General features: G+C 44.6%; 1 protein-coding gene across 1 annotated transcript; it reads left to right on the top strand.

Annotated features, from left to right (window-relative positions):
- Window positions 1–13,162: 13,162 nt before the first annotated feature.
- LOC115175166 (uncharacterized) lies at window positions 13,163–36,112 on the top strand. The gene is made up of 4 exons (XM_029734398.1): window positions 13,163–13,397; window positions 19,930–20,202; window positions 24,455–24,699; window positions 34,264–36,112. The coding sequence occupies exons 2-4, from the start codon at window positions 19,953–19,955 to the stop codon at window positions 34,381–34,383; spliced, it is 615 nt and encodes a 204-aa protein (XP_029590258.1). The 5' UTR covers window positions 13,163–13,397; window positions 19,930–19,952; the 3' UTR covers window positions 34,384–36,112.
- The last annotated feature ends 29,880 nt before the right edge of the window (window positions 36,113–65,992 follow it).

Below are 65,992 nucleotides of genomic sequence, written 5' to 3'. Positions count from 1 at the left end.
GTCACTTTACCCTGCCTTCATGTACACATCTACCTCAAATACCTTATTATTATCTATCCTGATGCCTGGTCACTTTACCCTGCCTTCATGTACACATCTACCTCAAATACCTTATTATTATCTATCCTGATGCCTGGTCACTTTACCCTGCCTTCATGTACACATCTACCTCAAATACCTTATTATTATCTATCCTGATGCCTAGTCACTTTACCCTGCCTTCATGTACACATCTACCTCAAATACCTTATTATTATCTATCCTGATGCCTAGTCACTTTACCCTGCCTTCATGTACACATCTACCTCAAATACCTTATTATTATCTATCCTGATGCCTAGTCACTTTACCCTGCCTTCATGTACATATCTACCTCAAATACCTTATTATTATCTATCCTGATGTCTAGTCACTACCCTGCCTTCATGTATATATCTACCTCAAATACCTTATTATTATCTATCCTGATGCCTAGTCACTTTACCCTGCCTTCATGTACACATCTACCTCAAATACCTTATTATTATCTATCCTGATGCCTGGTCACTTTACCCTGCCTTCATGTACACATCTACCTCAAATACCTTATTATTATCTATCCTGATGTCTAGTCACTTTACCCTGCCTTCATGTACATATCTACCTCAAATACGTTATTATTATCTATCCTGATGTCTAGTCACTACCCTGCCTTCATGTATATATCTACCTCAAATACCTTATTATTATCTATCCTGATGCCTAGTCACTTTACCCTGCCTTCATGTACATATCTACCTCAAATACGTTATTATTATCTATCCTGATGCCTAGTCACTTTACCCTGCCTTCATGTACATATCTACCTCAAATACCTTATTATCATCTATCCTGATGTCTAGTCACTTTACCCTGCCTTCATGTACATATCTACCTCGAATACCTTATTATTATCTATCCTGATGCCTAGTCACTTTACCCTGCCTTCATGTATATATCTACCTCAAATACCTTATTATTATCTATCCTGATGCCTAGTCACTTTACCCTGCCTTCATGTACATATCTACCTCTAAATACCTTATTATTATCTACCCTGTCTAGCCACTTAACCCTGCCTTCATGTACATACTGTATCTACATTAAATACCTTGTACCACTGCACATTGATCTGGTACTGGTACTCCCTGTATATAGCACCACATTGATCTGGTACTGGTACTCCCTGTATATAGCACCACATTGATCTGGTACTGGTACTTCCTGTATATAGCACCACATTGATCTGGTACTTCCTGTATATAGCTCCACATTGATCTGGTACTTCCTGTATATAGCTCCACATTGATCTGGTACTGGTACTTCCTGTATATAGCTTCACATTGATCTGGTACTCCCTGTATATAGCTCCACACTGATCTGGTACTGATACTCCCTGTATATAGCTCCACATTGATCTGGTACTCCCTGTATATAGCTCCACATTGATCTGGTACTCCCTGTATATAGCTCCACATTGATCTGGTACTGGTACTCCCTGTATATAGCTCCACATTGATCTGGTACTGGTACTTCCTGTGTATAGCTCCACATTGATCTGGTACTTCCTGTATATAGCTCCACATTGATCTGGTACTGGTACTTTCTGTATATAGCTCCACACTGATCTGGTACTGGTACTTCCTGTGTATAGCTCCACATTGATCTGGTACTTCCTGTATATAGCTCCACATTGATCTGGTACTGGTACTTCCTGTATATAGCTCCACACTGATCTGGTACTCCCTGTATATAGCTCCACATTGATCTGGTACTGGTACTCCCTGTATATAGCGCCACATTAAACTGGTACTCCCTGTATATAGCTCCACATTGATCTGGTACTGGTACTTCCTGTGTATAGCTCCACATTGATCTGGTACTTCCTGTATATAGCTCCACATTGATCTGGTACTGGTACTCCCTGTATATAGCTCCACATTGATCTGGTACTGGTACTCCCTGTATATAGCTCCACATTGATCTGGTACTGGTACTTCCTGTATATAGCTCCACATTGATCTGGTACTCCCTGTATATAGCTCCACATTGATCTGGTACTTTCTGTATGTAGCTCCACACTGATCTGGTACTCCCTGTATATAGCTCCACATTGATCTGGTACTCCCTGTATATAGCTCCACATTGATCTGGTACTCCCTGTATATAGCTCCACATTGATCTGGTACTCCCTGTATATAGCACCACATTGATCTGGTACTGGTACTTCCTGTATATAGCACCACATTGATCTGGTACTTCCTGTATATAGCTCCACATTGATCTGGTACTTCCTGTATATAGCTCCACATTGATCTGGTACTGGTACTTCCTGTATATAGCTTCACATTGATCTGGTACTCCCTGTATATAGCTCCACACTGATCTGGTACTGATACTCCCTGTATATAGCTCCACATTGATCTGGTACTCCCTGTATATAGCTCCACATTGATCTGGTACTCCCTGTATATAGCTCCACATTGATCTGGTACTGGTACTCCCTGTATATAGCTCCACATTGATCTGGTACTGGTACTTCCTGTGTATAGCTCCACATTGATCTGGTACTTCCTGTATATAGCTCCACATTGATCTGGTACTGGTACTTTCTGTATATAGCTCCACACTGATCTGGTACTGGTACTTCCTGTGTATAGCTCCACATTGATCTGGTACTTCCTGTATATAGCTCCACATTGATCTGGTACTGGTACTTCCTGTATATAGCTCCACACTGATCTGGTACTCCCTGTATATAGCTCCACATTGATCTGGTACTGGTACTCCCTGTATATAGCGCCACATTAAACTGGTCCTCCCTGTTTATAGCTCCACATTGATCTGGTACTGGTACTTCCTGTGTATAGCTCCACATTGATCTGGTACTTCCTGTATATAGCTCCACATTGATCTGGTACTGGTACTTTCTGTATATAGCTCCACACTGATCTGGTACTGGTACTTCCTGTGTATAGCTCCACATTGATCTGGTACTTCCTGTATATAGCTCCACATTGATCTGGTACTGGTACTTTCTGTATATAGCTCCACATTGATCTGGTACTCCCTGTATATAGCTCCACATTGATCTGGTACTGGTACTTCCTGTATATAGCTCCACATTGATCTGGTACTTCCTGTATATAACTCCACATTGATCTGGTACTCCCTGTATATAGATCCACATTGATCTGGTACTGGTACTCCCTGTATATAGCTCCACATTGATCTGGTACTCCCTGTATATAGCTCCACATTGATCTGGTACTGGTACTCCCTGTATATAGCTCCACATTGATCTGGTACTGGTACTCCCTGTATATAGCTCCACATTGATCTGGTACTCCCTGTATATAGCTCCACATTGATCTGGTACTCCCTGTATATAGCTCCACATTGATCTGGTACTGGTACTCCCTGTATATAGCTCCACATTGATCTGGTACTGGTACTCCCTGTATATAGCTCCACATTGATCTGGTACTCCCTGTATATAGCTCCACATTGATCTGGTACTGGTACTCCCTGTATATAGCTCCACATTGATCTGGTACTGGTACTTCCTGTGTATAGCTCCACACTGATCTGGTACTGGTACTCCCTGTATATAGCTCCACATTGATCTGGTACTCCCTGTGTATAGCTCCACATTGATCTGGTACTGGTACTCCCTGTATATAGCTCCACATTGATCTGGTACTCCCTGTATATAACTCCACATTGATCTGGTACTCCCTGTATATAGCTCCACATTGATCTGGTACTCCCTGTATATAGCTCCACATTGATATGGTACTGGTACTCCCTGTATATAGCTCCACATTGATCTGGTACTGGTACTCCCTGTATATAGCTCTACATTGATCTGGTACTCCCTGTATATAGCTCCACATTGATCTGGTACTGGTACTCCCTGTATATAGCTCTACATTGATCTGGTACTCCCTGTATATAGCTCCACATTGATCTGGTACTGGTACTCCCTGTATATAGCTCCATATTGATCTGGTACTCCCTGTATATAGCTCCACATTGATCTGGTACTTCCTGTATATAGCTCCACATTGATCTGGTACTGGTACTTCCTGTATATAGCTCCACATTGATCTGGTACTGGTACTTCCTGTATATAGCTTCACATTGATCTAGTACTCCCTGTATATAGCTCCACATTGATCTAGTGCTGGTACTCCCTGTATATAGCTCCACATTGATCTGGTACTCCCTGTATATAGCTCCACATTGATCTGGTACTCCCTGTATATAGCTCCACATTGATCTGGTACTCCCTGTATATAGCTCCACATTGATCTGGTACTGGTACTCCCTGTACATAGCTCCACATTGATCTGGTACTGGTACTCCCTGTATATAGCGCCACATTAAACTGGTCCTCCCTGTTTATAGCTCCACATTGATCTGGTACTTCCTGTGTATAGCTCCACATTGATCTGGTACTTCCTGTATATAGCTCCACATTGATCTGGTACTGGTACTTCCTGTATGTAGCTCCACATTGATCTGGTACTCCCTGTATATAGCTCCTCATTGATCTGGTACTTCCTGTATATAGCTCCACATTGATCTGGTACTGGTACTTCCTGTATATAGCTCCACATTGATCTGGTACTTCCTGTATATAGCTCCACATTGATCTGGTACTGGTACTCCCTGTATATAGCTCCACATTGATCTGGTACTGATACTCCCTGTATATAGCTCCACATTGATCTGGTACTGGTACTCCCTGTATATAGCGCCACATTGATCTGGTACTCCCTGTATATAGCTCCACATTGATCTGGTACTCCCTGTATGAAGCTCCACATTGATCTAGTACTTCCTGTATATAGCTCCACATTGATCTGGTACTGGTACTTCCTGTATCTTCAATCTTGTGTATTTTATTTCTCCTGTGTTACTATTTGTATTATTATGCCTTAACTATGCATCGTTGGGAAGGGGTCATTTCACTGTAATTTACACCCATAGACTTTGCATGTGACAAAGAATGTTTGATTTGATTTGATACTCATATTAATGATTTAATTCTGTAATTGACTTGCAATTGACTTCCTAAAGAAAATCGTAGCAACATGAGGTTTTAAATGGACTACTTACACTGTCTCATATCGCCTGTCTGTTGAGCCTGTATCTCTCTGTATCTGTCTGTAGAGCCTGTTTCTGTCTGTATCTGTCTGTAGAGCCTGTTTCTGTCTGTTGATTCTGTATCTGTCTGTCTGTATCTGTCTGTAGAGTCTGTATCGGTCTGTGTCTGTCTGTATCTGTCTGTTGAGTCTGTATCTGTCTGTGTCTCTCTGTATCTATCTGTTGATTATGTATCTGACTGTGTCTGTCTGTTGTGCCAGTATACTCCCTCACAGTAACACATTTTCACTTGTGTCCAATCGCAATGCAGATCAGGGACTGATACAAGTATAATTTTTGACCTGTCGCATTTGGAATGATGTAACGCCATCTACACTATGATGCGTGCGCACACACACACACACGCACACACGCACACGCACACTGCGACCCCCTACCCTGCAGCTAGCCAGGGTCACCAGGCAGGGTCGTTGTTGTGTCAGTGCAGATGTACACACACAGATGGTCAACAACGCCCTCAGGACAGGGGCTGTAAAATGGTACAGTGCTTTGTCTCTGTGTTTGTGCAACAACAGTACAACTCATAGTGCTTTTATCTGGCAGGATAACCCCACAGACACTATAACCTCACAGGCACTATAACCCCACAGGCACTATAACCCCACAGGCACTATAACCCCACAGGCAGGATAACCCCACAGACACTATAACCCCACAGGCAGGATAACCCCACAGGCACTATAACCCCACAGACACTATAACCCCACAGACACTATAACCCCACAGGCAGGATAACCCCACAGGCAGGATAACCCCACAGGCAGGATAACCCCACAGACACTATAACCCCACAGGCACTATAACCCCACAGACACTATAACCACACAGGCAGGATAACAGACACTATAACCCCACAGGCACTATAACCCCACAGGCACTATAACCCCACAGACACTATAACCCCACAGGCAGGATAACCCCACAGGCACTACAACCCCACAGGCACTATAACCCCACAGACACTATAACCCCACAGGCACTATAACCCCACAGGCACTATAACCCCACAGGCACTATAACCCCACAGGCACTATAACCCCACAGACACTATAACCCCACAGGCACTATAACCCCACAGGCAGGATAACCCCACAGGCACTATAACCCCACAGGCACTATAACCCCACAGGCACTATAACCCCACAGGCACTATAACCCCACAGACACTATAACCCCACAGACACTATAACCCGACAGGCAGGATAACCCCACAGGAAGGATAACCCCACAGACACTATAACCCCACAGGCACTATAACCCCACAGGCACTATAACCCCACAGGCACTATAACCCCACAGGCACTATAACCCCACAGACACTCTAACCCCACAGGCACTATAACCCCACAGACACTATAACCCCACAGACACTATAACCCCACAGGCAGGATAACCCCACAGGCACTATAACACCACAGGCAGGATAACCCCACAGACACTATAACCCCACAGGCAGAATAACCCCACAGACACTATAACCCCACAGGCACTATAACCCCACAGGCAGAATAACCCCACAGGCACTATAACCCCACAGACACTATAACCCCACAGGCACTATAACCCCACAGACACTATAACCCCACAGGCACTATAACCCCACAGACACTATAACCCCACAGGCACTATAACCCCACAGGCAGAATAACCCCACAGACACTATAACCCCACAGGCAGAATAACCCCACAGGCACTATAACCCCACAGACACTATAACCCCACAGGCACTATAACCCCACAGGCACTATAACCCCACAGGCACTATAACCCCACAGACACTATAACCCCACAGCCACTATAACCCCACAGGCAGGATAACCCCACAGACACTATAACCCCACAGCCACTATAACCCCACAGGCAGGATAACCCCACAGCCACTATAACCCCACAGGCAGGATAACCCCACAGACACTATAACCCCACAGGCACTATAACCCCACAGACACTATAACCCCACAGGCACTATAACCCCACAGGCAGGATAACCCCACAGACACTATAACCCCACAGGCACTATAACCCCACAGACACTATAACCCCACAGGCACTATAACCCCACAGGCAGGATAACCCCACAGACACTATAACCCCACAGACACTATAACCCCACAGACACTATAACCCCACAGACACTATAACCCCACAGGCACTATAACCCCACAGGCACTATAACCCCACAGGCAGGATAACCCCACAGGCACTATAACCCCACAGACACTATAACCCCACAGGCACTATAACCCCACAGGTACTATAACCCCACAGACACTATATCCCCACAGGCAGGATAACCCCACAGACACTATAACCCCACAGGCAGAATAACCCCACAGACACTATAACCCCACAGGCACTATAACCCCACAGACACTATAACCCCACAGACACTATAACCCCACAGACACTATAACCCCACAGGCACTATAACCCCACAGGCACTATAACCCCACAGGCAGGATAACCCCACAGGCACTATAACCCCACAGGCACTATAACCCCACAGGCACTATAACCCCACAGGTACTATAACCCCACAGACACTAAAACCCCACAGACACTATAACCCCACAGACACTATAACCCCACAGGCACTATAACCCCACAGGCAGGATAACCCCACAGGCAGGATAACCCCACAGGCACTATAACCCCACAGGCACTATAACCCCACAGGCACTATAACCCCACAGACACTATAAGCCCACAGGCAGGATAACCCCACAGGCAGGATAACCCCACAGGCAGGATAACCCCACAGGCAGGATAACCCCACAGGCACTATAACCCCACAGGCACTATAACCCCACAGACACTATAACCCCACAGACACTATAACCCGACAGGCAGGATAACCCCACAGGAAGGATAACCCCACAGGCACTATAACCCCACAGGCACTATAACCCCACAGGCACTATAACCCCACAGACACTCTAACCCCACAGGCACTATAACCCCACAGACACTATAACCCCACAGACACTATAACCCCACAGGCAGGATAACCCCACAGGCACTATAACACCACAGGCAGGATAACCCCACAGACACTATAACCCCACAGGCAGAATAACCCCACAGACACTATAACCCCACAGGCAGAATAACCCCACAGACACTATAACCCCACAGGCAGAATAACCCCACAGGCACTATAACCCCACAGACACTATAACCCCACAGGCACTATAACCCCACAGACACTATAACCCCACAGGCACTATAACCCCACAGACACTATAACCCCACAGGCACTATAACCCCACAGGCAGAATAACCCCACAGACACTATAACCCCACAGGCAGAATAACCCCACAGGCACTATAACCCCACAGACACTATAACCCCACAGGCACTATAACCCCACAGGCACTATAACCCCACAGGCACTATAACCCCACAGACACTATAACCCCACAGCCACTATAACCCCACAGGCAGGATAACCCCACAGACACTATAACCCCACAGCCACTATAACCCCACAGGCAGGATAACCCCACAGCCACTATAACCCCACAGGCAGGATAACCCCACAGACACTATAACCCCACAGGCACTATAACCCCACAGGCACTATAACCCCACAGACACTATAACCCCACAGGCAGGATAACCCCACAGACACTATAACCCCACAGGCAGGATAACCCCACAGACACTATAACCCCACAGGCAGAATAACCCCACAGACACTATAACCCCACAGGCACTATAACCCCACAAGCACTATAACCCCACAGGCACTATAACCCCACAGGCACTATAACCCCACAGACACTATAACCCCACATGCACTATAACCCCACAGACACTATAACCCCACAGACACTATAACCCCACAGGCAGGACAACCCCACAGGCACAATAACCCCACAGGCAGGATAACCCCACAGGCACTATAACCCCACAGGCACTATAACCCCACAGACACTAACCCCACAGGCAGGATAACCCCACAGACACTATAACCCCACAGACACTATAACCCCACAGGCACAATAACCCCACAGGCAGGATAACCCCATAGGCAGGATAACCCCACAGACACTATAACCCCACAGACACTATAACCCCACAGGCACTATAACCCCACAGACACTACAACCCCATAGACACTATAACCCCACAGGCAGGATAACCCCACAGGCACTATAACCCCACAGACACTATAACCCCACAGACACTATAACCCCACAGGCAGAATAACCCCACAGGCACTATAACCCCACAGGCACTATAACCCCACAGGCACTATAACCCCACAGGCAGGATAACCCCACAGGCACTATAACCCCACAGACACTATAACCGCACAGGCACTATAACCCCACAGGCACTATAACCCCACAGACACTATAACCCCACAGGCAGGATAACCCCACAGACACTATAACCCCACAGGCACTATAACCCCACAGACACTATAACCCCACAGGCACTATAACCCCACAGGCAGGATAACCCCACAGACACTATAACCCCACAGACACTATAACCCCACAGACACTATAACCCCACAGACACTATAACCCCACAGGCACTATAACCCCACAGGCACTATAACCCCACAGGCAGGATAACCCCACAGGCACTATAACCCCACAGACACTATAACCCCACAGGCACTATAACCCCACAGGTACTATAACCCCACAGACACTATATCCCCACAGGCAGGATAACCCCACAGACACTATAACCCCACAGGCAGAATAACCCCACAGACACTATAACCCCACAGGCACTATAACCCCACAGACACTATAACCCCACAGACACTATAACCCCACAGACACTATAACCCCACAGGCACTATAACCCCACAGGCACTATAACCCCACAGGCAGGATAACCCCACAGGCACTATAACCCCACAGGCACTATAACCCCACAGGCACTATAACCCCACAGGTACTATAACCCCACAGACACTAAAACCCCACAGACACTATAACCCCACAGACACTATAACCCCACAGGCACTATAACCCCACAGGCAGGATAACCCCACAGGCAGGATAACCCCACAGGCACTATAACCCCACAGGCACTATAACCCCACAGGCACTATAACCCCACAGACACTATAAGCCCACAGGCAGGATAACCCCACAGGCAGGATAACCCCACAGGCAGGATAACCCCACAGGCAGGATAACCCCACAGGCAGGATAACCCCACAGACACTATAACCCCACATGCAGGGCAGTGTCTAATGGATAGTGACTCATGTTGTTGGTACCAGGAGGAGGAGATACTGTATTCAGGTCTCTGTGGTGTTTACTACTATATGCATTTGAAAAGTATTCAGACCCCTTGACTTTTTAAACATTTTGTTATGTTACAGCCTTATTCCAAAATGGATAAAATCGTGTTTTCCCCTCATCAATCTACACACAATACCCCATAATAACAAAGCAAAAACTGTTTGTTGTTTTACATTTTTGTATATTTTTAAAAGATACTTAAAAATCACATTTACATAAGCATTCAGACCCTTTGCTCGTAAATTGTTAAAGCACCTTTAGCAGTGATTACAGCTTCGAGTCTTCTTTGGGTATGACGCAACAAGTTTGGCACACCTGTATTTGGGGAGTTTCTCCCATTCTTTTCCGCAGATCCTCTCAAGCTCTGTCAGGTTGGATGGGGAGCATCACTGCTAAGCTATTTTCAGGTCTCTCCAGAGATGTTCAATCAGGTTCAAGTCTGGGCTCTGGCTGGGCCACTCAAGGACATTCAGAGACTTGTCCCGAAGCCACTCCTGCGTTGTCTTGGCTGTGTGCTTAGGGTCGTTGTCCTGTTGGAAGGTGAACCTTCGCCCCCAGTCTGAGGTCCTGAGCGCAGCCAGCTCTAGGAAGAGTGGTGGTTCCAAACTTCTTCCATTTAAGAACGATGGAGGCCACTGTCTTCTTGGGGACCTTCAATGCTGCAGACATTTTTTGGTATCGTTCCCCGGATCTGTGCCTCGACACAATCCTGTCTCGGAGCTCTACGAACAATTCCTTCGACCTCCATGACTTGGTTTTTGCTCTGACGTGCCCTGTCAACTGTGGGACCTTATATAGACAGGTGTGTGCCTTTCCAAATCATGTCCAATCAATTGAATTTGCCACAGGTGGACTCCAATCAAGTTGTAGAAACATCTCAAGGATGATCAATGGAAACAGGATGCACCTGAGCTCAATTTCGAGTCTCATGGCAAAAGGTCTGAATACTTAAGTAAATAAGGTATTTCTGTTTTTAATTAATTTTATCGCATTACATCACAATACATCACATCACATAACATCACATTACATTACATCACATCACATAACATTACATAACATAACATTACATAACATAACATTACATAACATAACATTACATAACATTACATCACATCACATAACATTACATCACATAACATCACATAACATTACATAACATAACATTACATAACATTACATCACATCACATAACATTACATCACATAACATCACATAACATTACATAACATAACATTACATCACATTACATCACATCACATCACATCACATTACATTACATCACATCACATAACATTACATAACATAACATTACATAACATAACATTACATAACATAACATTACATAACATTACATCACATCACATCACATTACATCACATAACATCACATAACATTACATAACATTACATAACATTACATCACATCACATAACATTACATCACATCACATAACATTACATAACATAACATTACATAACATAACATTCCTGACATCGCGACATCACACAGCATAACATCACATAACATAACATTACATCACATCACATACCATCACATACCATCACATAGTATCACATACCATCACATAGTATCACATTACGTAACATTACATAACATCACATAACATTCCTGACATCACACAGCATCACATAACAACACATAACATAACATAACATTACATTACATAACATTACATAACATAACATTACATTACATAACATTACATAACATAACATTACATAACATAACATTACATAACATTACATAACATAACATCACATAGTATCACATGTTTGTGATGTTATGTTAAAAAAATGAAGTTTAAGACACTTGTTGACGCGGTTACGGAAACAACGGTATCGTTTGATCCGTAGCAGATATGATTGTTCCGTGACGGTATTTGAATAGCGGAGAAGAAGACGTCGTATTGCTCAAACTTTGTTGTCTTAAGTTGTTGCCAAGTGGTCAGAGTTCCCTGATTTGTGGTCCATGTTGCATTATTGCATTTACAGTGAATGGAATGTTGGAAGTGACAACGGGGAGCTTTAGAATGTCTAGGAAATCATTTTACGTTTTAGTCATTTAGCAGACGCTCTTATCCAGAGCGACTTACAGTAGTATTTTTATTTTTTTTGTACTGGCTCCCCGTGGGAATCGAACCCACAACCCTGGCGTTGCACACACCACGCTGGCGTTGCAAAAACCATGCTCTACCAACTGAGCCACAGGAAATGCCATGAAAGTGAATGAAGATTGACCAAATGAAGGACAAAATAAAAATGTCTAACTTGAAAAGTATAAAAGATATCAACAAATGTTAAACATTTCAGCCTAAACAATATAGGAGTTGAGTGCTAAAGAATAATAATAATAATAATAAGTATGTTGAAGATGTAAGTGGGAGATTTTGCTTTGCAAGCCCCACAATAATCTGTTGTTCTGCCCCTGAACAAGGCAGTTAACCCACTGTTCCTAGGCCATCATTGTAAATAAGAATTTGTTCTTAACTGACTTGCCTAGTAAAATAAAGGTTAAATAAATAAATAATAATAATAATAATAATAATATGAGTATGTAAGAAAGCTAGAGTTGTGCTTTGTCTTCAACACTCACACCTAATAAATCACGAAATCGTGTTTTTATTGGCATGGGTTTTGCGTGATGGGAAGGCAGACCAACAAATTGATGGACTGTGACTTTAAGAGAATTTATTTCCATATTTTATTCGCCTTGTCTGGGCGGACCGATTTGTCACTGGTACTTGAGAGAGAGAGAGAAAAAAACACTTGTACAGAAACTGCAAACGTTCATCTGAGAGACTGTAATGCAAGAGGTTGAAGGATACAGAGCTCTATTCAATTCTGGAGAATCAGTAACGGCAAGTTGACAAGATACCACCAATCACAACGGAAGTAACTTACTTAACTGGCGGTGAGTCCTACATATGATTCAGTTTGTAGTGTTGGTTATAAAATGACATTTATAGATTTTTGGTTGAAGTTAAGTTGTCAGTGCGCTGCCGGGTCGCCCAGTTTGTAAACAAATACGGTGAACATGCCCGGTCATCGGGTTCTGTGTGTGTGTGTGTGTGTGTGTGTGTGTGTGTGTGTGTGTGTGTGTGTGTGTGTGTGTGTGTGATGGATTGTTTGTCAACCGCTTTCTGTTTACAGTAAAATAGCCTCCAGGCAGCGGAAACAACGATTTAATTCATGCATTTTTGAATCAATGAAAATGTGCCTATTTAGCTGATAATTCATTCATTGATTGAGTGTGAATAGAATGAAAGTGCGGCTCAGTTGTTCTGCTCCTTGCCTTGTTTCCACACACCACTGTTGTTTAGAAAAATCTGATTTTAGATTACATTTTGTGCTGTGGTTCACATTTTAGTAAGAATGTTTTGGTTTTATGTCTGTAATTGATAGGCCAAATAAAACCCGACAACAAGGGCGTTGAGCGTCCCAACTCGCGCGACTGATATCAAATTGAGATGGGAATGATTTCGCGGCACGGGATAAATTAATGACGTTTTCCTCATAATTAACCATTGCTGTGTGTGTGTGTGTGTGTGTGTGTGTGTGTGTGTGTGTGTGTGTGTGTACTTTCAAGAGTCTGCCCCAAGTCATTCACTGTCATTCATTGTTTTCACTACAATGTTCAAAGCTAAATCAATAGGTCATTTACACCACACTATGTTTATCGTACGTCAGTATCACGTTATAACATATTTTCAGTTTGCGTCGCACACGGAACCATAAACGGTTTGTTTACTTGGAGAGGGATGGCACATGGCAGCCTGCTTGGCAGGCGAACCTCGACCAGCCTGGTCTCATAGACTAGACATGTTGGGCGGCAGGACGCGTCGCGGTTAAGAGCTTGGTTCGAGAATCTGAGCCGACTAGGGGGGGGGGAGAGAATCTGTTGATGTGCCCTTGAGCAAGTCACTTAACCTAAATTGCTCCTGTAAGTCACTATGGATAAGAGCGTCAACTAAAATACGTAACATGGTAAACATAAATTCGGGACACTCAAATTAGTACGATATAGTGCGCTGAAAATACTGGACCCATAGCACATCACTGTCACATCACGAAACGAGTACAATGTACTAAGCTTTGAACACTTGATCAGATTTGCAAATGTGAAGTCCCTTACCAGAAGCTGCAAAGGACTGGAATGTCCACCAGGGGAAACGGCAGGGTCCCTCTATATAAAAACCGCTATAGGCCAGTCCTTTACCTTCAGAGGAGAACATGCATGGAACATTCTATCAGAAGAACACAAACTATTGGAATATTTTAGTACATTCAAAAGAAACGCCCCAAAACTTGTTACTACAGCTCCAACAGTACAATCATGTATGAACTATGATGTGTTCTTTTTATTATAATTGTTTGATTGTGTATTTTATTTTATTTTTCATTGTTATGTTTTCATTTAAAGTCCATTTTAAAGACGGGAGCTAGAAACACTATAGTGCAATGCATCAGACGATTGTTTGTTCAATGTGTCAATGTGGTTATACTTGTCCCTATCCAATAAGTAGTGTAGTTCGTTGGGATGGATGGTTAGGTATGTAACGCTAATGTCTAGCCAACGTTTGCGTGTTCAAATCTTATCACGGTCAACGTTAGCATTTTTTTATATATAATTAGCAACTTTGAAACTACTTACTACTTTTTTTTAGCTACTTTGCAACTATTTAGCATGTTAGCTAATGTTAGCTTTAGCCACCTAGCTAACATTAGCCACAACAAATTGGAATTCGTAGCATATCGTACGTTCCCAAATTATTCATAACATATTATACGATTTGCCATTAGTAATATATCCTACGAATTGTAATTCGTAACATATAATACTTAATGGATAATGGACATTCACAAATGAATACATATCATACGAAACGTCACATATATCATACTAATTTCAGCGTCCCGGATATACATTTACTATGTTACGTCTACCCCTGAGTCCAGGTTGCCTCAACAGATGAATGTAGGCTAATGGGGTTCCCCAGACTGGCACCACATGCCCCCAAATTCACCCTGATTTCGAGGATGACTTTGAATTATGAAGAAAAAAAACGTTTTTAAAAGCCATTTTGTTTAGATTGTAACCTACTTAATATCCAATAATTAGACATGATTAGGAATTATTAAAAAAAAATGTCAAACCAATTTCATGGTAATTATAAAATACACACATTTAGACAGGCTGTGCTGTGCCAATGATGCCTAGTACCGCATTCTCCCATAGCCTGTCACAATAGCAGGAGCCTGGAAAACAGCCCACCTTGCGCCTTTACCTTCTGGCAATAAAGAGGGGGGAGAGGGAGGTGGGAGAGGGAGGTGGGGGAGGGAGGGAGAGAGGGAGGGAGATGGGAGGGAGGGAGGTGGGAGAGAGAGAGGGAGAGAGGGAGGGAGAGAGGGAGGGAGATGGGAGAGAGAGGGAGGTGGGGGAGGGAGAGAGAGAGAGAGAGGGAGGGAGAGAGAGGGAGGGAGGGAGGGAGGGAGGGAGGGAGGGAGGGAGATGGGAGAGAGGGAGGTGGGAGAGAGAGAGGGAGGGAGAGAGGGAGGGAGAGAGGGAGGGAGGGAGATGGGAGAGAGGGAGGTGGGAGAGAGAGAGGGAGGGAGAGAGGGAGGGAGATGGGAGAGAGAGAGGGAGGTGGGGGAGGGAGGGAGAGAGGGAGAGAGGGAGGGAGATGGGAGGAGAGAGGGAGGGAGATGGGAGGAGAGAGGGAGATGGATGGGAGGAAAGAGGGAGGGAGATGGGAGGAGAGAGGGAGGGAGATGGGAGGGAGATGGGAGGGAGAGAGGTGGGGGAGGGAGAGAGGTGGGAGAGGGAGGTGGGAGGGTGGGAGAGAGAGGGAGAGAGGTGGGAGGGTGGGAGGGAGAGGGAGGTGGAAAACAGCCCACCTTGCGCCTTTACCTTCTGGCAATAAAGAGGTGGGAGAGGGAGGTGGGAGAGAGAGGGAGGGAGAGGGAGGGAGAGAGAGGGAGAGAGAGGGAGAGAGAGGGAGAGAGAGGGAGAGAGAGAGAGGTGGAAGACAGAGAGAGAGGTGGAAGAGAGAGAGAAAGGGAGGTAGGTGGGAGAGAGAGGGAGGAGGGAGAGAGGGGGAGAGAGAGAGGTGGAAGACAGAGAGGGAGGTGGGATTGAGGGAGGTGGAAGACAGAGAGAGAGAGGGAGGTGGAAGACAGAGAGAGAGAGAGAGAGAGAGAGAGGTGGAAGACAGAGAGAGAGAGAGGTGGAAGACAGAGAGAGAGAGAGGTGGAAGACAGAGAGGGAGGTGAGAGAGAGAGAGGGAGGTGGAAGACAGAGAGGGAGGTGAGAGAGAGGGAGGTGGAAGACACAGAGAGAGAGAGGTGGAAGAGAGAGAGAGAGGTGGAAGAGAGAGAGATGTGGAAGAGAGCCAGTGCACAGATTGAACAGCAGAGGGAACTACTCTCCTCTGCAGTCTCAGCCCCTGTGGCATGCCTGTCGCATGGGCAGCGTGTATGTGTGTGTGTGTGTGTGTGTGTGTGTGTGTGAGAAACCCTGTGCCAGCCTTCTGCTCACTGTCAGCGTGGTTGACTTACTAGTTGTATCATGTTCATAGTATCTGAAGTTACACTTGCTGTAGCATACCATAGTAAAGTGCCTAGTAGTGTTTCATCGGGTATCATTTGCCTACGTACGCATTGCGGTAACTCTGCGCCACCACCCTGCCAAAGAAAGATATCCAGGTGAGACACTGCACAGTGTGGCTGCTCATCATCATAATGTATTTGGAAATGTTTTGTAAAATATATTCCGACATGCATTAAAAAAATATATATATATATTTAAATGTATGGCAAACAATAATAATTGGCCAAATCATATTTTAATTTTTTTTTAAAATTCATTACAATATGATTTGGCCAATTATTTTTGTTTGCCATACATTTCAATTTCAACATATTTTTTTTTTGTATTCATGTTGGAATATATTTTACAAGATGGGGGGGGACAATTGTTTTATGAAGTTGAACATGTGCTCTTTATGACAGAATCTAAAAAATGTGGCGAAATATATATTTGAAATGTTATTCACAGACACAATTTAAATGATATCACTGTCTAAGTGTTGTCGTTAGTGACCAGAACATGATGTCCATGTATCCAAATGTAAAGAGTCATTTTAAGAAGCCGGTTTAGGAACCACCTTGGTCACCCTGAAGACTAGATGTCATGGCCATGCATTTCTGGAATAGCGTCAGGTATTACATGCATTTGAGCAAAAATGTATCTACACTACATTTCATGGGAATTTCTACTGTATAGGGGGGTGGGGGGGGAGAGGGAAAGGGAAAGAGCGAGGGCGTGTGCAGTGAAACTTGTTTTGTTTTTTTCTTTCCGCTCCATGAAGCTCGTGGCTTTCGTGTGGCGGACGCTTGGGAGTTTCAGCAGGAACTGTGGTTTCACCCTGGGAAGGTAGCATTAGGTTGCGTTAAGTGGGCCAGATCTGTTGGCACTCTATTGTTGGCTGACACTTTTATCAGGAACAGCTCTGCTCAATTCACACAGGGTGGGTGTGTGTGTGGGTGGGTGGGTGGGTGGGTGGGTGTGTGTGTGTGTGTGTGTGTGTGTGTGTGTGTGTGTGTGTGTATTGAGCGGTGGCATATTGAGAGCAGCCTTTCCAGGCTTATGCTAGGTCCCCATACACTGGGAATACTTGCCTCCTGACGCTGATGTGACGGTAACTCACAAACTCCAGGAATCAGGCTCATTTTTAAACCGGCTTTGAGAAATAGTGTGTGTGTGTTTTGATGTGATTGTGGTGTGGTATTACCACCTGTTATGAATGTCTACTGAAGTGATTGTGGTGTGGTATTACCACCTGTTATGAATGTCTACTGATGAATAATTCCGTCCACTTTCCTGAAGTTCAGCGGCTCTTTTATAACTAATGCTTTGATTGCTAATGAGACTTTTTTTTTTTTTTTAAATGTATCAAGAATTGCTGGTCGCCAAAGTAATGTTCCACGTGATTTACAGTAACTCCATCTAAAGTCCCCCCCCATGTCTCTGCCACAGAGACTAAAGTCCCCCCCATGTCTCTGCCACAGAGACTAAAGTCCCCCCCCCCATGTCTCTGCCACAGAGACTAAAGTTCCCCCCCATGTCTCTGCCACAGAGACTAAAGTTCCCCCCCATGTCTCTGCCACAGAGACTAAAGTTCCCCCCCATGTCTCTGTCACAGAGACTAAAGTTCCCCCCCATGTCTCTGCCACAGAGACTAAAGTTCCCCCCCATGTCTCTGCCACAGAGACTAAAGTTACCCCCCATGTCACAGATACTAAAGTTCCCCCCATGTCTCTGTCACAGAGACTAAAGTTCCCCCCATGTCACAGAGACCAAAGTCCCCACCATGTCTCTGTCACAGAGACTAAAGTCCCCCCCATGCCACAGAGACTAAAGTTCCCCCCATGTCTCTGCCACAGAGACTAAAGTTCCCCCCATGTCTCTGCCACAGAGACTAAAGTTCCCCCCATGTCTCTGCCACAGAGACTAAAGTTCCCCCCATGTCTCTGCCACAGAGACTAAAGTTCCCCCCCATGTCTCTGTCACAGAGACTAAAGTCCCCCCCATGCCACAGAGACTAAAGTTCCCCCCATGTCTCTGCCACAGAGACTAAAGTTCCCCCCATGTCTCTGCCACAGAGACTAAAGTTCCCCCATGTCTCTGCCACAGAGACTAAAGTTCCCCCCATGTCTCTGCCACAGAGACTAAAGTTCCCCCCCATGTCTCTGTCACAGAGACTAAAGTTCCCCCCCATGTCACAGAGACTAAAGTTCCCCCCATGTCTCTGTCACAGAGACTAAAGTTCCCCCCCATGTCACAGAGACTAACGTCCCCACCATGTCTCTGTCACAGAGACTAAAGTTCCCCCCCATGTCTCTGTCACAGAGACTAAAGTCCCCCCCCCATGTCTCTGTCACAGAGACTAAAGTTCCCCCCCATGTCACAGAGACTAAAGTCCCCCCCATGTCTCTGTCACAGAGACTAAAGTTCCCCCCCATGTCACAGACACTAAAGTTCCCCCCCATGTCTCTGTCACAGAGACTAAAGTTCCCCCCCATGTCTCTGTCACAGAGACTAAAGTTCCCCCCCATGTCTCTGTCACAGAGACTAAAGTCCCCCACCATGTCTCTGTCATAGAGACTAAAGTTCCCCCCCATGTCTCTGTCACAGAGACTAAAGTTCCCCCCCATGTCTCTGTCACAGAGACTAAAGTCCCCCACCATGTCTCTGTCATAGAGACTAAAGTTCCCCCCCATGTCACAGAGACTAAAGTTCCCCCCATGTCACAGAGACTAAAGTTCCCCCCATGTGTCTCTCTTGTAGGGAGACTAGCGCTGCGGCTCCTGATTGATGAGGAGAAGGACCTTTTATCTCACTCACTCACACACATCCTGTCCTAAAGTGTTCCTCTTTCCTGTAGGGAGACTACCGCTGAGGCTCCTAATGGATGATGAGGAAGAGGACATGTCTCTTCAGCATCCTGCCTCACAGTGCTGGGGCACCCACTTCAGGGACATCAAGTACCACACCAGGGACAGCAGAGGGTCCAGAGACACCAGGGACAGAGGGGACACCCAGGACATGTCTACACAGATGTCGACTGGACCCATTGTCCCACGGTCAGAGGGACACAACAACAACACTTTGCCCTGTGGGGTGCAGGACAATCACCAGGCCAGAATGCTGCTCCATGGTAAAAAAATAAAATATTTAAAGCATGAAGAGGAAACCACTACCTCACACATGTATCATCAAACCTACACTGAGTGTATAAAAACATTAAGAACACCTGCTCTTTCCATGACATAGACTGACCAGGTGAAAGATATGATCTCTTATGGATGTCACCTGTTAAAATTCAATCAGTGTAGATGAAGGGGGAGGAGACGGGTTAAAGAAGGATTTTTAAGCCTTGAAACAATTGAGACATGGATTATGTATGTATGGGCAAGACAAAAGATTTATGTGCCTTTGAACGGGGTATGGTAGTAGGTGCCAGGTGTACTAGTTTGTGTCAAGAACTACAACGCTGCTGGGTTTTTAACACTCAACAGTTTTCCTGTGTGTATCAAGAATGGTCCACCACCCAAAGGACATCCAGCCAACTGGACACAACTGTGGGAAGCAGTAGAGTCAACATGGGCCAGCATCCCTGTGGAACACTTTCGACACCTTGTAGAGTCCATGACCTGACTAATTGAGGCTGTTCTGAGGACAAAAAGGGGTGGGGGAGGAGGGAGGTCCAACTCAATGTTAGGAAGGTGTTCCTAATGTTTGGTATACTCAGTGTATTTCAAATGCATGAATCAAACACAGTGTTTGCAGTGTATTTGAACTCAGGTCTGACCAGAGGACAGTTATAGTGTTGGTTTAGTGTGGTTAGATCTGACTAGAGGACAGTTATAGTGTTGGTTTAGTGTGGTTAGATCTGACTAGAGGACAGTTATAGTGTTGGTTTAGTGTAGTGTGGTTAGGTCTGACCAGAGGACAGGTGTAGTGTTGGTTTAGTGTGGTTAGATCTGACTAGAGGACAGTTGTAGTGTTGGTTTAGTGTAGTGTGGTTAGGTCTGACTAGAGGACAGTTGTAGTGTTGGTTTAGTGTAGTGTGGTTAGGTCTGACCAGAGGACAGGTGTAGTGTTGGTTTAGTGTGGTGTAGTGTAGTTAGGTCTGACTAGAGGACAGTTATAGTGTTGGTTTAGTGTAGTGTGGTTAGATCTGACCAGAGGACAGTTGTAGTGTTGGTTTAGTGTAGTGTGGTTAGGTCTGACCAGAGGACAGTTATAGTGTTGGTTTAGTGTGGTTAGATCTGACCAGAGGACAGTTATAGTGTTGGTTTAGTGTAGTGTGGTTAGGTCTGACCAGAGAACAGTTGTAGTGTTGGTTTAGTGTGGTTAGGTCTGACCAGAGAACAGTTGTAGTGTTGGTTTAGTGTAGTGTGGTTAGGTCTGACCAGAGAACAGTTGTAGTGTTGGTTTAGTGTAGTGTAGTTAGGTCTGACCAGAGGACAGGTGTAGTGTTGGTTTAGTGTGGTTAGGTCTGACCAGAGAACAGTTGTAGTGTTGGTTTAGTGTAGTGTGGTTAGGTCTGACCAGAGGACAGTTGTAGTGTTGGTTTAGTGTAGTGTGGTTAGGTCTGACCAGAGGACAGGTGTAGTGTTGGTTTAGTGTGGTGTAGTGTGGTTAGATCTGACTAGAGAACAGTTATAGTGTTGGTTTAGTGTAGTGTAGTGTTGGTTTAGTGTAGTGTGGTTAGATCTGACCAGAGGACAGGTGTAGTGTTAGTTTAGTGTGGTTAGATCTGACCAGAGAACAGTTGTAGTGTTGGTTTAGTGTAGTGTAGTTAGGTCTGACTAGAGGACAGTTGTAGTGTTGGTTTAGTGTAGTGTGGTTAGGTCTGACCAGAGGACAGTTGTAGTGTTGGTTTAGTGTAGTGTGGTTAGGTCTGACCAGAGAACAGTTGTAGTGTTGGTTTAGTGTAGTGTGGTTAGATCTGACCAGAGGACAGTTGTAGTGTTGGTTTAGTGTAGTGTGGTTAGGTCTGACCAGAGGACAGTTATAGTGTTGGTTTAGTGTGGTTAGATCTGACCAGAGGACAGTTATAGTGTTGGTTTAGTGTAGTGTGGTTAGGTCTGACCAGAGAACAGTTGTAGTGTTGGTTTAGTGTGGTTAGGTCTGACCAGAGAACAGTTGTAGTGTTGGTTTAGTGTAGTGTGGTTAGGTCTGACCAGAGAACAGTTGTAGTGTTGGTTTAGTGTAGTGTAGTTAGGTCTGACCAGAGGACAGGTGTAGTGTTGGTTTAGTGTGGTTAGGTCTGACCAGAGAACAGTTGTAGTGTTGGTTTAGTGTAGTGTGGTTAGGTCTGACCAGAGGACAGTTGTAGTGTTGGTTTAGTGTGGTTAGGTCTGACCAGAGAACAGTTGTAGTGTTGGTTTAGTGTAGTGTGGTTAGGTCTGACCAGAGGACAGGTGTAGTGTTGGTTTAGTGTGGTGTAGTGTGGTTAGATCTGACTAGAGAACAGTTATAGTGTTGGTTTAGTGTAGTGTAGTGTTGGTTTAGTGTAGTGTGGTTAGATCTGACCAGAGGACAGGTGTAGTGTTAGTTTAGTGTGGTTAGATCTGACCAGAGAACAGTTGTAGTGTTGGTTTAGTGTAGTGTAGTTAGGTCTGACTAGAGGACAGTTGTAGTGTTGGTTTAGTGTAGTGTAGTGTAGTGTGGTTAGGTCTGACCAGAGGACAGGTGTAGTGTTGGTTTAGTGTAGTGTGGTTAGATCTGACTAGAGGACAGTTATAGTGTTGGTTTAGTGTGGTTAGATCTGACCAGAGAACAGGTGTAGTGTTGGTTAACGTAGTGTAGTGTGGTTAGATCTGACCAGAGAACAGGTGTAGTGTTGGTTTAGTGTGGTTTAGTGTGGTTAGATCTGACCAGAGAACAGGTGTAGTGTTGGTTTAGTGTGGTTTAGTGTGGTTAGATCTGACCAGAGAACAGGTGTAGTGTTGGTTAATGTAGTGTAGTGTGGTTAGATCTGACCAGAGAACAGGTGTAGTGTTGGTTTAGTGTGGTTTAGTGTGGTTAGATCTGACCAGAGGACAGGTGTAGTGTTGGTTTAGTGTGTTTAGATCTGACCAGAGGACAGGTGTAGTGTTGGTTTAGTGTGGTTTAGTGTGGTTAGATCTGACCAGATGACAGGTGTAGTGTTGGTTTAGTGTATTGTGACTCGGGGGTTTTCCACTAGACCAAAGCATCGGGACAGTTTTCAACATAACATCTAGCTGTTCTACACTGTCACAGTAGAGGTTGTCATCTCATGGCTTTTTACATGTTTCATACACATTCTTACAGTATATCATTCAGGAGATTAAAACAGGCGGAGGCTGGAAAATACACACACACACACACGCACATTTCAATAGAAGGTTGTGTGCTGTGACGTCATGTCGTCAGGGTGACATCACTCTAACAGCGTAAAACCGTTGAGTAACACGGTCGTGACTTTCCGCCAGTTTATCAGACCAATGAGAGGTGACTATTTGTTCTCAACGTCTGGGTCAAAGTTCAGACACGTAAACACAGCCTACTGTTCTAACCAGCAGGCAGCAATTATTATGACCCCTGACTTGTCGTTAGACGCTTTATTTGTATATATATTTTTTGGTCTTTTTTTGTTGTTGTGTGTGACCTTTACCCCTTCTCACCGACATCCAGTGTAGTGCTTTGACAACCAGCTCCTGCCTTCTCCATCTCTTTATGTTCCTGTCCATCCCTATCTGTGCACTAAGGAACATACAGATCTATTTTTATTACACAAAGATAATTGTTTTCTTAATGACTTTGACGTTGATGATGGCAGGTAGAGCGTGTCGTGGCCGGTGACTAAACCAACCTCGGCTGGGGGCGTCATTAAGCTTGTTGTTGGTTTGTCTTTTTAATATGTTTGAGTTGCTACTGACACGCTCGTATCGAGGGAGTGTCTAATGTTTTACTACTCCTATAATTTGACTGTAAGAAACTAGAACCAGTTTAGTGTTACTGGCAGAGGTACAGCGACGCAGCGGCAGCATGCTAATGTAAACACCGTGAGTCACCTAGCCCTCCAGCCGGTCTTTGGTGACAGACAAAAGAAGCATTGTGTTTTCTGTTTCTGGCACATAAACACAACCACCGGTAAATCTAGAAAGTTTAGCTGCTTGTCATGAGACCAGAGTCAAGGGCCATTTCTAAATCAAGGCCCATACTAATTTGTCCACTTCAAAAAGTCAAAGAGGGAGAGATCTGTTGTCTCCTTAAACCCTTCTCCCCAAAATCATTATTATACCCAATTGCAAAACGCTTTGGTTTATTATCCTTGGGTCAACCAAATATCTCACTAACCAAAGGTGAATCAGAGGCTAAATCCAGCCCCATGCCATTATAAAACAACTGAACAATATTCATTTTTCTTCCCACAGGCAATGCTGGATTCTGTTTGCACTTCCCAGCTCAGTTTGAACCTATGGACGATCAGGGAGAGAGGCAGAACGATGTGGGGGAGGGTAGGAGAGAGGACGATGATGATGAGGAGGAGAGGAGGAGAATGGAGGAGAGACTAGATGAAGAGCGGGTGGAGGATAGCACGGCGGATAGCACGGAGGTCAGGATCGGACGTAAGCTCCGGGAGATCGGAGACCAGTTCCACCAGGACCATGTTCAACTGGTAAGGGTCAAAGGTTAACTAACTGTGTGTCTGCGTGTTTGGTTGGGTATGGTGCTGGGGCCACCCACTGCCAGACTGCTCTGGCTTGTGGATTTTTCTAGGCCGTCATTGTAAATAAGAATTTGTTCTTAACTTATTTGCCTAATTAAAATAAAACAATTCACAGTGAAAAGAAAAGTCACAACATTTTGCCAACTGGGGTGGCCACAAATAAGCCTGCTTAAAAATAGAGCTTTGTCGCTGATTCAACCACATTCTGGGCTAGAACCATTCAGTGGAACCATTCCCCCCCCCCCCCCCAACCCAACACCACAAATTACCAAGCAGATATGCTAGACGATGGCGCCTGCTCACAGAATTCATAAAGTATTATTATTTACATTTGAAAAAGGCGATTTTTATTTACACTTCTGAAGTACAATAAACATTAGAAACGGCTGCTCTTTCCAAGACGTAGACTGACCAGGTAAAAGCTACGATCCCTTATTGATGACACCTGTTCAATCAGTATAAATGAACGGGGAGTAGACAGGTTAAAAATCCGTAAGAGTCTATTGAAGCACCGGTGCGTCAATCTAAGTAAAATAATTTTACAAACCCCCCCCCCCCCGCCCATCAAAATCCATCAATTTAAGATAGACATATATCTGCTTTTTTGCATTGGCTGCATCTCAATCCACTACATTGGCTGCATCTCAATCTACTACATTGGCTGCATCTCAATCTACTACATTGGCTGCATCTCAGTCCACTACATTGGCTGCATCTCAGTCTACTACATTGGCTGCATCTCAGTCTACTACATTGGCTGCATCTCAGTCTACTACATTGGCTGCATCTCAATCTACTACATTGGCTGCATCTCAATCTACTACATTGGCTGCATCTCAATCTACTACATTGGCTGCATCTCAATCTACTACATTGGCTGCATCTCAATCTACTACATTGGCTGCATCTCAGTCTACTACATTGGCTGCATCTCAGTCCACTACATTGGCTGCATCTCAATCCACTACATTGGCTGCATCTCAATCCACTACATTGGCTGCATCTCAATCTACTACATTGGCTGCATCTCAGTCCACTACATCGGCCTATAGCGGTTTAGATTTAGGACAGACACTTCAAAACCTTCCTTATGATTCATTTTTTGACTGTCTTTTGCTATTTATGTGCGTTTCTATGGGCTTGTTGCCCATAGAATATTTTATCAAATACATATATTTTTACACCTAAAAGGGATTGTGAAATTCAAAATCAAATAGCTAAATTATCCATTGTATGACCATCTCAAAACAACCCAGCCCCCCCACAACACCGCCTTAGATTGTTAACAATTTCAACAACTAGGGATGGGTGTCTTCCCCTATCAAGACGATTCAATACTTATCTAGATACATGGGATACGATACTGGAACTATATGTTTTAGTTTGAAACGATTTGGGTTCGATTTGATTAGAGGATGAATCGATTCAGTTTGATGCGATATGATTCGATGCATAAACACATTAATGTTCCATTCTACATTAACATCTCTCTGAGCTGGGCCCTCTCTGAGCTGGGCCCTCTCTGAGCTGGATCTGTCTGAGCTGGATCTCTCTGAGCTGGGCCATCTCTGAGCTGACTGTTGTGTAAAAAAATAATAATAAACACTTGTTCTCAGTTGAAACTGACGTTTATCTCAAAAATACAATGGAAATTGAACTACCATATCACCTAGTCATTTACCATTTAAAAAAAAAAACACACATAGAAAACATATAAACAAAATGGACTGTCCAATCGATGATATGAATCATGGAGGCTATACTAGACAATCATTGATGAACACAACACTGACGTGTGTTTGTGTGTTTCTTGAAGGATGTATGTACTATGTAGGCACCTGATCTGAGCCCATAAGGGAGACTAGACATCAACCACTGAAGTAGTGGATGCACCAGTTGTCACAAAATATGAGACGTTTTCAGAAGGTAGAACGAAATGTAAAACAAGCAAAACATTTTGAGTAAATCTGATTTTGAACCGATGCATGCCACATGCTACACCGAACCAAAAAAATATAAAACGTAACATGTGAAGTGAGTTGAAATAAAAGATTATAATGTTTTACTACTCCTATAATTTGACTGTAAGAAACTAGAACCAGTTTAGTGTTACTGGCAGCGGTACAGCGACGCAGCGGCAGCATGCTACAGTAAACACCGTGAGTCTCCTAGCCCGCTAGCCGGTCTTTGGTGACAGACAAAAGAAGCATTGTGTTTTCTGTTTCTGACACATAAACACAACCGGCAGTAAATCTAGAAAGTTTATTGTCTCTCAAAATGTGGTGCACAAAACTAGTTTACATCCCTGTTTAGTGAGCATTTTTCCTTTGCCAAGATAATCCATCCACCTGTCAGGTGTGGCATATCAAGAAGGTGATTAAACGGCATGATCATTACACAAGTGAACCTTGTGCTGGGGACAATATAAGGCCAACGCTATAATGTACAGTTTTGTCACACAACACAATGCCACAGATATCTCAAGTTTTGAGGGAGTGTGCAATTGGCATGCTGACTGCAGGAATGTCCACCAGACCTTTTGCCGTAAAAATGAATGGTAATTTTTCTACCATAAGCCGCCTCCAATATCGTTTTAGGGAATTTGGCAGCGCGTCCAACCGGCTTCACAACCTCAGACCACGTGTATCCACGCCAGAACAGGACCTCCACATCCGATTTCTTCCCCTGCGGGATCGTCTGAGACCGGCCACCGAACAGCTGATGAAACTGTGGGTTTGCACAACCGAAGAAGTTCTGTACAACTGTCAGAAACCGTCTCAGGGAAGCTCATCTGCGTGCTCGTCGTCCTCACCAGGGTCTTGGCCACTGGAACGCTGGCAGAAGTGTGCTCTTCATTAATGAATCCCAGTTTCAACTGTACCGGGCAGAAAGCGTGTCGTGTGGGCGAGCGGTTTGCTGATGTCAAAGTTGTGGGGTTATGGTATGGGCAGGCATAAGCTAATTTATTTCAATTGACTGACTTGCTTATATGAACTGTAACTCAGTATATTCTTTGAAATTGTTGCATGTTGCGTTTTATATTGTTGTTCGGTGTACATTTGGATCGGTTTGGTGTTCATGGACCGATGCGGTCATATCTTAAACATTTGAATTGTGTTTTTTTGTCGGACAGGGAGAAGCTTTTGTCATGTAGCCTGAATTAGCCTAGTTAGTTAGCTAGCTATCTTATCTAGCTTTCTTCTCTCTGGTTTGATGCAGTCAAGACAGGTACTTTTTTTTAATTAGATAGGATGATAAATAACTGGTAAGTCTCTACTTGGGTGAGTTAACATGCAGTGGTTGTTTTCTCTCTCTCCCAGTCTGTGCCTGTCTCCAGCGCTCCCACTCCCACACATTTACACAGTCGGCCGCTCCCCACTCGCTCTATGCCTCTCTCTCTCCCTTTCTCTGTAGCTCCGGGTAATAAAATAGCAAAACAATTGGCTTTTCTGCTGCGTCCTCACTCATGAAGTGTTTGATGTGAATTTTCGATTTCATTTGCATTGATGTCAGAGTGATTCGAGGGACAATAGAGCCCGGAATACCAGGCCGTTACACCAATTGTGGGCTATAAAACGAGTTGTGTACCCATCAGCAGGGCCGGCGCCAGACCACAGGGCCGGCGCCAGACCACAGGGCCGGCGCCAGACCACAGTAGTTCACTCTCCTCTCTGACCGGTGTAGTCGCGTTGGCCCGGTGGTAATGTCCAGTCTTAGTGTAGCGAGCCAAGGCAAGATGGACTTAATAGCCATGTAAAGGACAAATTATGAAATGCAAGGAAAACGTCATTCTATGAACAGCTTTTTTTTTTAAATTTATTTTTTTATTTTTTTGCAGAATGTTTTCTCCGCATTTTATATCGGTCCTTTTTAATGGATTAAACACTGATACAAATACATCGCTAAAAGACTAATATCGGCTGATTTTTTTTTTTTTAATATCGGGTCAACTGATAAATCCGTCGGGCTTTAGTTACAGGCTGTTGTGAAATGGTAGAACCTGCTGTAACCGACTAGCACTTTTTTTTTCTCTGTGACCAAAACATGGTGACGTTCTAATTTTTAGCTGATATGGGAATGAATACACAAGTAGCATATCCAACTGGGATCCAACTGGGATAATGTTTTAGGTTACATATATATATATATATATTAGGCAAGGGTATGTATATACATACATACATACATACACACACAGGCAAGGGTATGTATATATATATTTTTATTTATTTATTTTTTAAATATCAATCTGATTATTTCACATGGAATCATGTATCACAACCGGACGTGATTGGGAGTCCCGTAGGGCGGCGCACAATTGGCCCAGCGTCGTCCGGGTTTCGCCGGTGTAGGCCGTCATTGTAAATAAGAATTTGTTCTTAACTGACCTAGTTAAATAAATAAAATGGAGATGTGGTAAACTAAGAAGGCTAGCTAACTTGCTATGTTTTTAGCCAGGCTGCCAGCTAGCTACTACTAGCAAGGGAAGGTGACTCTTCCTTGTTTTCACAAAATTAAAATACAAAAATTAAAAAACTTTGCTCGCGCCACCTTGTGAATGGGGACCGGCGAGGATATCATGTTACCACAAGATGTCCGCTATTGTAAGGTTTACTACAAGCTTCACTCTGTTGATCTATATGCACATTTTTATTTAACTTATTTACTGTCTCTGCTAACACACTACACTGTCTCTGCTAACACACTACACTGTCTCTGCTAACACACTACACTGTCTCTGCTAACACACTGCACTGTCTCTGCTAACACACTGCACTGTCTCTGCTAACACACTGCACTGTCTCTGCTAACACACTGCACTGTCTCTGCTAACACACTGCACTGTCTCTGCTAACACACTGCACTGTCTCTGCTAACACACTGCACTGTCTCTGCTAACACACTGTACTGTCTCTGCTAACACACTATACTGTCTCTGCTAACACACTATACTGTCTCTGCTAACACACTATACTGTCTCTGCTAACACACTGCACTGTCTCTGCTAACACACTGCACTGTCTCTGCTAACACACTGCACTGTCTCTGCTAACACACTGCACTGTCTCTACTGTCTCTGCTAACACACTATACTGTCTCTGCTAACACACTACACTCATTACAGCGTAGTCACCTCTATGGGGGGAGGGAGAGAGCGAGGGAATCATTTGCATAGTTTCATAGAAGCAAATTTACACAATGGGGCGGTGGGTAGGTACTAGTGTCCACTTGAAAAATAACTCAGTTCAACTCTTTTTTTTCTTCTTTTTTTTAAACATTCCTCTGTTAATGAATAAAACCCTGGGAGGGGTACCCCTTATCTGTGGTGTAATTATTAGGCCGTGCATGGGGTCTGTTTGCTAAGGTGAGGTGTGGCTGACTGAGTATCAGTCGTGGCTGGTAGTTTGGGAGAGCGAGAGTTCGACTAGACAAAGAGATACGGAGGACGTGTAGTGTTCAGCGTGTGAGAGCTACTTCTGAGTCTGGGTAGATCTGTGCCGGCTGTTTTTTATAAGCGGAACTAAAAATAGAGCTGTGGCTCGCTAGCTACAGATACTGCCAGTAACGTGACGATTACTCTCACTCACTACCCCCACTGACTGGATTTGTGTCTGTGTGTCTGTGTCTGTGTGTGTGACAGAGAGAGAGAGATAAGAGGGTCTTTTATCTAGAAGAGACAGCAGAGACAGTTGTTTTTATTTGGAATGATCTGATAATATTGTCAACACAAAGCCTGTCGTAGTAGTGTTGAAACACAGAGGATCTGCTGCTCAGCACACGTGACATCCACAATGTTTCTGTGTCAGATTTCTCACTGTGGCCTCTTGTCACACACTTCCACATGACATGAGGCTGTGTGAGCTAATGTTTAGCTCAATTAGCTGTCAAGTCTGTCTCTGTCTGTCGTGCATATAATATCTAACTTGGCAGGTAGCCTAGTGGTTAGAGCGTTGGGCTAGTAACCAAAAACTTGCTGGGTTGAATCCCCGAGCTGACGAGATAACAAATCTGTCGTTCTTCCCCTGAACAAGGCAGTTAACCCACTTTTCCCCGGTAGGACTGTCATTGTAAATAATAACTAGTTAAATAAAGGAGGTATAAAAAAAAACGACTCATTTTTGATGAGGTGACCAGGGGAGGTAAAGAGGTAGGGTCAGGGAGTTTGAGGTTTAGGTGTTACCCATCTGTTTTTAGGAGAGCCGTAACCAAGTCCTTATTCTATTTGTGTGACCGATTTTTTTTTAAATGAAGCACTTCACTGTTGTTCCTGTCAAGAAAGCACTGTCCAAAACCCCCATTATACAACAAATACAGTACCTTCAAAAAGTATTGGACTTTTATGTTATTTTACTCTTGACTTTTTCCACATTTTTGTTGTGTTTTACAGCCTGAATTTAAAATGGATTAAAATGAGATTGTGTGTCACTGGCCTACACACAATACCCCATAATGTCCAAGTGGAATTATGTTTTTCTAAAAAAAAAAATTACAAATCAATTCAAAATTGAAAACTGAAATTTCTTGAGCAAATAAGTATTCAACGCCTTTGTTATGTCAAACCTAAATAAGTTCAGGAGTAAAAATGTGCTTAACAAGTCACATAATAAGTTGCATGGACTCACTCTGTGCAATAATAGTGTTTTAACATTATTTTTTAATGACTGCGTGATCTCTGTACCCCAACACATACAATGTATCTGTAAGGTCCCTCAGTCGAGCAGTGAATTTCAAACACAGGTTCAACCACAAAGACCAGGGAGGTTTTCCAATGCCTCGCAAAGAAGGGCTCCTATTGGTAGATGGGTAAAAAAAACAAAAAAAACAAAGCAGACATTGAATATCCCTTTGAGCATGGTAAAGTTATTAATTACACGTTGGATGGTGTATCAATACACCCAGTCATTACAAATATACAGGTGTCCTTCCTAACTCAGTTGCCGGAGAGGAAGGAAACCGCTCAGGGATTTCAGCATGATGCCAATGGCGACTTTAAAACAGTTCCAGAGTTGAATGGCTGTGATAGGAGAAAACTGAGGATGGATCAACAACATTGTAGTTACTTCACAATACTAAGCTAAATGACAGAGTGAAAAGAAGGAAGCTTGTACAAAATAAAAAATATATTTCAAAACATACATCCTGTTTGCAACAAGGCACTAAAGTAAAACTGCAAAAACAATGTGGCAAAGAAATTAACTTCATGTCCTGAATACAAAGTGTCATGTTTGGGGCAAATCCAACACAAAACTGAGAACCAAGCATGGTGATGGCTGCATCATGTTATGGGTATTTCATTCATTTTCTTAAATAAAAAGAAACAGAATGGAGCTAAGCACAGGCAAAATCCTAGAAGAAAACCTGGTTCAGTCTGTTTTCCAACAGACACTGGGAGGCAAATTCACCTTTTCAGCAGGACAATAACCTAAAACACAAGGCCAAATCTACACTGGAGTTGCTTACCAAGACGACATTGAATGTTCCTGAGTGGCCGAGTTGCAGTTTTGACTTGAATTGGCATGAAAATCTATGGCAAGACTTGAAAATGGCTGTCTAGCAATGATCAACAACCAACTTAACATATAGCTTGAATAATTTTTTGTTGTTGTTGTAAGAATAGTGTGCAAATATTGTACGATCCAGATGTGCAAAGCTCTTAGAAACTTACCCAGAAAGACTCACAGCTGTAATCGATGCCACAGATGATTCTAACATGTATTGACTCAGGGGTGTGAATACTTATGTAAATTAGATAATTCTGTATTTCATTTTCTGAAAATTTTCCCAAAAAATTCTTTAAAACATGTTTTCACTTCGTGATTCTGTGTTGTTTTGGGTAGGGTGTGAATACTTTCTGTATCTGAGGGACAAATGCCTGCTCTGGAATCCATCCCTTTTCTTGAATTCTGGGAAAAAATGTACACCCATTTTCCGCTCAGAGACTTGCATTCTGGGAAAAAATGTACACCCATTGTTACATAAGATTTTGAAATGGCATCAAAAATGTACTTATTGTAATCCAGTGGTCTAAATAATAAAGCCTTCTCCACTGGCCTAGTGGGAGTAAAATGGGCACTGCAACATAACATTAAGACGCTCAATTAGGGTTGTGTTTATTTGCGCTGGTTTCAGTCTGTGCAGAGAGACGGTCTGCCTACTACTCTGTGGAGAGACGGTCTGCCTACTACTCTGTGGAGAGACGGTCTGCCTACTACTCTGTGGAGAGACGGTCTGCCTACTACTCTGTGGACAGACAGACAGACAGACACACACAGACACACACACAGACACACAGACAGACAGACACTGCCTACTACTCTGTGGACAGACACACACAGACAGACAGACAGACAGACAGACAGACAGACAGACACTGCCTACTACTCTGTGGACACAGACACACAGACACACACACAGACAGACAGACAGACAGACACTGCCTACTACTCTGTGGAGACAGACAGACAGACAGACAGACAGACAGACAGACAGACAGACAGACAGACAGACACTGCCTACTACTCTGTGGACACAGACAGACAGACAGACAGACAGACAGACAGACACTGCCTACTACTCTGTGGACACAGACAGACAGACAGACAGACAGACAGACAGACAGACAGACAGACAGACAGACAGACAGACAGACAGACAGACAGACACTGCCTACTACTCTGTGGACACAGACAGACAGACAGACAGACAGACAGACAGACAGACAGACAGACAGACAGACACTGCCTACTACTCTGTGGACACAGACAGACAGACACACACACACAGACACACACACACAGACAGACACACACAGACAGACACACACAGACAGACACACACACAGACAGAGTGTGACTGACTGATGCTTATGCAACCTGCTGAAATACCCAGCTTGGCTTTTCAGTTAGAAAGCCAACAGGAGATGCGCTTGAACAGAGATGAGAGGGAAAGAAGTGGAGGAAGAGAGGCTTTAGTGGCGGGATAGATGCAGCTCCTGGAGGAGGGAGGGAGGGAGGAGGAGGAGGAGGGAGGAGGGAGGAGGAGGAGGAGGAGGGAGGAGGAGGAGGAGGAGGAGGAGGAGGAGGAGGATTGGGAACAGTAACCTGTTCACTCCGTGCAGGCTCTAAGACAGCTCTTAGTGACGGAGCCCAGTTATGTTGCACACCGAGCGTAACTGAGACAGAAGTGGTGATGTGGAAATATCTGACGTGCTCCGGTGTTGTCTGGTCTAGACGGCTGGTTTACCACCGGTTGTAGTGTTTCACCTCAGCCGTGATGTCATGTTCAACTCAGGAAGCACCACAGACGGTGTCATTTGTGGTTTTCAATAACTTGTTGCTGATGGTAACGTCTGTGATGATGGTTATGGTGGTGGACGGGTTACAGTAAGGCACTTTGTGAAAACTGTTGCTGTAAAAAAAAAAAAAAAAAAAAAAAAAGCTATAGAACTAATTCTGATTGATTGATTGATTGATTGATATTAATCTCCCTCCTGCTCTCTTGTCTTCCTCACAGTTCCTGCGGCATCAGAGGGATGTCCTGCCAGTCTGGATTCGTCTCACAATGGCCCTCTATGGCTTCCTGTTTAACAGAGGGCCCCCCGCCATACCCCGTCCGAGAGGACAGGAGAGATGAGGGAGTACCTCGCAAAACCCCTCCACCCGTCTCAGAGGGCCTCTTCTGGCCTCATTTCGCCCCCCCCCCAGACCAAAACGAGGGACCAGACTTTTAGATGTATGATGGAACACGGGTTTGGATTCCTTTTTTTTTTTACATATTTTTTTTTAAATCAAAGATGAAGAAGAGAAGAACTGGTCACTGCTGGATGGAGACTAGAAGCATCTCTCCATCTCTCCGGCTCTCTCTCTCTCTCTCTCTCTCTCTCTCAGCCATGCTGTTAGAACACAGAGATATTTTCTAAAATAATTGTAAAATATACAACTTTTTTTTTTTTTTATAGATGAGAGGTCCCTTCAAGAGAAGACTTTATGGTGTGAACTTCTACTCACCCACCCTACCACGAACTTGACAAACTACCAATGTATTTTCTGAACTAGCAAAACTCCATGTAACTCGATGTTTCACACTGGTCTATATTTTCAAAATGGTTGTGATTTTTAATGACTCTGTGGTGGGGTTGTCGAGTGGTGAGCGCTGTCTGCGTACGTGACATGTTGATCTCTGGTGTAGATTGAGCTCCGTTGTCTTATCTTATGTCTTTCAATGGTGTCATCCACCAGCAATTCAGTCTGAAGTGGTTTTAAGATTCAGTCTGAATGAGAGGAAGATTCAGTCTGAATGATGGGTCCGTTTTTATTTTTTTTATTTTTTTTATCAACAGGATGAATGCATATATAATTTAATTTATGTGTTCTTAAAGATCCTAAGATGCATATATAGGTCTGTCAAAGTTGAGGACAAGTTTTTGATAAATCCAATCTTTTCTCTGTCAGAGTTTTTCAGGATTTCTTTATCTGGCAGGATTGACAATCACAAACAACAGACCCTGTGACGATAGAAGTGGTAGTCTCTTGTTACCCTATGGGTCTGCTGGGGGGGGGGGGGGGGTGAGGCAGCAAAGACAAATGTTGTACAATCAACGATTGGAGCAATACTGTATAGATGAACCAGTTTGGAAGGCACTAAAGAAACCTTAGGAATCTAATTGCAGTTACAATCCAATTTGCATGCATGAGACAACGTACTGTATATCTAAGAACTCAATCAATCAATGATGTTCAATGTCGGCCATCTTTAGATTTGATGACGTCACTCAGTTCGATTGAACTAGCCGTGACCTCTTACTCTTTTATCTTCGCCTGAATCTGTTTTGGCATCAACACAGGTACAATTGAAATGGTTTTCATGAAATAGACAATGAAAATGGTATTCCTGTGTTGGTATGGCTAAATATGTTCAACAGGAATGTACACAACGCTGTCGACCAGCTGTCTAGGTACTGAAGGGTTGAGGATTATGAAACTGTCCCATTTTTTTTGTTTTTCCAGAAAGGTTTTGTACAAAGTCGTTTTTTAAATTTTATTTATCAATGCACACTGACACCGTGCTACCATTGGTTTTTACTGGGGGGAGGTGGGGCTCAGTTCTAGTGAGTTCTCACCTCCACCATGTCTACTCCTAAAAGACTAGTTCTGAGGATTTCAGAAAGTCCCATAGAATCCAATTTGTGTCAGCATTTTGATTTAATGCAGCATTTCAATATGAAACCAACGACCACTGAGTGAACTGGTTCTTATTTGAGTAAAAAAAATGTAAAAGTGGTTTTAAAAATGATAATATCAACAGAAGACAGGATTTCGAATCTAATGTAAAAAAAAAAAAAAAAAAAAAGACTAAATTATAATATGAATGTAATTAATGACGACATTGATGGGTTTAAAATTATTATAATTTTTTTTTATGTACTTGTCTTTTTCAGGGAGTAGTTGCCGAGTCATTCGAGGCCTTCCTTAATGAGTGTTTCTGTTCTACTTTAACATCATGCGCATATGCAAATTCCTAATGAGAATAACAAGGTTTGCATGTGTTGTACTGTTGATTTATAGAACATCCTCTTCCCACGTGACGTCACCTGATCAACAGACTATTGTTTCTGTTCCTATAAGTCCCAAATGGCACCTTGTTCCCTACGTATATATAGTGCTCTACTTTTTAACCAGAGCCCATGGAGAATAGTGTGTCATTTGGGATGCATCCATGTTCTTTGATGGTTATCTGTGATGTCATTGACAGAAGGTTATAATGTCAGATTTCACCACAGATGCTGTTCTGTTTTGACATTTCACAATACATTTGAATATTTAAAACATCTCGAAACAAGGAAGATGACAAGACCAGGGAAAGAGAAAGTTGTACCCTTTGGCTCAGAAAGAGAGACCGGTCTCTTTGAAAGCACGTAATGCCAAAAAGTTTTCTGCAAACCACCGAACACTGAGCCAGTCAAAGTAGTCTCTCTCTCAGCCATCTATTTCTCTCTCTCTCTCTCTCTCTCTCTCTCTCTCTCTCTCTCTCACTCAGCCATCTCTGTCTCAGCCATCTCTGTCTCAGCCATCTCTCTCGCTCTCTCTCTCAGCCATCTCTCTCGCTCTCTCTCTCAGCCATCTCTCTCGCTCTCTCTCTGTCTCAGCCATCTCTCTCGCTCTCTCTGTCTCAGCCATCTCTCTCGCTCTCTCTCTCAGCCATCTCTCTCGCTCTCTCTCTCAGCCATCTCTCTCTCTCTCTCTTTCTGTCATTACAACTCCTCCCTCGTTCAATCATCAACTACTCCCTGGCCTTTTCCACAATAGTTTTCTTTTGACACTTTTTTTACGTTCCTTTTCAAAAGTAATTTATTTTAATTTATTTTTGTCTATTTTCACTCAGTGCTACTGTATAGCTATGCGGATGTGTACAGTTTCTTCTCCTCCTAGTTGATGGAACAGTCGGGCCAGGACAGTCAGTAACAGTACTGTGTGTGTTAGAATCCCAAATGGCACCCTATTCCCTATATAGTGCATAGGGTTCTGATCAAAAGTAATACACTATGTAGGGAATAGGGTGCCATTTGTGTGTTAGCTGGGCCTGTGGGTCGAGAGGACAGACGGACTAATAGCCATGTGTCTCCTCTCACTAAGCTGTGTGTGTGTGTGTGTGTGTGTGTGTGTGTGTGTAACACCAAATTAACAGACAATCAAATGTGCTAAATGTGCCTTCCGTGAATTAGACCAGCCATCATCCATCACAAAAGTCTGGTCGTGGTTATCTATAGATGGTGTTCATAGCTCTCCTAGTTCAGTCTGGTTATCTATAGATGGTGTTCACAGCTCTCCTAGTTCAGTCTGGTTATCTATAGATGGTGTTCACAGCTCTCCTAGTTCAGTCTGGTTATCTATAGATGGTGTTCACAGCTCTCCTAGTTCAGTCTGGTTATCTATAGATGGTGTTCACAGCTCTCCTAGTTTCAGTCTGGTTATCTATAGATGTGTTCACAGCTCTCCTAGTTCAGTCTGGTTATCTATAGATGGTGTTCACAGCTCTCCTAGTTCAGTCTGGTTATCTATAGATGGTGTTCACAGCTCTCCTAGTTCAGTCTGGTTATCTATAGATGGTGTTCACAGCTCTCCTAGTTCAGTCTGGTTATCTATACAGTCTATAGATGGTGTTCACAGCTCTCCTAGTTCAGTCTGGTTATCTATAGATGGTGTTCACAGCTCTCCTAGATCAGTCTGGTTATCTATAGATGGTGTTCACAGCTCTCCTAGTTCAGTCTGGTTATCTATAGATGGTGTAGTGTACTACATTTGACCTGGAACCTATAGAGAACAGGGTTCCATTTGACCTGGAACCTAATGGAGAACAGGGTTCCATTTGACCTGGAACCTAATGGAGAACAGGGTTCCATTTGACCTGGAACCTAATAGAGAACAGGGTTCTATTTGGGACACAGCCATATCCACCCTCTAGGTCACATGCCTTATCAATGACCTTTAACCCAGACCCCTCTCAACCCTGACCCCTTTCAACACACACAGTCCCGGCTCATCACCTCAAAACTCAAATATCCAAACGACTGTTGGCAATCAACGTGCACTAGAAGTAATGTTGTTTTATGTTTTTTTTATTTTTTATATGTGTCTCTTTTTTTATACTCCTCTACTGAACCTTAACCTCAATAGATTCATGTGTCTTTAAAGATCTGTTATATATTCTGGATTGGCCTAGCTCGACAGGACTATCCATATGTCTTTAAAGATCTGTTATATATTCTGGATTGGCCTAGCTCGACACGACTATCCATATGTCTTTAAAGATCTGTTATATATTCTGGATTGGCCTAGCTCGACAGGACTATGTTTCTGTGCTGTGTTTGAAACATATTCACTACTTTTAACCAGGGCCCATTGGGCACAAAAGTAGTTTACAATAAGGAATAGGGTGCGATTTAGGGATCCTAGTAAGGATATAGGCTGAGGGTACAAGGAGGAGTGAGGCACGACGGTGCCAGTATTATTTGCATGGAGGAGGGGTTGTGTGGTCATCCAATAGGTTGGTGTTGACGACAAACCCATAGGAACCAACCGGTTGGTGTTGACGACAAACCCATAGAAACCAACCGTTTGGTGTTGACGACAAACCCATAGGAACCAAACCGGTTGTGTTGACGACAAACCCATAGGAACCAAACCGGTTGGTGTTGACGACAAACCCATAGGAACCAACCGTTTGTGTTGACGACAAACCCATAGGAACCAACCGGTTGGTGTTGACGACAAACCCATAGGAACCAACCGGTTGGTGTTGACGACAAACCCATAGGAACCAACCGTTGGTGTTGACGACAAACCCATAGGAACCAACCGTTGGTGTTGACGACAAACCCATAGGAACCAACCGGTTGGTGTTGACGACAAACCCATAGGAACCAACCGTTTGTGTTGACGACAAACCCATAGGAACCAACCGGTTGGCATTGACGACAAACCCATAGGAACCAAACCGGTTGGCGTTGACGACAAACCCATAGGAACCAACCGGTTGGCGTTGACGACAAACCCATAGGAACCAACCGGTTGGCGTTGACGACAAACCCATAGGAACCAACCGGTTGGTGTTGACGACAAACCCATAGGAACCAACCGGTGCCTCAATCCCCTTCCAGGTTAAAATGTATATGCTATGTTCAACCTTCAGTGTCTTGAATATCAAGTCCAATTTTTTTCATTTTTTATTTTATTTTTAAATTTCCTAAGAAAGTGTGAATCTTAACAATTAAGTGCTGTGATTTATTTGTGTTTTATATAAACAAAAATTTGTTGCAGCTGATTCTTAACTTTTTAAAACTTTCTAAGTGAAAAAAAAAGTTGTCATACTTTATTTTGTAAAAAACAAAAAAACAAATGTAAGAATGAAATCTGAAAACATAATTTCTTGCTTTTTAAATGTTGTGACATGATTCTTGTTTTTTACCAATTAAGTCCGCTGTGTCGTTCTCAGTTCAAGGGCTGTTTTGATATTTGATCATTCTGTATATGGAGTAAAAATGCATGTCCCAGCATTCCTGAAATCTGGATCTTAAGGGGTTTGAATGTAAATTCATTGAGAGAAAAAACCACAATGTCTCTTTTTGAAATACTATATGAACTGAAACAGTGAAACCTTCCGTCTAACTTCTGCTCTGTTGAATTGGGACTCTTTATTTACCATTGTCTTCTAATCACACATCACATAACTGTAGAACACATCATTAGAGCTCTCAGAACCATCTTCAAATCACATATCACTCTAGAACACATCATTAGAGCTCTCAGAACCATCTTCAAATCACATATCACTCTAGAACACATCATTAGAGCTCTCAGAACCATCTTCAAATCACATATCACTCTAGAACACATCATTAGAGCTCTCAGAACTGTCTCAAGGATTCCACGTCGGTGTGTTCTACGAAGTCTGGCCCCGTCTGTCTATATGTAGCAGAACTATGCGTTCGTAATGGAACCCTATTCCCTATATAGTTGCACTACTTTTGACCAGAGCTTTATGGTCCTTGGTTAAAAGTAGGGCACTATATAAAGGGAATAGGGTGCCATTTTAGATGCAACCTGTGTTATCTCTGAGATGCTCCTGAAAGCCCTGCACGATTTTCAAACCATGTGGAACACGGTGGGAAAGAGGGAGGGAAGAAGGGAGGAAAATATTTCTTTTTCTAGTGCAATATGCTGTACATAAAGAGCTTGGCTCTACAAAGTCTACAAATCTTTTCTCACTAAACATTTTCTCACTGAAATGTCCTTTTTGTTGTATAATGGGTACATTGTTTGTTTTTTTTCCTTCATTTTTTTAAATTAAAATGTTATGAACGTTTCAAATGGCTTGTGTTTTGGCTTTGTTTCGGTCCCCTCTTACTACAAGTGTTACGTAAGGCTTTGTTCACCTAGTCAGACACACGATAATGAGAATGTCCTTCTACGAACACATCACACACTGAACACACATCACACACATCACACACTGAACACATCACAGATGTGTCCCTATGGACTCTGGTCAAAAGTAGTGCACTATATAGGGAAGAGGGGGACATTTGGGATGTGTATAGTGTGTTATGTTTCCATTTGGGACGCACTATACACAGTCATCTTCTTCACCCACACAGAGATGGTAAGATACTGTTGATGATATTATTAATTATTATGAAATAGGATTATGAATGTCATTCTCATGTTTCACAAGTTTGGACAGCGCAGCACAGAAGAGCAGAGAAGAGTTCAGTACAGTAGAATACAGTACAATGTACTACTGTATTGGACTGTGTTCTACCCACTGCACTGGACTGTGTTCTACTCACTGCACTGGACTGTGTTCTACTCACTGTATTGGACTGTGTTCTACTCACTGTATTAGACTGTGTTCTACTCACTGTAGTGGACTGTGTTCTACCCACTGCACTGGACTGTGTTCTACTCACTGTAGAGGACTGTGTTCTACTCACTGTAGTGGACTGTGTTCTACTCACTGTATTGGACTGTGTTCTACCCACTGCACTGGACTGTGTTCTACTCACTGCACTGGACTGTGTTCTACTCACTGTATTGGACTGTGTTCTACTCACTGTATTAGACTGTGTTCTACTCACTGTAGTGGACTGTGTTCTACCCACTGCACTGGACTGTGTTCTACTCACTGTAGAGGACTGTGTTCTACTCACTGTAGTGGACTGTGTTCTACTCACTGCACTGGACTGTGTTCTACTCACTGTATTGGACTGTGTTCTACTCACTGTAGTGGACTGTGTTCTACCCACTGCACTGGACTGTGTTCTACTCACTGCACTGGACTGTGTTCTACTCACTGTATTGGACTGTGTTCTACTCACTGTATTAGACTGTGTTCTACTCACTGTAGTGGACTGTGTTCTACGCACTGGACTGTGTTCTACTCACTGCACTGGACTGTGTTCTACTCACTGTAGTGGACTGTGTTCTACTCACTGCACTGGACTGTGTTCTACTCACTGTATTGGACTGTGTTCTACTCACTGTAGTGGACTGTGTTCTACTCACTGTAGTGGACTGTGTTCTACTCACTGTAGAGGTCTGTGTTCTACTCACTGTAGAGGACTGTGTTCTACTCACTGTAGAGGACTGTGTTCTACTCACTGTATTGGACTGTGTTCTACTCACTGTAGTGGACTGTGTTCTACTCACTGCACTGGACTGTGTTCTACTCGCTGTAGTGGACTGTGTTCTACTCACTGCACTGGACTGTGTTCTACTCACTGTAGTGGACTGTGTTCTACCCACTGCACTGGACTGTGTTCTACTCACTGTATTGGACTGTGTTCTACTCACTGTAGTGGACTGTGTTCTACTCACTGTAGTGGACTGTGTTCTACTCACTGTAGAGGACTGTGTTCTACTCACTGTAGAGGACTGTGTTCTACTCACTGCAGTGGACTGTGTTCTACTCACTGCACTGGACTGTGTTCTACTCACTGCACTGGACTGTGTTCTACTCACTGCACTGGACTGTGTTCTACTCACTGCACTGGACTGTGTTCTACTCACTGTAGAGGACTGCGTTCTACTCACTGTATTGGACTGTGTTCTACTCACTGTAGTGGACTGTGTTCTACGCACTGGACTGTGTTCTACTCACTGCACTGGACTGTGTTCTACTCACTGTAGTGGACTGTGTTCTACTCGCTGTAGTGGACTGTGTTCTACTCGCTGTAGTGGACAGTGTTCTACTCACTGTAGTGGACAGTGTTCTACTCACTGCACTGGACTGTGTTCTACTCACTGCAGAGGACTGTGTTCTACTCACTGTAGAGGACTGTGTTCTACTCACTGTAGAGGACTGTGTTCTACTCACTGCACTGGACTGTGTTCTACTCACTGTAGAGGACTGTGTTCTACTCACTGTATTGGACTGTGTTCTACTCACTGTGCTGGACTGTGTTCTACTCACTGCACTGGACTGTGTTCTACTCAGTGTATTGGACTGTGTTCTACTCAGTGTATTGGACTGTGTTCTACTCAGTGTGTGTCTTGTTAGTAGTTACAGGTTTTAATCACTTAATAATTCACGAAATATACAGTTCCAGTAAAACGTTTGGGCACGCGTTCTTATTAACGTTGTTTTTTTATTTTAACAATTTTCTACATTGTTGAATAATAGTGAAGACATCAAAACTATGAAATAATACATATGTTATCTGTCATCAAGGCAAAGGGTGGCTACTTTAAATAATCTAAAATATAACATATATTTTGTTTCGTTTATCACTTTTTTGGTTACTACATGATTCGATATGTGTTATTTCATAGTTTTGATATTTTCACTATTATTCTACTGAGAAAAAAAACCCTGGGCACAAGGCACAGGGCAAAATAAACTTACAGAAGGTCAAACATTTCTCCAAAACGAAATATGTGTTGATATCTGAGGTCTGTTTCAGATGCCTTTTTCTAGGACCCCTTCCTGTTTATCCACAAATCACAAAGCCTTTACTTATGCCCACTTTTTTAACATGGAAAATGGTTTTAAAAATGTATTTATGCCTTTATTTCCCACAAAAAATAAAGTCTCTTAGATTTATTTGACATGCTCCAATGAACTTTACATTCTGGTGTTCATGACACCTTTCTGATGGAAATACCCGTTTGTCCAACTGAGACTCAGATTTTCCAAGAACTACACAAGTCAAAATTCAGTTCAGAACTACATGAGATTTATTTGTATATATATTTTTTTACCTTTATCTAACTAGGCAAGTCAGTTAAGAACAAATTCTTATTTGCAATGACGGCCTACCGGGGAACAGTGGGTTAACTGCCTTGTTCAGGGGGCAGAACGACAGACCTTGTCAGCTCGGGGATTCGATCTAGAAACCTTTCGGTTACTAGTCCAACACTCTAACCACCAGGCTAACTGCCACCCCCAGATACAAGCCTTGACAACCCTGTAAAGATACAATGGCACTTCTGGCAAAGAAAGTGCAGATCAGTCAAAATACTGAAGCTTAATATTCTTCAAACAATGGAGGTATATCATAAACCTGTTGGGCTTCTGGGAAAGAAGAGAGGTATGTAAAACGTTACAGGTGCTCTGCTGTAGCCTGGTCCCTAATCTATATGTGCTGTTTTGCCAACTCCAATGCATGGCAATGATCATAGACAGCACAACGAACAGATCTGTCTGGTGCCAGGCTAGAGGTGCTCCGCGTTATAGTAAGACCTTATATAAACTGTGATTCACACATCTGAGACCCACACTCTCGCTTTAGGCTTCTGCTCCTGTTCTGAACACACCGGTTGGTGTGTTGTGATCAGTAGAGGAGGTAGAGGGTTATTCTAGTGAAGGTGTAGACGAGACAGTTAGTCTCTAAAGCCACTAGCTAGGAGAGTAATGTAGTACAGTCGGGGCGGCAGGTAGCCTAGTGGTTACAGCGTTGGACTAGTAACCGAAAGGTCCCTAGCTAGGAGAGTACAGTCGGGGCGGTAGGTAGCCTAGTGGCTACAGCGTTGGACTAGTAACCGAAAGGTCGCTAGCTAGGAGAGTAATGTAGTACAGTCGGGGCGGTAGGTAGCCTAGTGGTTACAGCGTTGGACTAGTAACCGAAAGGTCGCTAGCTAGTGGTTTTAGAGACTAACGTCTAACTACTGTACTCTCCTAGCTAGTATCTGTGTGGTTACACATTTGCATATTTTGTTTTCACTCTCTGTTCTGTCCTCTTTCTTTCCTTCTGTCTGTCTGTCTGTCTGTCTGTCTGTCTGTCTGTCTGTCTCTCTGTCTGTCTCTCTCTCTGTCTCTCTGTCTCTCTGTCCTCTCTCTCTGTTCTGTTATGTCCTCTCTCTCTGTTCTGTTCTGTCCTCTCTGTTCTGTTCTGTCCTCTCTCTCTGTTCTGTCCTCTCTCTCTGTTCTGTCCTCTCTCTCTGTTCTGTCCTCTCTCTCTGTTCTGTCCTCTCTTTCGGATGTTTCCTGACAGAGCTGCTATTTTCTCAACTGTGGGCAGCAACTAGAGACACTGGCTGAGTTATGGCAGGACTGGTGCTATAGGGACTGGTGCTATACCTCCTAAACACTGCTATAGAATACATTACCCACAGCCCCTCTACCTCCTAAACACTGCTATAGAATACATTACCCACAGCCCCTCTACCTCCTAAACACTACCATATAATACATTACCCACAGCCCCTCTACCTCCTAAACACTGCTATAGAATACATTACCCACAGCCCCTCTACCTCCTAAACACTACAATAGAATACATTACCCACAGCCCCTCTACCTCCTAAACACTGCTATAGAATACATTACCCACAGCCCCTCTACCTCCTAAACACTACCATATAATACATTACCCACAGCCCCTCTACCTCCTAAACACTACCATATAATACATTACCCACAGCCCTCTACCTCCTAAACACTACCATATAATACATTACCCACAGCCCCTCTACCTCCTAAACACTACCATATAATACATTACCCACAGCCCCTCTACCTCCTAAACACTGCCATATAATACATTACCCACAGCCCCTCTGCCTCCTAAACACTGGTATAGAATACATTACCCACAGCCCCTCTACCTCCTGAACACTACCATATAATACATTACCCACAGCCCCTCTACCTCCTAAACACTACCATATAATACATTACCCACAGCCCTCTACCTCCTAAACACTACCATATAATACATTACCCACAGCCCCTCTACCTCCTAAACACTACCATATAATACATTACCCACAGCCCCTCTACCTCCTAAACACTACCATATAATACATTACCCACAGCCCCTCTACCTCCTAAACACTGCCATATAATACATTACCCACAGCCCCTCTACCTCCTGAACACTACCATATAATACATTACCCACAGCCCCTCTACCTCCTAAACACTGCTATAGAATACATTACCCACAGCCCCTCTACCTCCTGAACACTACCATATAATACATTACCCACAGCCCCTCTACCTCCTAAACACTGCTATATAATACATTACCCACAGCCCCTCTACCTCCTGAACACTACCATATAATACATTACCCACAGCCCCTCTACCTCCTAAACACTGCTATAGAATACATTACCCACAGCCCCTCTACCTCCTAAACACTGCCATATAATACATTACCCACAGCCCCTCTACCTCCTAAACACTGCTATAGAATACATTACCCACAGCCCCTCTACCTCCTGAACACTACCATATAATACATTACCCACAGCCCCTCTACCTCCTAAACACTGCCATATAATACATTACCCACAGCCCCTCCACCTCCTAAACACTACCATATAATACATTACCCACAGCCCCTCCACCTCCTAAACACTACCATATAATACATTACCCACAGCCCCTCCACCTCCTAAACACTACCATATAATACATTACCCACAGCCCCTCTACCTCCTAAACACTGCCATATAATACATTACCCACAGCCCCTCTACCTCCTAAATAGAAACTATTTTCAGGTTTTGAAAATCACCGTTTTTTTATTGATGTCCTTTTTTAGGACGTGTTTTCACACACCTTCACTTTTTCCAAAGTGGAACTAAAAGGGATTCAATTGTCATTGTTTGTTAATGATCTAGTCAAAATAATATCAAAGTGGAAGAATTTATACAGTAAGTGTCAAAAGTTTGGACACACCAACTAATTCCAGGGTTTTTCTTTATTTTTACTTTTTTCTACATTGTAGAATAATAGTGAAAACATCACAACTATGACATAACACATACGGAATCATGTAGTAACCAAAAAAGTGTTAAACAAATCAAAATATATTTTATATTTGACATTCTTCAAAGTAGCCATCCTTTGCCTTGATGACAGCTTTGCACACTCTTGGCATTCTCTCAACCAGTTTTACCTGGAATGATTTTCCAACAGTCTTGAAGGAGTTCCCACATATGCTGAGCACTTGTTGGATGCTTTTTCTTCACTCTGCATTCCAACTCAGCCCAAACCATCTCAATTAGGTTGAGGTCGGGTGATTGTGGAGGCCAGGTCATCTGATGCAGCACTCCATCACTCTCCTTCTTGGTCAAATAGTCCTTACACAGCCTGGAGGTGGCTAAAAGACTAACAGACTGAACTCTATGATCCAACATCCCAGAAAGGTCAAGAGGTCATTGATGTCAGTTATCATCATAACTTCTGCTTCACTCATTGAACTCACCGCCCAGGCCAGGCTGTGTTGGCTGGCTTGTTGTGAACCTCTGAACTCACCGCCCAGGCCAGGCTGTGTTGGCTGGCTTGTTGTGAACCTCTGAACTCACCGCCCAGGCCAGGCTGTGTTGGCTGGCTTGTTTTGGATGATCTCATTCATCAGCAGTTGTTTCCCCAGCTGGAGCTGGAGAAAGCACAGAGGGATATCGAGGCATTGTTTCGCATGTTAACACTGTCTGTCTATCCCTCAATGGTAAAAATAGCCAGCTCCATTCTCTCTCTCTTTGCAGCAGAGCTAGACAGAGCCAGGGAGCGGAGAGCCAAAAACAATATTTGGCCTAGGCAGCAGATGTCCCCTAACTAACAAACCCACCAGGGCTGGGAGGGGGAACTCTTGGCATCGCTACACCAAAGATACAGAATAATAATAAGATGTGGGTTTATCAGGAAACTTCAGAAATGTGTGTACCCTTTACCCTTCATCGTTGATTCAAGAGTAGAAAGTGCGAGCTCTTGTCTCGCTTTCAGATTCTCTGATTTTCAAGGTGATGAAAAACTTGCCGTTCTCTTTAATTTAAGTAAATACTTTGTAAGTTCATGGAGTTGTCCTGTTTCTGGCAGCCATGTTAGAGACAAGTTAAAGGATTTCAGCTTTAATTTCACTGCAGAAAAACCAGGTCTCTCTCTCTCTCTCCTCATCTCTCTCTTTCTTTCTCGCTTTCTCTCTCACCCTCTCTGACTGGTGTTTAGCTGTCTTGGCTGACAGCCAGCTCAGAGCAAACAGTGGCACTGGTCGTCAGGGTGACAGATACCAATTTTGAGGGCAATAAAGTAAGTAATAGAAACTGAGAGAGGTTAACCCCTGAGGTACCAGTGGTTGTGTGGTCAGGTTCTGCCCCTCTAAGCTCATCTACAACAGCTACAACAACAACCCACTGGGCACACACTGGTTGAATCAACGTTGTTTTCAATGTAATTTGTCGGCATATTGTGTGACGTGGAATCAACGTGTGTGTGGGGGGGGAATCATCAACCAGTACTGTTTTCATCTCATTTCAATCAGCATTATAAACGTTTAAATAAGGGTAAAAAAAAATACTTAAACTCTAATATAATGACTTAACCTTGACTAATAGGCTGTTAGGATATAACAAAATATAAAATATCCAAACGTAAAAGTTTATTATTAATGTCATGAATTTGGCATCCTATTTATAGGGCTAATAGTAACTACTTGTAAACTTCGAAAGATCCAATCAACCATGAATGAATGACAGTAAACCTAGCTACATGTTGAAATGATAGTGTCCTTTAGGGTAAATCACATGTCAATGTAGCCAACATAAACCCAACCTCACTCCGAATTTACTTGCACATACAGCTTGTTTAACTAAGAAAAGTAGGAGGAGTTCATTTCAACCTGTCCATTTTATTCAGGTAGTCTATTGGTCTACGCAAAGGAGTATGGAAGCTGATCAGTATCCATAGGTGTTGACATGGCAGCTCAGCAGAAACAAACACAGCTTGTTTTCCAAAGCTAAGCAGGGTACATAGAGGTAGGTATCTGGATGGTATAGTAGACTAGTTCTCACTGAAATACATTAGTCTTCATACACCAGTAGGAGTCACTGTTCAGGCAGAAATCGTTGGACTGTGGAGTCACATTTTATTTCAATAATCCTCTTTATTTAGGTTGATGGGCATGACATTGAAAACAAAGACCTTGATTCAAACATGCCATTTTTTTCTATCAACATTGAAACAAGATCGAATAACAAATTATCAAATTTGAACTTCAACATAAATTTTCAACCACACAAAAATACTGTATGTTGAATATAGGATGAAAATGTTTGTTTTTTTAATCATTTCCACGTGGATTTTTCAACGCAATTTCAATGTATACATAGTTGGAATGAAAACGTTCATATTTAAGTTGAAGCCATTTGCACACACTGTATATAGACTTTTTCTACTGCATTATTGACTGTACGTTTGTTTATTCCATGTGTAACTCTGTTGTTGTTTTTGTCGCACTGCTTTACTTCATCTTGTCCAGGTCGCAGTTGTAAATGAGAACTTGCTCTCAACTAGCCTACCTGGTTAAATAAAGGTGAAATATATATTTTTTAAATTAAGTCGGTTGGTTGAAATGAGATGAAAATAGTACTGGTTTATGACTCTTTTTTTTTTCAAATCAAATGTATCCACGTCACAATACGTTGACAAATGACGTTGAAACAACGTTCATTAACGTTCATTCAGCAAGTGTGTGCCCAGTGGGAAGCTTGCCTATCACAGCATCAGATAGGTTTGTATGACAGGTCTCTTGTGTGCGCCAGAAGCTACAGCCCTAAACTTTACACTCTTTGGAAAAAAACGTGTTCCAAAAGGGCTCTTCGGCTGTCCACACAGGAGAACACATTTTTTTTGGGGGGGGGGTTCCGGGTGGAATTTCCTGGTAAAGAGAAGTGCAGAGGGGTCACACTATACCATCTTCCCCCACCATCGATCTGCTGTCTGACATAAATTAGATGGGGCATAGATCTGATCACCTTGGCCTGTGAAATAAAGAACAAACTTCTCTTTCTGAGTACCGATTACAAATTAACCTGACCTTTAACTGTAGGAAAATAGCAAGCCTCAGACAACGACAACAGAGACCATCCTCGTGAATACTTTTTCCAAATGAAGATTACTACTGTACATCTCCCTCATCTATGTATAACTGGGAGAACTGACATGGTGTCTGTCTCATTCTGTTGGTTCTGCCACTATCCGTCACTCCAGTCCACCATATCTGGGTTCAAATAGTGTTTGTTTCTTTCAAATGTCTCACGCTGTGCTTGAATGAGTTGGCATGGCTCAGTGGAGTCCCAAAGTGCAAGCCTTGCCCATCTGGTCACCACACAGTCTCAAGGCTTGCCCTTCTGGTCTCCACACAGTCTCAAGGCTTGCCCTTCTGGTCTCCACACAGTCTCAAGGCTTGCCCTTCTGGTCTCCACACAGTCGAGACACTGACTTGGCCAGGTGGCATCAACACATTGACTTGGCCAGGTAGAGACGACACGCTGACTTGGCCAGGTGGAGACGAGACACTGACTTGGCCAGGTGGAGACGAGACACTGACTTGGCCAGGGGGAGACGAGACACTGAATTGGCCAGGTGGAGACGAGACATTGACTTGGCCAGGTGGAGACGACACATTGACTTGGCCAGGTGGAGACGAGACACTGACTTGGCCAGGTGGAGACGAGACACTGACTTGGCCAGGTGGAGATGACACATTGACTTGGCCAGGTAGAGACGACACGCTGACTTGGCCAGGTGGCGACGAGACACTGACTAGGCCAGGTGGCGACTACACTGACTTGGCCAGGTGGAGACGACACGCTGACTTGGCCAGGTGGAGTCGAGACACTGACTAGGCCAGGTGGAGTCGAGACACTGACTTGGCCAGGTGGAGACGAGACACTGACTTGGCCAGGTGGAGTCGACACATTGACTTGGCCAGGTGGAGTCGACTTGGTTCAGCTGTAAAATATAATGGACCAGCAAAGCTCTCCTCTCTGACTCTCTGGCCCTTTGACCTGGCATTGGTCACCCTGTACTAAGCAATAAGCACAGTATCAGTCTGTTGGAGGTATTAAGTCAGTAAATCATAGAATTATCTGGCTATGGAAGTCAGGCAGGTCAGTCAAGCAGAGAGTAAAGCACCAGCCAACCTGTAAGGAGAGAGGAGAGCTGGGTTAGAGTTTCTCTCTCTCTCCCCATCTCCCCTTACTCTCTCCCCCTTATCCCACCCACCCTCTCTCTCTCTCTCTCTCTCTCTCTCTCTCTCTCTCTCTCTCTCTCTCTCTCTCCCTCTCCCGGGTGAGATCCCTGCCAGTTGTTGGCTGTTCTACCCTTCAGACACAAATGACGAGCAGGGCGGGATAAGTAACATTTGGTATTATCAGCGAAGCCGAAGCCAAACCCAAACCCAATTTTACTCTCCTTCTCTTCCACTTTCAGTTGTTATCAGTTTGAATCTCCCCTGAACAATACATAGCCCGTTTCACTAGTTGCACAACCCGTGGGTAGTGAAAGTAAAAGTCTGTCCGGCATTCTGTTATGAGAGCGTAGTACACTACACAGACGTGGTACACTAGGCTACTGGACAACTAGTCATGGTCAAGCAGTGAATTTTTGCTTATTTTTTCATTTGACACCAATGTAAACACAGGTTTAGGATCCCATTCTGTTTTTTCATTTGCAACATACATTTCAGGAAATAAGTTTTTCACAGAGTTTACTGCTGTGTTGATGCTAGAAAATATTGAATTGGTTACTTCTGACTCCAACGTTGAACAATTCATCCCCAAGGGAAACAATGCGTCAGACAAAAATCAAAGGTGGGCAAAGCTCAGGACACAGCTTTTATATTTGGAGCTTTTATATGTTCCTCCGGATGAATAGGAGATCCTCTCTCCTAGGACATCACTTATATTTCAGGGGAGTTATTCCTGTTCAGCGGAGGGTGGCGGGGTGTGGGATGTTGGACAATGGCGAACCGGCCCTGATTAGGACGTTGGACGCTTTCAATGGAATGTTGGCAGATCCAATGTATTACAACATGGCTCAGGATACCTCAGGAAACCTCAGGAAACCTCCGGATACCTCAGGATACCTCAGGATACCTCAGGATACCTCAGGAAACCTCAGGATACCTCAGGATACCTCAGGATACCTCAGGATACCTCAGGAAACCTCCGGATACCTCAGGATACCTCAGGATACCGCAGGATACCGCAGGATACCTCAGGATACCTCAGGATACCTCAGGATACTTCAGCACTTCAGGACACAAAACAAGAGGCTTTTTTTGTGAACGCTTAACTTCCGTTTGCGTACACTTTTTGAGGAATTTCTTGGCTGTCCAATGGAGACTTGGACGTACCAGCTGAGGAAGAGGTCTGGAGGTCAGAGAGAAACACCCCTACACCTGCACCACCTCCCACCTCAGTCTGGAACAACAAGCTGGTTGTCAGATGGGTTCCAGATGTGGGCCGGGACAGGGGAGCATCATTCTCGCAGTTCCACTGGACATGGTGACGATAGTTACGCTATGTGTTGTTTCCATGTGTCAGGAAGAGACGAGCTAAAGCTGACTCCCAGAGTTGATGCCCAAATGGCCGAACCAATTCAACTGTGTTCAAGTTCTTAGAACTAACAGCTTACTCAACTTTGTTACGGATGCAGCTCAATGAACAGAAAAAAACCTTACCCCTTAAACTGTAGTACCCAACTCTGGTTAACATAACCTTCCTTGATCGCTGCATGACTTGATACTGAAACGAAAAGCTGTGTTGTTGACGTGGATTTGCTTGACCACATATTAAATGTAGCGTTGATTAGCATTTCCTTGGATCGCATTGGTATCCCTGGTAACATCTTTCTCAAATACCCCTAAAAGGTATACATGAAGTTGTATTGAATTGACCTCGTAGTGTAGCCCAATTGTGCTTTTGTAGCCGTTTGAGACAAACGTGTATCGTCCATTGCGGAGAAGATTCATGGAGGGGTTTGTTCAGGGTTAGACTCCGCCACCCAGGAAGAGTAAGCTGACCCAGACAGAAGTGTGTTGTGAACGTTTTACTGTCTGATGAGCCAGTCCTAATAAATTAAGATCACAGACAGAAACCAGAGATAGGATCAATAAATTCCTGTAAAAATCTCAACTGGTTATTGGCTGAAGGTTTCTATTTCAGACATTATGTTTTTGGATTAACCAATTGAGTAATCCAACCTCTACGGTGCTTTATGCCCATCTCAGGCAATATTACTGTTCTTCACCGATCTTGCAACTTCAATACCCAAAACATTAACCCACTAGGCTCATCAATTCTCCATCTCCCACACCCTGCCTCCACACAGACCCAGACAACAGCACTCACATGGCCCTGCTGGCCTAGTACAGACACATTAACAAAGTGAATACAGTACAGCATTAATACAGTGCTACTGGCCCAGTTCAGCATTAATACAGTTTTACTGGCCCAGTCCAGCATTAATACAGTGCTACTGGCCCAGTTCAGCATTAATACAGTGCTACTGGCCCAGTTCAGCATTAATACAGTGTTACTGGCCCAGTTCAGCATTAATACAGTGCTACTGGCCCAGTTCAGCATTAATACAGTGCTACTGGCCCAGTTCAGCATTAATACAGTGCTACTGGCCCAGTTCAGCATTAATACAGTGTTACTGGCCCAGTTCAGCATTAATACAGTTCTACTGGCCCAGTTCAGCATTAATACAGTGCTACTGGCCCAGTTCAGCATTAATACAGTGTTACTGGCCCAGTTCAGCATTAATACAGTGTTACTGGCCCAGTTCAGCATTAATACAGTGTTATAGACCCAGTACAGCATGAATACAGTGTTACAGACCCAGTCCAGCATTAATACAGTGTTACTGGCCCAGTCCAGCATTAATACAGTGTTACTGGCCCAGTGCAGCATTAATACAGTGTTATAGACCCAGCACAGCATTAATACAGTGTTACAGACCTAGTCCAGCATTAATACAGTGTTACTGGCCCAGTTCAGCATTAATACAGTGTTATAGACCCAGTCCAGCATTAATACAGTGTTACTGACCCAGTCCAGCATTAATACAGTGTTATAGACCCAGTCCAGCATTAATACAGTGCTACTGGCCCAGTCCAGCATTAATACAGTGCTACTGGCCCAGTCCAGCATTAATACAGTGTTACTGGCCCAGTTCAGCATTAATACAGTGTTATAGACCTAGTTCAGCATTAATACAGTGTTATAGAACCAGTCCAGCATTAATACAGTGCTACTGACCCAGTCCAGCATTAATACTTTCAGGCACATTAGCAAAGTATGACCTGGGGCTTTGGGGATGGTACTGGCTCTGTGCCCTGGCAGCAGTTCAAGACAGCAGGCTGAGAGAGACTTTAAAACATGATGAGTGGCTCTTCTACATGAAAATGGCGCCGGCAGAAATGGCAGCAGTTTTACGGGCGCCCATCCAATGGGCGCCCTATTATGTGTTTATTTTCGTGTTATTTATAACTTATTTTGTACATAATGTTTCTGCCACCGTATCTTACGGCAGAAAAGAGCTTCTGGATATCAGGACAGCGATCACTCACCTCGGATTAGACTAAGATTTTTTCTTCAACAAGCAGGATGCACAGGACATTCTCTGAACACCCGACAAGGCCAACATCCCCGTCATTGACAAGAGAAAGAGATGCAGGTACAGTCGACACAGAGCGGGGTGCCTCGTAAGGATCCGCAGAAGGCGAGTGGGAAAGCTGCCGTTAACGTCAGTATTACTCGCCAACGTGCAATCATTGGACAATAAACTAGACGAGGTACAATCACGAATATCCTACCAACAGGACATCAAAAACGGTAACATCTTATGTTTCACGGAATCGTGGCTGAATGACGACATGGATATTCAGCTAGCGGGATATAAGCTGCACCGGCAAGATAGAACAGCACAATCCGGTAAGACGAGGGGGGCGGTCTGTGCATATTTGTAAACAACAGCTGGTGCACGAAATCTAAGGAAGTCTCTAGATTTTGCTCGCCTGAATTAGAGTATCTTGTGATAAAATGCAGACCACACTATTTGCCTAGAGAGTTTTCAGCTATACTTTTTGTGGCTGTTTATTTACCACGACAGACAGATGCTGACACTAAGACTGCACTCAGTCAGCTGTATAAGGAAATAAGCAAACAGGAAACCACTCACCCAGAGGCGGCGCTCCTAGTGGCCGGAGACTTTAATGCAGGGAAACTGAAATCAGTACTACCTCATTTTTATCAACATGTTAAATGTGCAACCAGAGGGGGGAAAAAAATTCTAGATCACCTGTACTCCACACACAGAGATGCGTACAAAGCTCTCCCTCGCCCTCCATTTCATAAATCCGACCACAATTCTATCCTCCTGATTCCTGCTTACAAACAAAAATTAAAGCAGGAAGCACCAGTGACTCGCTCAATACGGAAGTGGTCAGATGACGAGGATGCTACGCTACAGTCTCTGTGTATGGAGTAAAGGTGGTCTAGATAGATAGGCTATAGATGAGAACTCTCTTGGTAGATAGTGTGGTCTGCAGCTTATCATGGGGTATTTTACCTCTGGCGAGCAATACCTCGAGACTTCTTTAATATTAGACATCACGCACCTGGAGTGGAAAGGTAGGCCTACTCTGTCTGGGGTGGAAAGGTAGACCCTACTCTGTCTGGGGTGGAAAGGTAGGTCTACTCTGTCTGGGGTGGAAAGGTAGACCTACTCTGTCTGGGGTGGAAAGGTAGGTCTACTCTGTCTGGGGTGGAAAGGTAGACCTACTCTGTCTGGGGTGGAAAGGTAGGTCTACTCTGTCTGGGGTGGAAAGGTAGGGTAGGCCTACTCTGTCTGGGGTTGAAAGGTAGGTCTACTCTGTCTGCGGTGGAATGGTAGACCTACTCTGTCTGGGGTGGAAAGGTAGACCTACTCTGTCTGGGGTGGAAAGGTAGTCCTACTCTGTCTATCTGGGGTGGAAAGGTAGGACTACTCTGTCTGGGGTGGAAAGGTAGGCCTACTCTGTCTGGGGTGGAAAGGTAGGTCTACTCTTTCTGCGGTGGAATGGTAGACCTACTCTGTCTGGGGTGGAAAGGTAGGCCTACTCTGTCTGTCTGGGGTGGAAAGGTAGGACTACTCTGTCTGGGGTGGAAAGGTAGGTCTACTCTGTCTGGGGTGGAATGGTAGACCTACTCTGTCTGGGGTGGAAAGGTAGGTCTACTCTGTCTGGGGTGGAAAGGTAGGTCTACTCTGTCTGTCTGGGGTGGAAAGGTAGGACTACTCTGTCTGGGGTGGGAAGGTAGTCCTACTCTGTCTGTCTGGGGTGGAAAGGTAGGTCTACTCTGTCTGGGGTGGAAAGGTAGGGTAGGCCTACTCTTTCTGTCTGGGGTGGAAAGGTAGGCCTTCTCTGTCTGGGGTGGAGAGGTAGACCTACTCTGTCTGTCTGGGGTGGAAAGGTAGGCCTACTCTGTCTGGGGTGGAAAGGTAGACCTACTCTGTCTGGGGTGGAAAGGTAGGTCTACTCTGTCTGGGGTGGAAAGGTAGACCTACTCTGTCTGGGGTGGAAAGGTAGACCTACTCTGTCTGGGGTGGAAAGGTAGGTCTACTCTGTCTGGGGTGGAAAGGTAGGCCTACTCTTTCTGTCTGGGGTGGAATGGTAGGCCTACTCTGTCTGGGGTGGAAAGGTAGACCTACTCTGTCTGGGGTGGAAAGGTAGTCCTACTCTGTCTGGGGTGGAAAGGTAGGTCTACTCTGTCTGGGGTGGAAAGGTAGGACTACTCTGTCTGGGGTGGAAAGGTAGGCCTACTCTGTCTGGGGTGGAAAGGTAGGCCTACTCTGTCTGGGGTGGAAAGGTAGACCTACTCTGTCTGGGGTGGAAAGGTAGGTCTACTCTGTCTGGGGTGGAAAGGTAGACCTACTCTGTCTGGGGTGGAAAGGTAGACCTACTCTGTCTGGGGTGGAAAGGTAGGTCTACTCTGTCTGGGGTGGAAAGGTAGACCTACTCTGTCTGGGGTGGAAAGGTAGTCCTACTCTGTCTGGGGTGGAAAGGTAGGTCTACTCTGTCTGGGGTGGAAAGGTAGGACTACTCTTTCTGGGGTGGAAAGGTAGCCCTACTCTGTCTGGGGTGGAAAGGTAGGTCTACTCTGTCTGGGGTGGAAAGGTAGGCCTACTCTGTCTGGGGTGGAAAGGTAGGTCTACTCTGTCTGGGGTGGAAAGGTAGGTCTACTCTGTCTGGGGTGGAAAGGTAGGTCTACTCTGTCTGGGGTGGAAAGGTAGGTCTACTCTGTCTGGGGTGGAAAGGTAGACCTACTCTGTCTGGGGTGGAAAGGTAGGCCTACTCTGTCTGGGGTGGAAAGGTAGGCCTACTCTGTCTGGGGTGGAAAGGTAGGTCTACTCTGTCTGGGGTGGAAAGGTAGGCCTACTCTGTCTGGGGTGGAAAGGTAGGCCTACTCTGTCTATCTGGGGTGGAAAGGTAGGCCTACTCTGTCTGGGGTGGAAAGGTAGGTCTACTCTGTCTGGGGTGGAAAGGTAGGCCTACTCTGTCTGGGGTGGAGAGGTAGACCTACTCTGTCTGTCTGGGGTGGAAAGGTAGGTCTACTCTGTCTGGGGTGGAAAGGTAGGTCTACTCTGTCTGGGGTGGAAAGGTAGGCCTACTCTTTCTGTCTGGGGTGGAATGGTAGGCCCTACTCTGTCTGGGGTGGAAAGGTAGTCCTACTCTGTCTGTCTGGGGTGGAAAGGTAGGTCTACTCTGTCTGGGGTGGAAAGGTAGGGTAGGCCTACTCTTTCTGTCTGGGGTGGAAAGGTAGGCCTTCTCTGTCTGGGGTGGAGAGGTAGACCTACTCTGTCTGTCTGGGGTGGAAAGGTAGGCCTACTCTGTCTGGGGTGGAAAGGTAGACCTACTCTGTCTGGGGTGGAAAGGTAGGTCTACTCTGTCTGGGGTGGAAAGGTAGACCTACTCTGTCTGGGGTGGAAAGGTAGACCTACTCTGTCTGGGGTGGAAAGGTAGGTCTACTCTGTCTGGGGTGGAAAGGTAGGCCTACTCTTTCTGTCTGGGGTGGAATGGTAGGCCTACTCTGTCTGGGGTGGAAAGGTAGACCTACTCTGTCTGGGGTGGAAAGGTAGTCCTACTCTGTCTGGGGTGGAAAGGTAGGTCTACTCTGTCTGGGGTGGAAAGGTAGGACTACTCTGTCTGGGGTGGAAAGGTAGGCCTACTCTGTCTGGGGTGGAAAGGTAGGCCTACTCTGTCTGGGGTGGAAAGGTAGACCTACTCTGTCTGGGGTGGAAAGGTAGGTCTACTCTGTCTGGGGTGGAAAGGTAGACCTACTCTGTCTGGGGTGGAAAGGTAGACCTACTCTGTCTGGGGTGGAAAGGTAGGTCTACTCTGTCTGGGGTGGAAAGGTAGACCTACTCTGTCTGGGGTGGAAAGGTAGACCTACTCTGTCTGGGGTGGAAAGGTAGGTCTACTCTGTCTGGGGTGGAAAGGTAGGACTACTCTTTCTGGGGTGGAAAGGTAGCCCTACTCTGTCTGGGGTGGAAAGGTAGGTCTACTCTGTCTGGGGTGGAAAGGTAGGCCTACTCTGTCTGGGGTGGAAAGGTAGGTCTACTCTGTCTGGGGTGGAAAGGTAGGTCTACTCTGTCTGGGGTGGAAAGGTAGGTCTACTCTGTCTGGGGTGGAAAGGTAGGTCTACTCTGTCTGGGGTGGAAAGGTAGGCCTACTCTGTCTGGGGTGGAAAGGTAGGCCTACTCTGTCTGGGGTGGAAAGGTAGGCCTACTCTGTCTGGGGTGGAAAGGTAGGTCTACTCTGTCTGGGGTGGAAAGGTAGGCCTACTCTGTCTGGGGTGGAAAGGTAGGCCTACTCTGTCTATCTGGGGTGGAAAGGTAGGCCTACTCTGTCTGGGGTGGAAAGGTAGGTCTACTCTGTCTGGGGTGGAAAGGTAGGCCTACTCTGTCTGGGGTGGAGAGGTAGACCTACTCTGTCTGTCTGGGGTGGAAAGGTAGGTCTACTCTGTCTGGGGTGGAAAGGTAGGTCTACTCTGTCTGGGGTGGAAAGGTAGGCCTACTCTTTCTGTCTGGGGTGGAATGGTAGGCCCTACTCTGTCTGGGGTGGAAAGGTAGATCTACTCTGTCTGGGGTGGAAAGGTAGGTCTACTCTGTCTGGGGTGGAAAGGTAGGCCTACTCTTTCTGTCTGGGGTGGAATGGTAGGCCTACTCTGTCTGGGGTGGAAAGGTAGTCCTACTCTGTCTGTCTGGGGTGGAAAGGTAGGTCTACTCTGTCTGGGGTGGAAAGGTAGACCTACTCTGTCTGGGGTGGAATGGTAGGCCTACTCTGTCTGGGGTGGAAAGGTAGGACTACTCTGTCTGGGGTGGAAAGGTAGGACTACTCTGTCTGGGGTGGAAAGGTAGGACTACTCTGTCTGGGGTGGAAAGGTAGGCCTACTCTGCCTGGGGTGGGAAGGTAGACCTAACTTTTGAAAGTACATATGTTAAGATTCCTATTGATGTCTCAGATTTAATTATTTGCAAACAGGGATAGTTTCGTTGCAATCAAGACACACTGATTTGGCATTGGATAAATATGAAGATGTGAACACATAGGCGTATCGCTATGTCCATTCTTAGCTTGTCATTTCAGTAATACTGAATGTGTAGTAGTAAAAAATATTATTTTAATATTACGTACAATTGCATGAACTGTTTATAAAAGCTATTTCTTCCTCTGACCTGCAAATACGACGATAGATTCATTATTTTAGATTCCTTCAATGCTTTTACTATGAAAGGAGATCTTTCCACCCCATGCTCTTGTCCACGGTGATCTGTGAACCCACAACCTTCTGGCCCGCAGCCCTGTGCACTATCAACATTCCTGTGTTGCCATGTAATGCTGACAGGACGAAGAACAGTTTCTAAAACTGCATATCTAAGGCTCTGGTCTGTCAAAGAGGTGAAGGTAAACGGGAGACACGTTTTCTGCTCTCCATTTTGTTTTTATTGTTATTTTGGGCATAGGGGAGAGTCACTTTTTTTTAAGCGTTCAGGGAGGGTTTAGGTCAAATATATTTTGCTGAAGTGAGGGCCATCCATTTTAATTTCAGAGCGGTCCGATTTTCTCCATGTAACCCTTATTATAAATCATGTTCACTCCCTAAGGGGTTTTATTATATGTCCTGGGTCGTAGGTAGAGAATGATGGGAGACGGAGAGAGATGGGAGAGAGCAGGGAGACAGAGAGGGGAGAGAGAGGGGAGAGAGCAGGGAGACAGAGAGGGGAGAGAGAAGGGAGACAGAGAGGGGAGAGAGAAGGGAGACAGAGAGGGGAGAGAGCAGGGAGACAGAGAGGGGTGAGAGCAGGGAGACAGAGATGGGAGAGAGCAGGGAGACAGAGAGGGGAGAGAGCAGGGAGACAGAGAGGGGAGAGAGCAGGGAGACAGAGAGGGGAGAGAGCAGGGAGACAGAGAGGGGAGAGAGCAGGGAGAGAGCAGGGAGACAGAGAGGGGAGAGAGCAGGGAGACAGAGAGGGGAGAGAGAAGTGAGACAGAGAGGGGAGAGAGCAGGGAGACAGAGAGGGGAGAGAGCAGGGAGACAGAGAGGGGAGAGAGCAGGGAGACAGAGAGGGGAGAGAGCAGGGAGACAGAGAGGGGAGAGAGCAGGGAGACAGAGAGGGGAGAGAGCAGGGAGACAGAGAGGGGAGAGAGCAGGGAGACAGAGAGGGGAGAGAGCAGGGAGACAGAGAGGGGAGAGAGCAGGGAGACAGAGAGGGGAGAGAGAGGGGAGACAGAGAGGGGAGAGAGAAGGGAGACAGAGAGGGGAGAGAGCAGGGAGACAGAGAGGGGAGAGAGCAGGGAGACAGAGAGGGGAGAGGGGAGAGAGCAGGGAGACAGAGAGGGGAGAGAGCAGGGAGACAGAGAGGGGAGAGAGCAGGGAGACAGAGAGGGGGGAGAGCAGGGAGACAGAGAGGGGAGAGCAGGGAGACAGAGATGAGAGAGAGAAGGGAGACAGAGATGGGTGAGCAGGGAGACATAGAGGGGAGAGAGCAGGGAGACAGAGAGGGGAGAGAGCAGGGAGACATAGAGGGGAGAGAGCAGGGAGACAGAGAGGGGAGAGAGAAGGGAGGCAGAGAGGGGAGAGAGCAGGGAGATAGAGAGGGGAGAGCAGGGAGACAGAGAGGGGAGAGAGCAGGGAGACAGAGAGGGGAGAGAGCAGGGAGACAGAGATGGGCGAGCAGGGAGACATAGAGGGGAGAGAGCAGGGAGACATAGAGGGGAGAGCAGAAAGACAAACAGGGAACCATGTTGGTTTCTTTACAGTAAGTTACAGTGATACTATGGTTGCTATAGGTTACAGTGATACTATGGTTGCTATAGGTTACAGTGATACTATGGCTGCTATAGGTTACAGTGATACTATGGTTGCTATAGGTTACAGTGATACTGTGGTTGCTATAGGTTACAGTGATACTACGGTTGCTATAGGTTACAGTGATACTACGGTTGCTATAGGTTACAGTGATACTATGGTTGCTATAGGTTACAGTGATACTATGGTTGCTATAGAGTAGGTTACAGTGATACTATGGTTGCTATAGGTTACAGTGATACTAAGGTTGCTATAGGTTACAGTGATACTATGGTTGCTATAGAGTAGGTTACAGTGATACTATGGTTGCTATAGAGTAGGTTACAGTGAGCAGCATACCACCCTGCATCCCACTTGCTTCTGAAGCTAAGCAGGGTTGGTCCTGGTCAGTCCCTGGATGGGAGACCAGATGCTGCTGGAAGTGGTATTGGAGGGCCAGTAGGAGGCACTCTTTCCTCTGGTCTAAAAAATATCCCAATACCCCAGGGCAGTGATTGGGGACACTGCCCTGTGTAGGGTGCCGTCTTTCGGATGGGACGTTAAACGGGTGTCCTGACTCTCTGAGGTCATTAAAGATCCCATGGCACTTATTGTAAGAGTAGGGGTGTTAACCCTGGTGTCCTGGCTAAATTCCCAATCTGGCACTCATACCATCACGGCTGTCTAATCATCCCCAGCTTACAATTGGCTCATTCATCCCCCTCCTCTCCCCTGAAACTATTCCCCAGGTCGTTGCTGTAAATGAGAATGTGTTCTCAGTCAAACTTACCTGGTAAAATAAATAAAATAAAAAATACTATGGTTGTTATAGGTTACAGTGATACTATGGTTGCTATAGGTTACAGTGATACTGTGGTTGCTATAGGTTACAGTGATACTACGGTTGCTATAAGGTTACAGTGATACTACGGTTGCTTAGGATTACGGATTACACGGTTGCTATAGGTTACAGTGATACTACGGTTGCTATAGGTTACAGTGATACTACGGTTGCTATAGGTTACAGTGATACTACGGTTGCTATAGGTTACAGTGATACTACGGTTGCTATAGGTTACAGTGATACTACGGTTGCTATAGGTTACAGTGATACTACGGTTACAGTGATACTACGGTTGCTATAGGTTACAGTGATACTACGGTTGCTATAGGTTACAGTGATACTACGGTTGCTATAGGTTACAGTGATACTACGGTTGCTATAGGTTACAGTGATACTATGGTTGCTATAGGTTACAGTGATACTACGGTTGCTATAGGTTACAGTGATACTACGGTTGCTATAGAGTAGGGCAGAGTTACAGTATGACTTTGAGATGACAGAATAAGGGGGGGGTTTAATTTCCAGTGTCAGCTGAGAGAGGGGAGTTAGGTATGGAGGAGGGGGGACATCGTTAGGTCTGAGGGGCACACACACACAGTACATTCACACTCCTATGGCCCGAGGGCACCAGCTGGGTCTCTGTGGGGAATCCTGGTTCATACACAGAGCTGACAGTGTACCTCACAGCCCGGGTAACACGAGACATGACTGAGGAGGGAGGGAGGGAGTTGAGACTGCATGCAGAAACAGCCTTCGTGTACAACTCGAAGCCACAAACAATGCATGCAGAGCCCGAGGACAGCAACAACATCTCTACGTCAAGGCCATCAGACTGTTAAACAGCCATCACTAACACAGAGAGGCTGCTGCCAACATACAGACTTGATATCATTGGCCACTATAAGAAATGGAACGCTAGTCACTTTAATAATGTTAACATAACTTGCGTTACTCATCTCATATGTATATTTTGTATTCTATTCCATCTACTGCATCTCGTCTATGTCGCTCGGCCATATATTTATATTTATATGTTCTTATTCCATCCCTTTACTTAGATGTGTGTATAAGGTGGTTGTTGTGGAAATTGTTAGATATTACATGTTAGATATTACTGCACTGTCGGGAACTAGGAACACAAGCGTTTCGCTACACTCGCATTAACATCTGCTAACCACGTGTATGTGACCAATAGCATTTGATTTGATTTAATTAGATCCAACTAAATGATGAGAAATCAAAAAAAGAGAACTATTTGACACAGTGGAAAAGATTTACCCCCCCAAAAAACACTGAGCAAACTGAAACGCTATCTATCCCTAAACGTGGTTCCCCTGTGGCTCTGTTGGTAGAGCGTGATGCTTGTAACGACAGTGTTGTGGGTTCGATTCCAACAGGGGGACCAGTATGAAACTGTATACACTCACTACTCTAAGTTGCTCTGGTGAGTGTGTCTGCTGAATGACTAAAATGTGCAGAAAATTCACAATATCTGACCACTGTGACTTAACAATCCTTGACCAAGTACAGTCTCAGTGAGCATAGCCTTGCTATTGAGAGATGTTTCCCTAGGAAGACCCAGCTTCTCAAGAGAAGTAAAGGCTCTGTGCACATTGCCCACAAAATGAGGTGAAAGCTGAGCTGCATTTCCTAACCTCCTCCCAAATGTATAACCGTAGAGACAGACCCACAAAGATTTTGAAAATCAAATATTGATGAACTCCCATATCTGTTAGGCGAAATACCACAATGTGCAATCACAGCAGCAAGATGTGTGACCCGTTACCATTAAAACTGGGCAACCAGGAAGCACAAACAACATTCTAAATACAACCGATATTTATCCGTTTAGGTTTATTTGCACGTTGTTAAAAAACACTGTACGTGGCTGACAATAAAACATTTGAAATGTCTTTATCCTTTTGAAACCGTTATGAGTGCACTGTTTACTGTAATTATGAGTGCAATGTTTACTGTAGTTATGAGTGAAATGTTTACTGTAATTATGAGTGCAATGTTACTGTAATTATGAGTGCAATGTTGTTTATTTCACTTGCTTTGACAATGTAAACATATGTTTCCCATGCCAGTCAAGCCCGTTGAATTGACAGACAGACAGACAGACAGACAGACAGACAGACAGACAGACAGACAGACAGACAGACAGACAGACAGACAGACAGACAGACAGACAGACAGACAGACAGACAGACAGACAGACAGACAGACAGACAGACAGACAGACAGACAGACAGACAGACAGACAGACAGACAGACAGACAGACAGACAGACAGACAGACAGACAGACAGACAGACAGAAAGTTGTGTGTCCAGAAACAAAAGGAAGAAACAGAGAAGGTTATAAGGAAGGATTTGAAAAAGGAGAGAGGATGTGAAAAGAAAAGAAAACTGTTTTGGTTCTCTTATTGTTATGAGCATTTTTTTTTATTTTAACTTGGCAAGTCAGTTAAGAACAAATTCTTATTTACATTGACAGCCTACCCAGGTGACACCTGGGCCAGTTGTGCATCACCCTATGGGAACTCCCAATCACAGCCAGATGTGATACGTCCCTGGATTCGAACCAGGTACTGCAGTGACACGTTCAGTACACTGAGATGCAGTGTCTTAGACCACTGTACCACTTGGGACCTTCAGTCATACATCTACACCTGCATTGCTTGCTGTTTGGGGTTTTAGGCTGGGTTTCTGCATAAGCGCATTGTGACATCTGTATTGCTTGCTGTTTGGGGTTTTAGGCTGGGTTTCTGCATAGCGCCTTGTGACATCTGCATTGCTTGCTGTTTGGGGTTTTTGGCTGGGTTTCTGCATAAGCGCCTTGTGACATCTGCTGATGTAAAAAGGGCTTTATAAATACATGTGATTGATTGATTGATTGATCGATTGATGCTAAGATACTGGAGCTATCAATTGCACCGGCAACGACCTCCAGCTTGACCCCGAATGACCTTTTGACCTCCCTCTAGATGAGACAGAGGCCCCACTGGGGGAAAAAATAGTTTCCCTCACTCCAAATCTCACTGCGGGAGAGAGAGAATTACTCTCAATAAATAAATGTCCTAATTATTACTGTGTAAAATGTTGCATGTTGAATTGCGTGACTGCCTCTGAAACCATCTTCTCACATACAGACATACCAGTAGCAACACCAACAGAGCGGGACATCCGGTTTTTCCAGGCCACGGTCCTCCAAGAATAGCACAGAGACATGTTGTTATCCTCACCCACAGCATAATGGACTGACTGACTGTAGGGCAGCAAGGACACTATAGAGACATGTTGTTAACTTCACCCACAGCATAATGGACTGACTGACTGTAGGGCAGCAAGGACACTATAGAGACATGTTGTTATCCTCACCCACAGCATAATGGACTGACTGACTGACAGTTGACAGAGCATGTCAGAGCAAAAACCAAGCCATGAGGTCGAAGGAATTGTCCGTAGAGCTCCAAGACAGGATTGTGTCGAGGCACAGATCTGGGGAAGGGCACCAAAACATTTCTGCAGCATTGAAGTGTCACGTCCTGGCCAGTATAAGGGTTAATTAGTATTGTAGTTTGGTCAGGACGTGGCAGAGGGTATTTGTTTTATGTGGTTCAGGGTGGTGTGTTTGTTAAAAGGGTGTTTGATTTAAGTATTCCGGGGTTTTTGGGCACTGTGTGGTTTTCATGTATTCTATGTTTAGTCTAGTGTGTGTGGTTCTATGTTGAGTTAATTGGGGTTGGACTTCCAATTGAAGGCAGCTGTTTGGTGTTGCCTTTGATTGGAAGTCCTATATTAGTTGGGTGTGTTTGTCTTGTATTTTGTGGGAGATTGTTCTGTGTTTAGCCTTGGGCCTTACCAGACTGTTTTTTGTCGATCGTAATTCTGTTTGTTATTTTGGGTGTTCACTTTGATAGTTAATAAAAGTCAAGATGAGCCTGCACATACCTGCTGCGTTTTGGTCTTCCTTCACCGACGACAACCGTGACATGAAGGTCCTCAAGAACACAGTAGCCTCCATCATTCTTAAATGGAAGTTTGGAACCACCAAGACTCTTCCTAGAGCTGACCGCCCAGCCAAACTGAGCAATCAGGGGAGAAGGGCCTAGATTAGGGAGGTGACCAAGACCCGATGGTCACTCTGACAGAGCTCCAGAGTTCATCTATGGAGATGGGGGAACCTATTTTGATTTTTTTTTTGTCACGAAATGCACTCGCGCGTTACCCTTCAGATAGTGACCTGAACGCATGAACAAAACGGAGCTATTTGGA

The sequence above is a fragment of the Salmo trutta genome, chromosome 35 (genome assembly GCF_901001165.1).
Source record: "Salmo trutta chromosome 35, fSalTru1.1, whole genome shotgun sequence".
In the NCBI taxonomy this organism is placed as follows: domain Eukaryota; kingdom Metazoa; phylum Chordata; class Actinopteri; order Salmoniformes; family Salmonidae; genus Salmo; species Salmo trutta.
The sequence above is the reverse complement of the archived record's forward strand: the minus strand, read 5'-3'. Positions and strand labels throughout refer to the sequence as shown.

Coding starts and splice junctions, on each gene's coding strand:
- LOC115175166 (XM_029734398.1), top strand. CDS start 19,953: ATGGATGATGAGGAAGAGGACATGTCTCTTCAGCATCCTGCCTCACAG. Junction 20,203..24,454: donor GGCCAGAATGCTGCTCCATG/GTAAAAAAATAA, acceptor TTCTTCCCACAG/GCAATGCTGGATTCTGTTTG. Junction 24,700..34,263: donor ACCAGGACCATGTTCAACTG/GTAAGGGTCAAA, acceptor TCTTCCTCACAG/TTCCTGCGGCATCAGAGGGA.